Source organism: Perognathus longimembris, chromosome 15 (assembly GCF_023159225.1).
Source record: "Perognathus longimembris pacificus isolate PPM17 chromosome 15, ASM2315922v1, whole genome shotgun sequence".
Lineage (NCBI taxonomy): Eukaryota > Metazoa > Chordata > Mammalia > Rodentia > Heteromyidae > Perognathus > Perognathus longimembris.
The window spans coordinates 55,378,614-55,439,561 of NC_063175.1; the positions used below are offsets into that span (position 1 = coordinate 55,378,614).

A 60,948-nucleotide genomic window follows, 5' to 3' on the forward strand; every position below is an offset into this window, starting at 1 on the left:
TGGTATTCAGTTCACTTACACCAAACAGTTTTGCAAGTATTGCTTTTGTAGTTGTTTTTCTTTTTTATAGTCTTAATTTGTATACATTGTTGAAATTTAAAATATGAAAATAGATCCCAAAAACTAAGTTCTCTTTAAATGTGATTCATAAACAGCATTCATGATTCAAGTATTTAAGATCTAAAAATATCAATTGTACAGCCATTAGTTTCACTCGAAGCACAATACGTTTTTCCTCCATCTTTATCAAATGAGTGCCTGAGGTGTTTTAAATGCATACATTATCACTCAGTCCTAGAGCAAATTCATGAGTGGAAAGCCATGAAGGGCCTGATTCTTCAAATGAGAAAAGTCAACCAGAGGCATTCCAGGACCACTGGAAAGAAAATCTGCAACCTGGATTTGATGGAAGGAACCCAGAAGGGAGAAGAATTGTCACACCATGTCTTCCTTGCACTTCAGCAAAAGGCCATCCTTTCCATTTCTCTGGACGACCTCTTTCAGGGAGGTGCAACTTCTAATGGCTTGGCCGGTCTATACTGTTCTGCTCTAGTTTAATATACAATGAGAGCTGGGTACCAGTGGCTCACACCTGTCATCCTGATTTTCAGGAGGCTGAGATCTGAGGATCACAGCTCAAACCCAGCCCGGGAAGGAAAGTCTGTGAGACTCTTATCTCCAATTAAATCACAGAAAAAGCCAGAAGTGGCACTGGGGCTCAAGTGGTGGAATGCAAGCCTCGAGCAAAAGGAGCTCAGGGACAGTACCCAGGCCCAGAGTTCAAGCCTTAGGACCAGCAAAAAAATAAAATAAAATAAAATGAGAAAGATTGTGATACTAAGTTGTTATTAAACTGTGTGGGTAGCCCACTTCTAAAAGCTGATGAAAATGGAGCCAAGTCTGTAATTAGCAAGAGAAGGGAAGAACTGGGGGGCTCTATAGGATGAGAAGTTAGTCATGAACACAGAACACTTCTCCATTTGATAGGTAATTATGATATATTTAGCAGAGGTCTGGCACCAATTTTATCTGTAACGTATCATTAATACCCCGGTGTTTTGTCATTTTTTAAAACTGGTTTCCTTATATTCTTAACAGTAAACCATTATTTTTGACCAAGTATTGCTCCAGGAAGCAAACACATGGAGTGGAAAGAAAAGATTGCATTTAGCTATTATTAGTTTTGATTCATTAGATCTGGGGAGAACAATAATCTGCGTTTTATGGAGAACCCCAGTGATGCTGATACCACTCCGCGGGGAATGATACCATGGTAACAGCATCAGCTTTTAGTGAAAATTCACACACACCACCACACACACACACACACACACACACACACACAGCTTGTAAGCTCTTACATTAATTTCACATTTGTACATCCAGTGTACATTAGCAGATGTTCCTGTGGGTGTTGCTATTACATTCGTGTAACAGCTGTAGAAGATGCTGGTGGTGGGGTTGGGGATAATGGTTTAATGGCAGGTGTTAAGAATTTGTCCACTTGTACCAACTGGACAGAGCCAAATCAACGCTGAGAGTAACAACTACAACAGAGACTGAAATCTGGGCCCTTTCCCCCCCTGAGAGAGCTACTTGGGGGCTTAATGAAAACACAGTATCATGTCTAACTCAAATCCACACAGAAAGCTGTGGCTGAAGTAATGCTCACCAATGACTATGATGACCAGGTCACCATAATGACCACAGAGGGGTTTTGAACGGCTATGGAGGTGCCCAGCTTTGTGTTCACCTCTGGAACCAGCACAGCCTCTCCACAATGGGTCTTGCTCGACAAAGGCACCTTACTGGTTCCCAGTCATGAAGGTAACCCAGAAAGAGTGAACATTATCATCATTTATTTTAGGGGCGCAAAGCACAACAATTCTGAAACTTTTGCTTTTGGATGTTTTGTGCTCCCCAAATAAACTGGTAAGTGGAGATATCTAAGTTCACTTTATATTCCTTCTTCCAGAGTGTCTGCTCTCTGTATTGTTTAAACTGGAAAAAGACAAATCTCTGGGAGGCCTGGATACAAGATACCTCTAGAGACCGACATGACAGAAGTTATATCATAGACTAGAACCTCCCATTATTCAACATACATTATTATGTATTTAATATAATAGATAACATACAATAGATATGACGTAATTTCTGGAAGAGTCTAAGCGTAAGAAATATTATGTATGGATTAAATCTTAATATTGGAAATACTTGGAAAAATATATCACATTTAAGAGCATGAAGAATATTACTTACCCAAAATTAGTTTTTCTGAGCATCCAAACATCAGACAAAATTTGAAATTTTATTTTCATAAAAGTCTTTGATCATTTTATGTACATTAAGAGTATGTGTGTGTGTGTGTGTGTGTGACAAACACTCTAGGATTCTGTTCTACACACAATTAGTTAGTGGTTCTGGATGCACTATTTTAAGAAAAAGCTCTGTATCTCAAGTATGCTTACTGAGATATAGCTGTATTTGGAAAGAAGGAATTCAAAGATGTAAACAAATTGAAGTTGAGTCTCACTTGAGGTCTAATGAAATCTGACTGGCGTCCTCATAAGAAGAAGGTGGGCTAGGGAAGAGACTGGCAGAAACCAAGTAGAAGGTACTGTACAGAGCGGACTCAACGCCTGCGGGAGGACTGCAAATAGAAAGCCTGTAAGGCTGGGCGTTGGGCTGAAATTCAGTCTGGAGCCTGCAGGCGGGACCCAAGTCAGAGCTCAGGCCTTTTCCAGCCTGTAGACTGGAGGCAGAAGCCCGGGTTCTTCAGGAGGAAGCCTCTTTGCTCTCAGTGCTTTCTGCTGACCTAATGAGACCTGTCCACTTAGAAATAATCTACTTTGTTTCAAATCAGTTGACTATAATCGATAAACACATCCATCAGTAAATTCACCACAGTGTCTATAAACTGGTGTTCAAGCAAATGTGTGCCTCAAAACCTATTCCAGAGAATACAGGAAAATGATGAACCACTAAAGAAAAAGCTTCAGTGCTTTTGGATCAAGATTAAAGGTCAATCATGGGCATTTGTCTTAATTATACTGTAAGCAATTCCTGGAACAATAGATAGAAAGCCACCACCCTTTCCCAAAGTCAGATGAACACTGGATTTTATGGTTTTAAAGGTAAAGCACAGAAGTCTTTGAGTGTGCAGTTGAATTCAATCCTGAGACTGACAGGTTTGAGCACATTATTTAGACTCTGGCTACTTTTATTTCATTTCATCCTGAGGTAAACATTGTGATCCCCGTAGTATCTAAATTATGAGGCTCTTAAATGGGAAATGACATGGTGTTTTGAAACAGTCTGTCTTGCAGGTGTTCTCCTGGGCAGTTGTTTGCTTCTCATTGCACCCTACAATGCCAGGAATAATTACTGCTCATGCCAAGTGTCAACAACACACCGCCTGGATGACAGCACGTAAGATCGGGGACAGATTCTGTGCTCTGCTGAGCGGCAGGAATTCCTTGAGAAGTGATTAACACAGTCCAGACTAACTCAAAGGCAGACTGTGGAGGTCCTTCGGCTTCTCAAGTCCATAGGGCAGGTTGTGAGTCAGACGCAGAATCGCCTCCCCCCAGTGGAGGCGGCATCTGGTGGGCTTTCCTGCCCAATTGGGCTTGAGAATCCCTCTCTCAATTAGATGGCGCATGCCAATGTGTCCAGCTGTGGGCTAAGAAGTAGTTTATTGAGCATTCCTGCACAGGCTGGCCTAGAACCATTTGTGTCCTCTTAAGGAGCTGGGATTACAGGTGTGAGACACCAGTCCCCGACTTGGAAGCTTAATATTATATTTTGCGAAGGATTAAAGGTTAAGACTTTCTTCAGAAATCACTGCAGGACAATGATTTGTCTGAATGTTTAAGTCAACCAATGGATCATGAAAAAAAAATCTCTTGTACTTTCTATAGTCTACCGTGTGTGTGTGTGTGTGTGTGTGTGTGTGTGTACTGTCTACTTGTCTAATGCACGGGTAATATGCACCTTCTTTAATATCACACGGAATTAGTCAGAATCCCTCTGCTACAGGGGCTAAACAGTCGGCAAATTCGTCAATAGTTCTAAGTCGGTGCACCAATGATCTGAGATTGTATCTTAAAGAACACACAGCAAAAGGAGATTTAATAGAGAACTACTTAAAAGGAGATCATCCTTGTACTGTCTTAGAGAATAACTAAGAGATTTATTATTGTCTTAATATCCAAGAAAAATTATTTTCAAAACAAGAAAATATGAAGTGAATATGGACTTAAAAATCATTGATAATTATAATTACATAAATGTTTCCCTTTAGAATTCCCAGGCAGTGCTTGAGATACAGTTACAACTTACCACACTCGCCACATCAACACACATAGAAATGTGTGTTGCCATAGCCTCGAGTTATATGCTATAATTCACAGTCATGGAAACACAAATCTTCTTGGAGAGCACACAGCTAATGTATTGTCAAATTAGGATGATATTATCCATTCATAAATAATGAGCTCTGTATAAGAGTTGAGCAAATTACTTCAGACGATGAATAATCACTTCTCTTTTTAAGGTTTTAGCAAAGACTTATTTAGACTAAGGAAGAAATTAGGGAGAAAAAGAAAATTAGGAAGAAGCATTTCTTGCTTGCCAGGAAAGAAACGGAAATTACAGAGTACACTTCTTAAACCGATATAAATAACATTAGCCAAAAAGTACTTACATATCTACAATTATGTGAAAGATGACATTTGACTGCTAAATATTAGTGAATTTAATGAGTCATTTTTATTTAGTTTGAAGTACTTAATATTTTACCCAAATAGGTAAACTTTTATGTGGATATCGAATTTAATTTCACATATGTGTCACATTTTATAACATGAAACTGAATAAATAGAAAATGTGTATTATCTTGAGCTGCTTTTGATATTGGAGCGTGCGTAACATGGATTTTAGGTAAGCAGGATATTGGTTAAAAAGCAATTCTTCTTTCCCTCACCTCTCTCCTTCTCTCTCTCTCTCTCTCTCTCTCTCTCTCTCTCTCTCTCTCTCTCTCTGCTCACTCTCTTTGTTGGTGGTGAGGCTTAAACTCAGGGTCTTGGCACTGTCCCTGAGCTTTTGCACCCAAGCCTAGTGATCTACCACTTTGAGCCACAGCTCCACTTCCAGTTTTCTAGTGATTGATTGAAAATAAGAATCTCATGGGCTTTCCTGCCCAGACTGACTTCGAACCGAGATCCTCAGATCTCAGCCCCCTGGTTGCGAGGATTACAGAAGTGAGTCACGGACACCCGACTCGTCCAGGCTTTCTCTTGACCACACATTTTTACCTACAGGGACCTAGCATCCTGGTTTGCCTGAAGCTAGCCAGGCTGAACAGGGACACCATTCTGTCCTTAGAAAATACTCAGATTGCTGCAAACCTAGCTGATTAGACTCACCAATTTCCAAGTGTGAAGTTGAGAGTCAGAAGTCGGCATTCCTATGCCTTGGTAAAGCCCTCTACCTATTCAAAGAAAGAGACATTTGATGCTTTTGAGAGAAAGATGAAGTTCTAAGGCCATGGAATATTATTCTGGAAGCTTATTCAATTAAAACCACCAAAACACACACACACACATTAGAATGATGTAGAATAATAAACACAAAACATTTAAGATAAATGAGAGGTGCATGCAGTATTTTCGTGGGTACTAAAAAATAATTTTAACTAAAACTTTTATTAGGAACACCCAATAATAACCTGGTAAAATGGACATCTGTTGAGCATTGAGATGGTAACTAGATATATAAAATTTTAATTGGCAGTTCTTTCAGTCCTTAAGACTCCATGGCTATAGACATATTTTTCATGAAGAAAGTCCTACACCACTGTCCATTATATTTATTACACAGAGGAACATTTTGATGTAATAATGCAGATGTCTTCATTCTATAAGCCCCAATGGTACTTAAAGCTAGGATTTTTATTACTTATGCCGAGGGCCAAACAAAGCATTAAACCTACCAAATGCTAACCAATCTTCTGCCGTTGAAGTGTGCACATTTGAGTTTTAAATTAGGATATAAAGTAGTCAAATATGTATAAAAATGGTTGTCATGGAAGCCATATACTGGATTCATAAGATTTCATGCCACATCAAGAAAATATTCATAAACATCAACAATCAGCTCTGGGTTTATGAGATTCTCTCCCCCAAATATGATAATGCTGCCCTAATAACTTAAGAAAGAGTCTGTCAATCATCACTCCCAACATTATGCTCTTCCTCACAATATCTCCTTTATTCAGTTCTTATTTCCAAAACAATCACTTTAGCCACCAGCTCACCTATATCTTATGCTCGGAATGACCGAATACCCAGTATACTATTATTATGAAGATATTGAAACCATAACAAAAGATCTCTCTGATGACATTCTGTAACTCACAGGGCATTTAGAAAACATCCGTTGCAAAGTAATAGATTTAAAAGATGGCAAGGTCTTTTGCTTCCAGCCAGAAGCAAACTGCAGAATGGCTGCACAGCGAGACGTGGGATTTTATGTGTAACACATAGAGACGCTTGTGAGAACAGACAGGCTCGTTTCCTCCCAATATACTGCCAGTCGGTATGCAACCACATTATCAGCTCTTCTCAAAGCAGACAGAAAAATGAAATGATTTTAAACAGTGCATATCTTCTGAGCATTAAAATTCTATCTATGAAACAGCAATCAAAATACTCCACTCTCTCACTCACTATTCTTGGCATCTATGTTATGAAATGTGTGATTTCTGGACAGGCCTGTTAAGTAAACTATATTCCCTTGGGTTATTAAAAAGCGTAAGAATAAAAGGTCATGGCAAATATGAATCCTCCCCCCGCCCCCCGAATAAAACTTACAAAATCTAGATTATCTACATGCCACACATTGGGAGAAAACCTGCTTGATTCCAATTTGTAACCTGTATTGGAGAGACAGAGGACCGCCACTGTCAGCCAATGAACGAGTCCCAGCTCTGCAAAGGAGTTAGGCTGGCCCAGTGTCTGTGGCTTTATTTATAAAATAGGATAAAGATAATAGGGCTCCTGGGAAGGTCATGTGAGTTGATTACACACAAACAGCAGAACATCATGAGTGGAAAATAAGATATATAATTGTGTAATTATATTTCATTATCACTATTTGTCTTTCACTATTATTATACAATTAGAATAATGTTATTTTCTTTTACTGAATTTCACTTATTGTAATGGTAAAACAAGAACTCTGAATCAAACCTTTTGCCAAATATTTGCAAAGATTTCCACAGGGATTAGAGGTGGTTATGATTCTTTGAAGATCTTCTCCTGTCTTTACAAACTTTCTATGAAAAAATATAGCATTTATAATGATAACAAATGTTTTTAAAGGAGTTGGGGATCGATACTCTGTGGTTCATATCCTTGTCTCTATAAAATACATGCTCATGAATTTTACATTATAAATGGCTTCCAGTAAAGAACAACTTTCCTTCATTTTTATCTGGGAACATCACTGTGTAAATGTTCCTTTTCTACTTAAAATACTCACCTACACACTGAATTTATGTTATTTAAAGTTATCCATTCTGCATAACAAGAACACTTACTGTGTGTAAAAATCTTACACATTAAGGGCTACTGTCATTTCTTCTACAGAGAGACAATAAAACTAAGAGGTCAGTGATCCGATCAGCAAAACTGGGATTCGAACACAAAATACTTAAGCTCAGAGTCCGTTCTTCTGCCCCTTGTGTTGTCCCGGCTTTCTGCATATTCAGGGCTATGTGCCCCTGGCCATCATTGCTGCTTCAGATCCAGGAACATCCTTGGTCCTAACCCTCTCACCTCAAGAGTATTTATGGACTAGACAAGCACAATGCATTGTCATTGGACTTCTTATAACCCATCTTGTCTCAGTTCTTACAGCAAGGCCGCACCTTGGTTGTATTGAGAGCTCTACCTCAGCTAATTGATGGCGAAGTTATAGAGAATTTGCCATCTGTCCAGAGTATGTCTGAGTGTATAAATGTATGAGTGAATGTGTGTGTGTGTGTGTGTGTGAAGGAAAATAACAGTGAAATAATGTAGGAAAATTACTGACAATTCAGAATTCTGAAATCAGGGAAACTGAGGGATGGTAGTGGTTTATAAAACCTTACCATGAATGATATGTGTGTAACTTAGAAAAGCTAGCCTAGCTACAACTTTATATTCTCTTCCAAATATCGTACACAAAGTGTCCCAAGTGTATTTTGAAATTTAGTGGTCAAAATAATAGTTAACCACAAATTTGATATTTTCACAAGTCAAGTAACCAATCATCTAAGTAAAATCATATTTAGCATTTATTATCTCCTTATAAAACAGTTCCATAGGTGAAAGATAGTACCACTTCTGGACACAGATAAATAAATTGATGTTTTCCAAAGAAGAGTCTGAGTTCTTCACTAACATGTCAAAATCAGAGGCAAACAGAGGGCTGAGATGACAGGCTTTCCTTGTACACCGTCACTTTGAAATAACAAGAACACTTGCTTGTGCAGAAAGCTTACAAGGAGTGGCTGCAGTATATGCTTAGTGTCCCATGAGGAACCATGAAGACGAAGTTACATATACACACAAGTGTACTTGTATGCACACAGATGTATATACACATAGACATGCATACATCACATGAGATGTAGATATATGTATATATTTAATGTGTAGATACTATGTAGATATATAATATATAGTGCATATAATGTGTATAATATGTATGTGTATACACACACACACACACTAAGATACTTTATTCCAATGTTGGTTATTTCCCATTATATTTAAGAAAACATAAGAAGGGAGCAGGGAAGATGAATGGGGTCCCCAGCGCTGAGGTCTACAAGAGTAGATGAAGAAAGGAGGTGAGCAAGTGCTCCTCTAAGAGACAGGGACACCATGCTATGAAGAAACTACAAATTGGGACCGAATTGTAGGCTCCGTTTGGGCTGAGAAATCTCAGCCATGAGAACAAAAGGCAAAGGGAATTGAAGGTGTGAAGGCAGGCTGAGAATTGCAGTGTAATGGTTTCGGAAAAGCTTTCCAGTGGAGTAGTGAGGGTCCAGTGAGGGTCGGGTGGGGGCGGCGGTAGCGGTGGAGCTGTGGAAAGGAGAAGGTTGAGAATCTGCTCTCTAGGGCTGACCATCACACAGAGAGGGTTCCCCATTGTGTTCTTAAAATTACAGCTCACATTCGTAGGATGCCTCCCGAAAGGAAGAAGACATCCTAGGTGCTGAATACTGTCTTAAGGAAACTTAGGTGACAATAGAAACAAACCTTAAGGGATTATATATATTGTGCTACATATTATATTTTATATATTGAGGGATTTTAATAATCCTTCTAATTTGGAAGCATCCATTGCTGGAGTTTCAATATTTCACAGTGTTGTGAAATACCTACGTATATCACCAAACACTGCTGGCAAATGGAGGTCTCTCGTGTTTGACATGGGTTTTGTTCGAATGGATGTGATTATGATCTCAATTTTCTAACTATGTATATGTCTAGGAATGACTGGGGCACAAAAGATTATTAGGACATAAGCACGAAGCCAGAGATTTAAAAAAATGCAAGTAAGGGAAGGAACTAGACTTCCTTGCATTGTCTTTTTGGTCGGTTTCTATTTTCTTCATAATGTGAAGTAATGCTTGTGACTTCAGATATTAAAAGACAAATGAAAGATTTGTGGGAATAACAGTGCAAGCTCAGGTCTCTTTTTCCCTGTCTTGTTCACCATTTCAGGACTGCATGCAATTTCTATAAAGCCTCACACTACAAACAACGTGTAAAGGCGTGGCAGGAAATGACACGTAGGCAGACAGCGCAGTGAGCTACTCTTTTGCTCCTGCGTGCTCTTTATCCACTCGACTCTACTTTGATTTCTATGCCTTTGCTTTATTTTGACTTCTTGCTTTGAAAGTCTTCTCAGCGTTAAGCTTAGATTTTTTTTTTTTTTTTTTTTTTTTTTGGCCAGTCCTGGGGCTTGGTCTCAGGGCCTGAGCACTGTCCCTGGCTTCTTCTTGCTCAAGGCTAGCACTCTGCCACTTGAGCCACAGCGCCACTTCTGGCCATTTTCTGTATATGTGGTGCTGGGGAATCGAACCCAGGGCCTCATGTATACGAGGCAAGCACTCTTGCCACTAGGCCATATCCCCAGCCCTAAGCTTAGATTTTTAATGGACATGTAATATATAAAATTCAACTCATGGTGAAATTAATTCATGGTAAAAAGGGGTGGGGATAGATGAATAAATTTAGGTGAAACGTCAATTTAACCTGACATTTTCTTCCTTGTTGGGTATATGCTAGGCATTGGGCACAACTTAGGTACTGAAGGCAGAACATAGCATCATAGACAATGCCCATTATCTCATGTTACTTATTTACTAATAGGGAGATGGTAAATAAAGATGGAAATAAGAGGAAAAAATAATCTCTGAAGCTTAGATTTTACAGGCAAAGCTTAGTACCCTTCTCCAAGGAGAAGCAAATCAAGTAGTGTAAAAAATCCATGCTTTTTTGCTGTTACCAGGCTCAGGCTTCCTACACTGCCCCCTTCTTCTCAAGCAATGGTGACTTTCCTTGGAGAGGAATGACGGGAGTTGTAGCAATGCTCTCTGGAACAAAACCACCATTCTCCAAAGCCAGATATGACCAGAGGCGGTCCTGTCTGATCACACACTGCTTTGGGTTGCTACTTAACTCTTCTCTTTTCATCCCTCTCATTGGACAGGGAGGAAGACTCTGCCTTCCACTCGGATTCCAGTCCTTTGGCAGCTAGCAGAACTGTAAACATTCGAGCTAAATGGATTGCCTTACGTCATATGCTTACTCATTATAGAAGATCGCAGGTAAGCGAGTTCCATGTGATTCTCACTGCTCACAGTCTGTAATAAACACACAGCAGGCAAAGGAACCAGAGCTGAGAAAGCTCCCTGTCCAGTCTCCACCCATTAACATGGTCGCCAATGCACTGGCAAAAACAGACACCAGGAGGCCTAGCATCTGTAGCCTGCTCCGGTGACCTTGCTGCTTAGGAGAATGTCATTATCTTCCTTACCTTCCTTCCTCTCAGCCACGAAAGCAGCAAGCTCACCTTTGCTCTAATGCCTTCTCAGAGGTCAGTGGATAATCAACTGGGTCCACATTTCTCACTTTGTATGACATAAGATTTGGACAGCATCGAGTATTTTGATTAAGTAACTGGTGGCTAAAATAAAGTGCATTATAGCCTCATCTATTTTACACTAAGTGTGACAAAGTCTCGACACATTTGTGCACACTAACCTTACACATAATAAAGTGATTCATTCTGCTACAGTTATAATTCTGTCTCTTGTGGCAAATGATGAAATGCTAAATAAATAAACAACTTACTGGCTTAGCATGGAAAACACACTCAGTAGTTTGTATTTCAACACTGAATACAGTATAAGTAGAGTGATCAAAGTATGTTAATAATGCACATGTTTAACCTACAAATTCTATGTTCATAAAGAGGTAGAAAATTCCAAATAATAAACAATTAACACATACATGTTTTAAGAAATCAATTAATGCAACAGTCATTTGCTGAAAGACTTCTTTTTTGTTATATGTCAGGCTAGATATCACAATTCAAGTCGCAATGCATTGTTTTCAGTAAAAATTCATGTTCTTATTTAAAACCGAGTCAACAAAGATGAGGTTAAAAATCATTTAAGAATGGAATTATTCAATTTGATTTTGTCAGGACATACTATTAAAGGTCTTTCAAGTGTCTAATATCAAAATGATAATATTGAGAAGTCCTCAAACACCTGAGATGATGTCATTATACCAATGGAAGCTCTAAAGTTCTGATTCTATTTTCCTCCCATGGTCTCATGCATAAAACCAGATCATGTTAGGTGTTTAATAGTCATCATTATTAATGCTATCCCAAAGCCACACATGAGATGTTCTGGTCAGAGGCAGATTGATTAATAATAAATGCATTGCACACTCACACATACATCACCTGTACACACTAGATACACACCCTTTCTCCTAGACCTTTGCCTATAGAAGCAACAAGGCACACCACAGTTTGGGAAAAGGGAAAGATATTTTTTGTGTAATGATTGAGAGGATGGAGGCAGGCCTTATCTCCCTTGGCAACAGGAAACCATTGGGAAAGCAACATGTCTAAACTGTAAGTCCAGACCCTTGATGTGGAAAGCCTGTCTGTGTTCAGAGAAGCCCAAGTGTTCAGCTTTAAGGCCTGCAGGCGGCTGAGGGCATGGGGGTGGGGGGATGGTCATCTCCACAACATCATCTCTCTCAATCGTCAAAGATCTAGGTAGAAAATGTGCTGCTCAGGTCTCCTGTGACCTGGTCCAGGCTTGCTGCATTGATCTCCACCATCTATCCATCCATCTATCCATCCATCCATCCACCCACCTACCCACTGTCCCATTCATCCACCTACCCACCTAACCATCCACCCACCCATCCATCCATCCACTCATCCATCCATCTACCCCAAATAACAGAGTTTGATTGCCTTTTCCTTTGGGGATAAGAACAAGCAACTGTTCACAAGGCAGCAGATGCAATCCAGTAATGAGGAGGCTGAGGACTTCCTGAAACAGTGAGAATACAGGGAAGTTTTATGTCCCTTTTGCCTCCCTTCATGTTAACAAATTCTACTTAACAGACCTACCTACATGAGGAAACAGAGAGAGAGAGAGAGAGAGAGAGGGAGACAGACAGACACACAGAGAGAGAGAGAGAGAGAGCTCTTTGAAGTATTCCCTGTTGACCAACAAGGACAAATAGGGCAGTGTAAAATGTGTTCACCTTCGGCACTGAGTGGCCACCCATTCATTTTAAAACAGGTAGCCAACATGTATTAAAATCATGCTAATATATCCTGGTCTACCATACCACCATACATTGGTTTTAAACACTACTCTAGATTTTCCTAAGTAAAAGAACAACTTCTGTTTTCTCTATGATGTAGTTCTATAACTTCATGAGAAAGAACAGAAAATAACTATGTAGTGGATTTATTTTTTGTGTCTTCATATTAATGAGCATAAAATCCAAAATTGTGCAATGATGATCTAAATTATTGTGATGCTGGGTATATTGCTGTGCTTGTATGCTCTGAGTTCCTACCTGTTTATTGATTTGCCCAATAGCCAAGCAAAATGCCAATGGCAAGTCATAGAGATCAACGATTTGGCAGACATATGTTCTGATGTCTTTTATCTAATGTCTCTCACAAATTCCAAGATTTTGATATCTAAAAGTCTATTCTTAGTCTTCCTCATGACATCTCATCATTAGAGGTAAGATACATAGAGAAACATCAGCGTGTCTATGTATCATTAACACATAATAAATTGAAGCATTTGCTAGGGCACTGTGTACTCATATCCTTTATAAATCCAAAGAAAAAGTGAATCCACAAGCCAAAAGAAAAAAAAAGAAAGGTTTCTTTGTAGAAAAACATAGCTCAGAGTCCCAGTGATATATCATCTAATTAAGTAAGTCATTAGCACCACATGATTCTGAAGCTTACCTACCTAAGTGTTAAATGCATTTTTTAAAAAATCAAGGCAGTTTTCTTGTAGACTAAGGCAAGGTAAGGGAGAAAATAGTCTAGAATCACCACATGCTAAAATTATCCTCAGTTGCTAAGAAGGATGTAGAAAATAACCAGGACATCCAAGTAATGTATATCCAAAAACAAACTTGTGTACCAGACACAAATGTCTTGTTTGTGTTCTTGCCTTCGGAATTGCTTCTTTGCAGATGTGCCATTTTCCGTTTACCATGTGCCTTTGCTTTGTGATATGATATGAGCTCTCCTTTAACTCTTGATCTCATTTAAGCAATTTAGAAGTATATGCTTAAGTCTTCAAAGGGCTCTGTGGCACTTCAGTATAATACCTATCTACAGGGAAGCTGTTTCTAAATAAGTGTCTAAACATTGACCCCCAAACATAGATGATGTCTCTCAAGCATAGAACTAGATATGAGACCACTGGAAAAGGCCTTTGGAGTTACTGAAGTATTTAGTACACGCTTGCTTTTCCCCACAGTGGAGACTGTAAAAGAACGAGCCCGAATGCTTCTAGAAAGAAGCATGCATGGTTCTGATGGAGGACGATGTGTGGCGTAAGATCCTCTGTAGATCTGCCCTTTCCCCTCAGAGATCTCCCATTCCGGTCTCTAACTCCTATCTTCCCTTCATTTACTGGGAGCAGAGCTGGAAAGAGAGGTTTACGTTCATCTAGTGGATTTCCATAAGTCTGGACATAAAATCATTACTGAGTCATAGTTACTCCAGGAAATTGTCTCCATTAATTTTCACCAAAAAAAATTCTGCAATTGATCATAACTGGGATTCATTTTGATTAATACATACTAATAGGGCTCAGCACCAACCACTACTCTTGTGAGTGGCTTCAGGAGAAACAATGACAGCTCCGCCTGTCCAGGGTCCTCTTGGTTTTGGCTTTGGTTTGGTTCTGTCTCTGGCACTTGGGCTTGAACTAGAGGCCTTGCTCTCTTGCTCAGCTGTACCAGGTCAGGACTGGAGCTCTGACACGTATGCCAGTCCTTGAGTCCAACTTTTTGGCCCATTAATTGGAGTTGGCATCTCACAGACTTCTGCCTGGGCTGGCTTCAACTTCCAATCCTTTCAGTTCTCCGATGATCAGCCTCTTGTGTCATTAGGATTACAGGCGTGAGCCTGTAAAGGTACTGACTGGCTCATTATTGCACCAATTAGGAGTGGATTCACTCCTAATTGTGTGAGGACCTTGGGGATCCTCCTCAAGGAAAACGACTGGCTGCTAACACACCAAGCAGAGCTTGAACCAGACGGAGTAAGAAGCCATTCCTAGAGTGTGACCCCATAGGAGAGGCAGGCAGGAGGGGACCACCGTCCACCGCGGGCTGGCCCAGGGCAGGGAGGGGTCAGAGGCTGGGTAGATGTCCAGGGGCGAGGCCAGAGGGACTCCCTGCAACACCATCCACCCAAGGCCAGGAGATTCGGAGTCACAGTCAGATAACCAGGTCCTTAAAAATGGGGTGCTGCACTTCAGTCCTAAAATCCGAGTTAGGAAGGCGGGCATGGTTATGCACAGCTGTCCCCCAGAACTCGGAACAGTGGAGGCAAGAGGACCGTGAGTGCGAGCCCACTTGGGGCTTCAAACAAAGAAGTAAACCTGATATAAACACATCATTTAAAAACTTGAGGCCAACTTGCTGGGGCCATTGTTGCCTATTTATGTAACAAGCCACTTTCTTAAAACAATGAGCAAGGTCGTTCCCATTCTCACATCGTAAATCTGAAGACTTCCAGGAAAAAAAAAATAGTGATTAGAAATTAATCTACAGGACTGGGCACCAGTGGCTCACATCTGTAATCCTAGCAACTCAGGAGGCTGAGATCGCAGTTCAAAGCCAGCCCAGGGCTAAAAAGTCCCTGCAAGGCTCTTACTTCCGATGAACTACTCAAAAAAGCTGGAAGTGGCGCTGTGGCTCAAGTGGTAGAGTGCTAGCTTTGAGCACAAAGAGGCTCAGGGACAGCACCCAGGCCCTGAGTTCAAGCCTTAGGACAGGCATAAAAAAAATTTAATCTCCAAAACTCATCACCTGTATACAAGTGCAGGCTCGGGAATCCGTCACCTTGGCCTTAATTAAGCATTTGAAAGAAAGAAGACTCTCTCTGACATGAATCTTACCATCTTACTGGGCTCCCGGTGTTCACAGGCCTGCCCACCACACCCAGACTAGTATGTTCCCTAGTCTGCATGTTTCCTTTCATCCTATCACCTCGTCTCTTACCCTGAGCCATCGTCCTCTTTCCTACTACCAATGCTTCCCTTGCGTCTTAGCAACCCGTAGAACACCAGGTTGCTAGTTTTCACATCCTTCCTTTCCTAGCAGAAGAAAAATAGACAACAGCCTTGTAAAATTCCTCTCCTACTTGCCTCCTGCTGCCCTGGGCCTGTCCCCCTGCTTGTCCCTCTGCCTGTCCCCTGCAGAACACCCCCTGTGGAGGAAGCACCTGAGGCCAGTGTTCACTCGCAAGGCCACACCGGCCCAGAGCCATTAGTCTGGGCAGGCGTGCTGCCCGGACACCTTCAGGATTCAGGCCCCCACAGCCCAGGAAGGGTTCTCTCCTGTGTGAAGGCTCTATCAAGGCTGCTCCCCGAGCTCACACAGGAACAGAGCGAAGGGAATGGTTACCTCGTTCTGCAGCACCGATCTGCTGAGCACGGGAGAGGTAATTCAGCACGCCTTTGCCAACACTCGCCTCTTCAACACAAAGCACAGGGGGCAATGCATCCCGGAAGGAAGGCTGCCAGTCAACCGAGAGTTACCTGTGCTCTCAGAATTAGCACCAATGGGCTGGGAATATGGCCTAGTGGCGAGAGCGCTCGCCTTGCATACATGAAGCCCTGAGTTCGATTCCTCAGCACCACATATACAGAAAATGGCCAGAAGGGGCGCTGTGGCTCAAGTGGCAGAGTGCTCTCCTTGAGCAAAAGGAAGCCAGGCCCTGAGCTCAAGCCCCAACACTAGCAGAAAACAAACAAACAGAATTAGCGTCGAACTAACTGCTTATTTTTTCCTCACCACATTCTGGTATCTTTATTTTGCAAGTAGGGATAATACTATTGTAGTAATATTATTGTATAATTGTCTCCATTAAATTATAAGAGTCTGTTCTTGGTATAGCCAAAATACTTTAGTAAAAACAACTCATAAACAAGTGTGAGTTATCATTGTGATGGCGGCACACACAGCTCCCGTCTGGCGAGAGCCACGCTCTGTCTAGCGAGGACTCCTCCCGTGCCTGGTCCTCTCCAGATGTCTCTTCATAGACAGCAAGGGCAAACGGCTCCCGGCTGCTGCTTGGTGGGGGCACGGAGTTTTCGGTAAGGTGTCCCCCTCGTGACTTAATTCCATCTTGCTGCTCTTACGCTGATGGTTCAGTTTAAACGTAAGTATCGTAGGGTTGTACAAATGTTCAGGCTACATATGCATTTACTGTTGATATGATTCCACCAAGAATGCCTTTGCAATCATCATATAGTAGTTATGGTAACAACAATCAAAACTATGGTGTGTTATCGAAGTAGAACAAAAAGACTTACTCTACTATCTGACTTTTTAATATTTCCTTCAGCTGTAGACTGATGTAGAATCTTGATTTTCAACCTGATTGGCTCCAGGAGCTCTAAGGAGCTTCATAAGTCCCAGCCCTGGAAGTGTTTGTGAAGGTATCTCCACAGGATTGGATACTGGGGGAAGGCACCTCTCCTGTGGTCACGCAGCCACGCAGGCTGCGGTACCCAGTGATGAGCAAGTATGAAAAGAGGAACAGGAGAGAGCTTTGGGGTAGCCATCCTCCTCCCCCACCCCACCCCCAGCTCTCTAACCGAGGATGGGAACTGCTCTGTGCTGCCACGGTGGACTGAAACGTTTGAACCTGTAAACAACAGAAAGCATTCCCTCCTTTTAAGTTGTTCATGAGAGGCATTCCGTCGCAGTGACAGAAAGAAACAACCACGGACAACAAATGGACTGAAAGGAAACATCACCGCTGTAATAGCCGACACATTTTGAATAGGAACAAATGAAGGATGACAGCGACACACAATTCTTGACCATTAGGACCAGTAGTGGTCAGGGCAGTGCATTATGACAGAAATCTGGAAAGTGTGTATCAACGAATCCATCAGAGTCCAGAAAACGATTCGCACTGGGAGAAAAGACATTTGCAAAGGAGAAACCAGAGTTTTGTCAACACACATCCAAAAGTGAATGAATCCTCATATGAAATAAACACTATGGAATCAGTCTGAAAAAAAAGGTTTAACATAGACGATAGGAAGTATTGTACCTACCAATGCATAACTACCGGCTTCGAAGACAAAGAAAGAAGACAGAGAATTCTTTAATGTTGAAAGATTGTGCTTATGTCAATAACACAGATATCCTCCACCCTGCGCTAATAACATGACGTTAACTAAGGCCCAGAGGCTTAAGTCTCAACAATTGACTCTTAAGAGTCAATATGAACTAGCTTTCCTAATAAGACCTCTGATTCCCAGATGTAAAATCTAAACTATAAATAATGCAGAGGAACGCAGGGGATTGAATCTTTATGACTTTCGAAAAGGTTAAAAAAAAAAGTGTTCTTAAATACAATACCCAAAGCATGATCTATAAAAGACAAAAAAAAAAAAAAAAAGAAAATGCATCCTTGAGATAAACCCCACCTCATCCAGGGGCAATAATATTTTTGAGGCGCTGCTGGATTTCACTTGCTGGTATTTTCTTGAGACTGTTTTGTCATCAGGGAACTGCAAAGCAATAGCAAACATGAGGTCATCTCAGCCCAGTGAGAATGGCTATGAGCAAAGAAGACATGAAGCAAAGGATGGAAAAGAGTTGGAGAAAGGGGGACTATTAGACACTGTAAATTAGACACTGTAAATTACCACAGCCGTTAGGAAAATCACTACGGAGGTTTGTCAAAAAAAGAAAAAAACAGAACTAGGTCTACTGACTGTCCAGCTGTCCTACTTCTGATTGAAAGAGGAATCAAGGCAGGGACCTCAGCCTGTGTTTGTCCTGTCATTGCATACACAAGCCTCTATAAAGAATCCGCTCCTGTGTCTGCTGAAGAGTGAACAGGACAAAGAATAACAAGATAAAGATGCCCGGAATATTACCCAACCGTTAAAAAGAAAGAAATCCTGTCATCAAAAGACAAACAAATGGGACTAGAGGAGAGGATTTCTGTTTGCTTGTATGTGAGGGCTTGGAAATTTGATCTGAACACAGAAGAGCGAAGAGCGATCGCTAGAGGAAGGCAGAATTAGGGGAGAGAGGCTAGAAAACAAGTGCTAAAATGTAGTTTGATAGAATTAGGGTTTCCCTGCTTTGTAGCGCAGGGAGACGGTTATCATTCTCGGGAGCTCATTTTGTATTTTATGAAGAGTGAGCAGAGAGGAACTCCAAGGCAGCAAATGTAAAGGAAAAAGAAGGGGATGGTTGATACCTCGATCTTATCAGTCCACATTTACGCATGTTTTGAAAATCTCAAGCTGTGTGGCATACCTGTGTATGTCATTAAACACGTTAATACAACGTTTAAAAAATAAACATGGATAATAATGAAGAGCAATGCTGACTATATTATACAAATTAAAAGCCAAACTGAAAATGCTACGGGCTAGAAGTTTCCTTTCATGGCATATTCTAGAAAAGGCAGTAACGAGGTCCATGATTTCCCAAAGCTGAGCATGATGGATGGGAAGGTAATGGTGTAGCAACATGGAGGACTGGAGGACTCAGAAGGAGATGGAACTTTTCCATACCTGGGCTTGACTGTAGAATGGGGTCGAAACTGAAAGCTGCCCTCAGAGAGGTGGGGTCCGTTGGATGGACATCATTTCTTGAGAATGGAAAGGAAATCTCTCATGAGTGTTTCGTTTTACTGTCAACAAAAGAGACACAAATCACAATTAAGCGGTAACTCTACGAGGTGCCCATTAAGTTGGAGAACGTTCATTCATGAATTTGCCAGCAAATGGTTCTAGAAATCGAAATATATTTACGTGTCCGCATTCGCTGTTTCCTTTGGAAGCTGCGGAAGGACGGGCGTGCTGTCACATGGGTTTGGCTGTGGCTCTTTCTGGGGCCCCACCCGATGCCCTGCTCTGCCTGGGGACTCCGTATAAAGTTCTTGTCAATTTCTATCAGGAGATCACACGTGTGAAGACCCTCGCGGCGTGGAATCCCTGAACCCCTGTGCTCCCTGAACTGTGAGAAATAAAAGTTACCCAATCGCTTGTACTCTGTTGTAGAAGAGGAAAAGACAAAGACTAAGCGAATGCCCTCAGTTCCTCTAGCGTGCTACCTCTCTTCCACTACTCTCTTAACTCTGCTGCCTCCTCACAGAGATACAGTGCTCCCAGGATGATTCTGAAGAGCTCAGGCCTCCCCTCTGTCCCTCACTTTCCCAAGAGACAGCATCGATGTCCCCTCTGAGTCTCTGTTCTGGAGCCTTCTGCTTCCCAGTATACTACCACATAGTAATTCCAGTACACTTATGAAAACCTCTCCAAACCACAAGCTTGATGAGGGGGTTATTGATGCCCTCCCATTCCAAGTATCTTACCCTAATTAATAAATGAATAAACACAGCCTTCTTGGAATATATATTAAGTCCTCAAGATAAGCACTTCAGCGTTTGGATTTAATTTGACATTGCATTCTTGGCCCAATATTATTAAATACATAAATTAAGTTTAACCTCAGAAATGTTTAAACTTGCAAATGTAATAAATAATTGATTTATGGAGTGAAAGGAAAAACTTCTTGCAAGATATGCATCTGGCCACAATAGTCAATTAGAGAAAGAAGCTTTCAGAGCTTATTGAGATTTTCCCATGCCTAGCACCGAGCGCTGCATGATGTCATGGTCTATTATTGCACGGGTTCTTGGCTGGCCACCCTGGGTCTTGGACAACCCGCACTGGGAGCAGGAACAAGTTACCTCACCTCCAAGAATTAATACCTGTGTCACTTCCACCATTGCTTGCTTTTTACCCTGTAAGTGACGAACACCACACATACAGATGTCACCGTCTAAAGCAGATCTTATCACTAAGACTGCTTTTTTATTTCCATACATTTTGAGTAGAGCTTGAAAGCATTTTAGAATTTTAGAAATGGAGAGCAACCATTCACAACCAGTCGAAATATTAAAAACAGGTTAATGCTGTGTACTAGCTACATCCTCCGCGTGTCTCCGAGTTGCAGTGAGGTGCTTGTTACAAATACCTCGCATGGTGTGTCATGGGTCCCAGTTCCCAGCTTAACTCTGTTACATCAGTCAGTGAATCAAATTAGATTTGACAAGCAATATTGAACCTTCAGTGTAGCAGATTCAGATTTGTGTTTTGGATCTAAAATGGTATTTAGATAAACGCACAATAACCAAACTCAGGAAGCATGCATTGGTTTGACAGATGAAATGCTTCTTTTTTTAATGTTGATTCTATTTATTTATTTATTTATTTATTTATTTTTATTGTCAAATTGATGTACAGAGAGGTTACAGTTTCATATGTTAGGCCTTGGGTAGATTTCTTGTACTATTTGTTACCTCCTCCCTCATTCCCCCTCCCCCCACCCCTTCCCCTCTCCCTCCATGAGTTGTTCAGTTGGTTTATACTAAATGGTTTTGCAAGTATTGCTTGTGGAGTCATTTGTCTTTTTATCCTCTGTCTCTCGATTTTGGTATTCCTTTCACTTCCCTAGTTCTAATACCAGTATATACAGTATCCAGTGTATTCAGATGAGATACAGTGATAGCACGAGTACAACCACAGGATCATCAACAAAAGAACCTACGGTTTCACAGGGTGTGTTCAAAGTGATCACAACAGTGATATAACACTCGTTTCCATAACATGGAGTTCATTTCACATAGCATCATCTTATGCATTCATAGGGGCATAGCTATTAGGCTCTTGTGATCCTCTGCTGTGACTAGTCTAAACCTGTGCTAATTATTCCCTATGAGGGAAGTGAAGTGAGCCTGACCCAAAGGAAGAAAGATGAAATGCTTCTTCCAGAACGCCGTGACGGAGCCTCTCTTCTCTCTGACCTCCATGAGGTGCGGTGCCCATGAAATTGACACCTATTGCTGATAGCTCTTCTACAAACCAGAACTGAAATGTTTCTAAGGTGCAGAACATTTTTGTTTAAAATAAAAGAGTAAGACAAAGTAGATGACACAATAATTACACAACATAAGAATGTTAATGGTTCTATAAAAGTGTCATCAATAGAAGAAAGAACTACTCTGAGATGATTATTTTCTGCACTGAGGCTGTAGCTCAGTGGCAGAGCACTTGGTAATGTGTGACCTGAAACATATACACGTACAAACTTATTCCCTTATGTTTAATTTCCGAAGGGTAGCAATATTGTTCAGCAGGGGGAAGCATCCAGCAAACTTGTGGAAAGTTAAAACTCAGTTCTGTCAAATTGTGATCTAAAGGGAAAATGTAATTCATGTACTTGAGACACATATACAGAGTATCACGTATCCTAATGGTGATAAAGGCACTGATGTTAAACATGCATGTTAAGAATAATGGCATTTTATGGAATATTTCCACCTGTAAGTTAGGCTTGAGAGAATTGAAAGTGATCATATCATAAAAAAGAGTAAAATATGAGTCATGCAGGTTTTCAATTTCCTGCATTCAGCATAGGTGCCATTATTTGCACTCATTTAAGTCCAAACATTGTCATCATCAGTCACCAGCCCCCTTCCCCCCCCTCCCCATTAGTCCCCAGGACTCCCACTCTGACCACTTTATTCTTCCCCATTTTGTATTCCTTTCAGAACGTCAGCCATCTGGACACCTGCAAACATCTGCCAGTCAGCCCTTCTCTTCTTTGGGTTCTGCTGTTTTCACATTTGCTGTGTGCTGATGATGGATTAACCAGCCTGTGACTTCATTTCTATTGTGTTGTCTGTGGAAAATTATCAGTTAGGTATTGGTAGACTCCTGTTCATGCTTGCAAAGGAATTAGGGAGCTGGAAAGTGGTACATGTTGGGAGGAAAGAGGAGATATGGAGGCCTTGTGCATGATGGGAGGAGGCCACTGGCATGGCTGCTCGGCTCTGGACAGAAGGCGCGGGGTAAATCAAAGAAGGGTAAGCCAGTAACTCAACAGCAGATTTGATTCCACATCCTGGTGAAATAGGTGAATTTCTGTGTTCTCAAGCACCCCTAAATATCCTAGATTTCCATTCTACCAGGAAACTTCTCATATATAATCCCACTGCAGAGAACCCTATAGGCCAGGAGACAGGTTATTTTTCTCCAGAGATCTTTGTAAGTATTGGCTCTAGAAAATCGACTTTAAGTCCCTCAGACTGACCATCATTCTCGAATATGACATCAAAATCAAAGTTTTGATTATACCCAGCCAGCCAGTAAATACATGGTGGGGTTGTCACAAATTCTGGAAGACCGGTGAGTGTTTCTAAATTCTGGAGGAATTAGCCGGGGTTGAAAGTTTAAATGTTAAATTTCTATTTATAGATGTGTCATCTACTGAATATTGTAAGTGGTCGTTGAAAAGGAAATCTGAAAACCCACGAGTTTGTTATGTCCAGAACTTAGATCATTAAATAACCACCCATTTCCCAAACAAAAGCCTCACTACTTCTTCACTGGTTCGCTCAGGCTTCCGTACTCGCTTCCCATTCTGCCCAGTCCAGGGTTCATGGTTTGGGGGAATCCCTCAGTATTTCCACTGGAGTCTTGCAAATCCTCATTGAGCCTAGCATCAAATGCCTGCTCCCAGAGCACCTGTGCCTGACAGAGTTATCCAGTAATCTCAGCACTTCCTGTTAAGTGAAGAGGAAGTACTGTGCCCAGTAGCTCACCACAAATGCTTGGGGAGAAGGGGGAGAGAGAAAGAGACAAGTGCTGGTGGCCCTGGCCTCTAATTCTACCTCCTTGAGAGGCTGAGAGTCAGAGGATTGCAGTTCAGAGCCAACCTGAGTAGAAGAGTTCCCAACGCCCCTGGGCATAATGGCTCTACCTGTTCTCCTAAATCATCTCGGAGGCTGAGATTGGGAGGACTGAGGTTCAGCTGAAAATCCCATGAGGTTCGGCCCCCACAAAAGGCAGCGAAGACACAGTGGTTTGCGCCTGCAAGCTCCACGATGACAAGCCTAAAAGTGGGTGGATAGTGGCTCCGATACCTTGAGGAAGGGATGGAGCCCATCGCTCTGAAATGACCAGTACTGAAAGTGCTGGAAGCATGGCTCAGAGGAGGGCAAGCGCAAGGCCCTGTCTTCCACCAAAAGAAAAAGTGGACATGAAAACAAAACAAACTGACTCATGGATGACTGAAAAGTAGCTTCCGTTAAGGATTTTAAGACTTCACTTCACAGGGAGATGGGTAGGTAGACAGACATAGACAGACAGACAGATACAGATACATTCTGAAATCACCACTATGCAAAAATAAATGTATTATTTAGAGTATATTAAATTGGCCTATGAACCTCACCTAATTTCTGAATTATTTAATTAGTAACATTTACTGGATAAATGAGAAATAGTTAAGCATCCCTTCCTATTGGGGTGTCCCCAGATCACATACACCTCCTGACTTTAGCATCTTTCCTTTTCCAAGATGAGAGAACAAACCATTTGGTATATTTCAGGATCCTGTGGGAAACCTCACAACCAGCTCTCCATCAAGAAGAGCTTGTGTGGGAGTTGATTCTAGTGAAACATATCACAAGTTGGAATCTTCCGTAAGATAAGACCCTGGGTCACCACTGGACAATGCTAGTTAAGCTTCCTATTGAAGCACAGTAATAATAAAAGTAATTCAGAATACATGCAGATGTTGCACAGGTGCAAACAAAAACGCCACGCAAATTCTGTTTAAAAAAAAACAACAGAAGACCAAATTTTCTTAAATAATCAAGCACAAAATCATCAACATAAAAGACAAGAAATCACCCTCATAAAACACTGACTCTTGTTTTCTGAACAGACTAAAGATAAACAAAACTTCCTGACCACAGAACACAGTCCAAGAAAATTTATTCGGACAGAGAAAACCTAATTCATGAGCAATCAATATTAAGCTTTAAAAGAGGTCCAAAAACGTTTTTAATAAACTGACTAATAAGACCTGAAGGACGCTTGGGTAAATTGCTAAATTTCTGGGACTTTTAGGAATATTTAATTTATATAAGCATTGATTGCCATAAGGCATTGGAGTAGGGCTTCTTTAGAAGGGTTGATGAGTTAATTGCTAATAGCATCGAGAGACAGAGAGATGGCACACATTTCATATGTCCACACTTACCTATACTTACTCTCATAGCCAGGGGCTCTAAGCAGCCTCTCCATTTACAGCCGGGAGACGTGGTACCTCAGCCAGCTGCCAAAGTAGGGGCTTCACAATGGAGCTAGAAATTCCTGCTCCGAGGCTAGACATTAATTCCTACCCCAAAAGAGCCAGAGAGATGTCTACCCTGGAGGTCCTTTCTCAGACTGTGGACCCGGACTCCCTCGAGAAGCAACATCCTGGGAATCCTAGTGCCCAAGTCCTGCCTGCTGGCTCCCAGGACAGCGGTTTGGGTCTGGAGAGCCCCTCCATTCTCTTGGAATGCCATGTGCGATTACAGACTCCTGCTACGACTAGGCTGTGTACTTAATGAAGGCCCAGAAGGGGCCTCAACGAAAATAGGATCAGAAGAATTTGTTTAGGTAAGGAGAGAGTGTCTGTCACTATCAAACCACCATGCAGTTAAAGTAGTATCCATGTATCTGCCATCATGTGTACACGTATGCATGTCTATATTAGTGTATCTTCTGTATATTTATCATTCATCTATCACCAAATCTATCGATGTATCTATTCAGCCATAGATGATCTATTTACCATCATCATTATCATCATCAATATCATTTATCTACTCTACCAATCTATTGATCCATCTATTTATTTAACATTATTTATCTATCATCTATATACCAATCAGTTATACATCTATCAGTTTATCTCATCTACCATTTATCTCTCCTCTAATATATGAATCTATTTGTCATCCACTTATCACTTATCTTCCTGTCGTATTCATATATACATCATCTTTATATCGGCATTTTTCAATATGCTCTATTACATTCTGACATATTAATTTTTAATAGTCCAGAATTATTTTAATTGCCAAGTGCATGTTCTTGGAGTTCAAGCCAAGAGTCCCTTTCTGGAACAGCCCCAGTGGGAACTATCCTGCCTTCTGAGGAGAAGGCCCAGCCCCGGCCTGTGGCTGTAGCCTGACAAGACACGGTACCCACTGCTGGGTTATGGGAACTCTTAGATGTTTTCTAACTAAAAGCAAAACCACCAGAGTTGGCACACACAGAATCTCTGATGCCAAAACACTATCAATAAACCACAGCAACATGTTCTTCAGTAATAGCATGAGAGAATAACATCGATTATCTTATGGGCCACTAAGCTTGAGAGTATTTAATTTGAACTAATCTGTCCCAACTAATCTTTGAAGAAAATTATCAGTATCTTATGGGGGAAAAAAAAATCTATCGAACATTTCAACTTATTTTATGTTCATTTGAGATTTTACTTGAATCGCCTCACCTCCCCGTGCAATGAAAGCTGCATGCGTGGGGTGTGTTACACCGGGGCTGACCTCCCTCCAGGTCAGCTCTTCTGAGCAATGGAGGATGGGTTGGGTGTGGCTCAAGAGGTAGAGCACAAGTGTGAAGGCCTGAGTTCAAACCTCAGCTACACACCACACACACACACACACACACACACACACACACAGAGCATTTCGCGCAACCTCTTGCCATCCTATTTTTAACCTCATGGGCTCTCCTTCCATTATTTGAGTTGTGAGCATGCTGCTTGTGTGATCTCTAGAGAACTTCCTGATTCACTTCTTCAGACTTGTTTACTGTTTGCACTTAGCTTCGTTCTAACCAGGAATCCCGTGTCCTTTATAAAAGACACACCGCTCTTGCATGTGGGGGTTATTTTGAGTTTGTCTTTGGAAGGACTTTAAAGCAAGAGGAATAAAGGGAAACGTATTTCCATGACCATTTTCTGCACGGGGATGAAGATTGAACAATGGGGAGACCAAACTTCAAATCGGATTGTTTCTGATGCAAGCAGCTTAGTAAATTTGTATTTTAGCAGCAGTTGCAATATATTTGATATCCTTGTAAAAGAGCTTCATTTAATATCTGCAGCCTGTGAGACTGCACTTTTTCACGATGTGTTATTTAAATAACTGCCAACATGTACTTAGTGATACTACCCAGTTGTTGTACGTTGGTCTGCTGGACAAAGCGGCTGTTGGCAGAAGACTTGCACGACAAGATGGGCCGTTGCATTGCCCTTAGAGTCAGAAACTTGGAAGAGCATTCAGCCATCTTTATGTCTATTTTGCTTGCATTTTTTTTTAATTTCCGAAGATGTTTGAGATATGAACATTGGGGGCCAGGATAAATTCCTTGACCTCAAAACATCAAGAAATCTTTCTGAAGTCTCAAAATTGTGCAATTACACCCATTTGCATTTTGCAAAAACAAAGCTCTAACTTGATATGTGGGAGTTCCCCGAGACCCCCTCTCCAGAGCTTTTTTGCATACTCATTACCCAGTGTTTTAAATCACGCCAGCAGTGCCATCTATTGGGGAGTTTTTGAGTGTTTTTTGGTTGTTTTTTTTTTTTCCTGTCAGAAACAAATGTTTCTGCAATGCTGAAAGAAAATAAAGTAAGGTAAATCAGAAATCCTTTCAATATTTCACTAGGATAAATTCACTTAAATAAGCACCACCTTCTCACGAGCATATTCAGGAATTGGTGAGAATCCCAAGTAAAATCACATGACATCCCTTACTTGGTACAGTATATTTGAGACTTTTTTTTTTAATTTTTAAAAAGCAATAGGCCTTCGGGGAATATACGTCTTCCCTAATCATCACGGTCTGATGCACGCAAGCCTTTTGCCTGCTAATAACTGGGGAGATGTGGAAATTTCCTTTTAAAATCCCTCCCCTGCCGGTGTTTTGTGCCAAGGTAATTCAGATGCAGGGGATGGAGAGAAGACTAGGCCACAATCCACTGATCATAACTTTCTATTGGATTTATCACACCAGATGGCCTAATTATTCTCAACAGTTCTCAATCTCTGTCTGTCAGGGAGACCAGATGTAATTTCCACCTTCTGGCGAAATAAATTCCTAAGATTGAATACCAGAAGTAAAATGCAAAACACAGATCAAATTATTGAAATAACAATGTGAGTGGAAGTGAACCTAGAGACACAGGCGTGTCAGGGCACCCACGTTCTTCATGCTGGGGATGGAGGGGGCGGGGCTCCGCTCAGAGCTAGACACAAGGGGTTGGGATGCTGGAGAAATGAGGACTGTGGAGACGGCTTGCATTCCCTTCAGTCAGCATGACTTCAGGTTCCTAAGGTTCTCCCATCCCTCACAGCCAGACTCATTCCTCCTGGTGGGTCTCCACCACAAGAACTGGGAACTCTAGCCACACACCGAGAGACTTTATTTCTTTCTCAGTACTGCCAGCAGCAATAACAAGATGTTGTGGATGGCAAAGGAAGTGTCTGTACTTTGCCCCGATGAATAGATCAAGTTTTATAAACAATACAGTGGTCCCTTCCATGAGGGGTTTATCATTTCAGAACCAACTCTGTGACACCCTGACACGGCACTGGGGAATGGAAAGACATCATGTTTTCATTTTGGGGTCCTAAATTCATTTTTACAGCGGTAGGCTACTCTCAGAGGCTATGCACTTACGGCCTAATAGTTACAAGATTGTAAAAAATTGGCAACTCAGAGGTAAAATGTTCGCTAGAGTACTACTCTTAGATGGAATCTTTAAGTTCCATGTACTAATATTATAAAAGATTTTTTTAGCCATAAGAAGAGATTGCCAAATGTTATTTAATTATATTTGAGATACTTATTTCATTAGGACATTCTGTTTCATAACAGTGATGTGCCCAGAATCAACACAAATATGCATTGTGCGTTTGTGTGTGTGCGTGTGCATGCGTGCGCGTGCCAGTCCTGGGGCTTGAACTCAGGGCCCAAGCACTAACCCTAAGACTTTTTGCTCAAGGTTAGGGCTCTACCACTTCCAGATTTTTTCATGATGAATTTGAAATAAACGTCTCATGGCCTTTCCTGCTCAGGATGGCTTTGAACAACGATCCTCAGATCTGAGTCATGAGTAACTAGGATTCCAGGTGTGAGCCACCAGTGCCTGGCATAGTGTGCTATTTTTTTTTTTAGTAAAAGGCCACAGAAATAACAAGATGTACAATTTGTAGGGTATCTTGAAGGACCAAGAGGTTGGTTCCAGCATTTTTAAATGAATAAAGTTAGAGGAACGAGACAAGCAAAGTAGACAATACAGTTCAGCACCCTAAAATGCTTCCCAGCATTCTCCTCCCCAAAGTCTTTTACAAATTGATACAAAACCAAAAGGAAAAACTAGTATTCCTGAAGAATGGGAGGGAACAATGAGAATCCTGAAGGCAGCTCCAGTCAAGCTGAAAGATGGTGGAGGCTCCGTAATGAGACTCCTCCGCCTGCCAGACCAGCTCCAGTGCAAGGCACCGTTCTAGCCCTGGGGAGGCCTGCTGCAGGCATTAAGAGGTGGGCATGAAGATTTCTTTTCCAAATTAAGTTGTCAAGGAGCTCATTTACTCCACACAGGGAGCGTGTGCGGGCGAGCTGATGAAGATGATGATTTATGACGCGTTAGACCCCGAAGCCATTCTTGAGATGGACGTCCACAGCCGAAACCCACTGGGGAAGATGAAATGGGGCCCCTGGTATCCGGAGGAGGTAATATCGCCGGGCCTTTGCCCTCACAAAGTTCAACTTTCCCTGCTGGGTTTGAGAATGTGAGGAAAGATCATTTCCCAAAGATTCATACTTTAGTACAATGTCCTCAGACAGACTCAGATGGGTGACTTTTCTGAAGTCTGTATTCAAGGGACATTTTAAAGCACGCTTAGAATGGCTTCTAACCTTTGGGAGGAAGGAATCGATTCTGTCCAATTGCTTCACAGAGAGCCATGCTACAGAACACTTAAGAGACCTTTTTAAATGAGTTGTAATGCTCCATCTGCCAAAAAGAAAAAGCAGTAACTATGCTTTTAGGTGAATATGTATATACATGTATATGTGTACATATGTGTATATATACACATACACGCATATATATTAAACCAGAGAGAGAGAGAGAGCGAGAGAGAGAGAGAGAGAGAGAGAGAGAGAGCTTAAGTCTAGGCAGAAACAGACTTCACTAAGAATTGTGACCGTCATCAACTAATTTCTTCACAATGTATTAGAGAAAAGAGCTACAAAGCACAGAACCAGTAAAAGGATAAAACCAAAAGGAAGTTGCCTGTTACCTCACGTTAGCACATTTAGTGCACTTGCTCTTTAATTGAGAGGACAAATAATTTTGAGATTCACATGAGAATTTATCAGCTTGTTCTTCAAGGTTTTAAATGTCTTAGTAATATCCCCTTTTAGTAGCCAAGTGTCAGCTTTGGACTTAGCATCTTATCGACAAGTAAATTTCTATATAAGCAAGGCAAAGAAGCACAGCACATGTCAATTCAACAGTTAATTTACTGGCTTTGCCTTTTATAGAAGTGAGGTCTTTTTAGAGAGTCTGTAGATAATTCTTTAGGATAACTCAATGCAACCTGCAGATTCTATGATTTCCCAAACATTTTCATCATCCTGAAAATAACGTAAAAGAGTCTTTCATTCATTTGCATGTTTACATTATGATATTATATTATTCCTATGCTATAGAAATATAAGCAGCATTACTTTGTTCATAGCAAAATTATCCTGGTTACATTTATTTACTTATAAAATATTGCAGAATATTGTCACACAAATTTTCCTCTCACATTCTAAGAGAATGTAGCCAATCCATATATTTTGAAAAATAACATTATCACCTTAAAAGATCATCTATATATGTTCATGTGTTCACTCGCAGACAGTACATAGGTAACTGTTACTAAGTATGTGTATACTGTAATTTTCTTGAGCTCAAGAAGATATGGCAAGCAAAATTAAATATTCAGCAAAACTTTTGCTTTGATACATCTATTTATCTATCTATATATACACACACATATATATATATTACTTCTAATGTCCACTATAACTAGATTTAGCTAATTTTTTCAGGCAAGCTAATCTAAATGACTTCTTCACAGCTCAAGAGTTTCCAATAGTTATTTTTATCATCTTTATTCTGTGAGGCCTATCCTATAGAAATGTAGGTAATTTCACTTAAACATGAAGATATATATATATATAAACAATATTAAGATTAAAAAGGCTCAGGAATCGAGAACAGAGTCTGTATTTTTAAATTGGAATATATTTTAAAGATTATAAAATGGTATTGCCTGAAAAGCACTAACATTTATTGACCAAACTAACATTTATTGACCAAGGCAACTTACTACTACCAAAAATGCCATAACATTAATTACACATATCATACTGTCATTTTTGCCTGCTTCATAAAATCTAATTGTCTACTGATAAATGTTGGCAGTATACACTGGAAGAGAAACGCGAGCCCACGAGGAGCTCAAGGGCAGAACTGAGCAAGGAACGAAATGAAAAGGTGTGGTTTGTGACACTGTGATCAATCACCCTTAAAAATCAAAGTCAAGGCCACCTCAGTGTCGTACCACAGCTTTGAGGATCTTTTGACACCTAGGGAAATGTCCTTTCATGCACAAGTGTCCTTCTGTCTCTCTTCATAAACCACACCGCTTGCTTTCCTGGGGAACCCCAAACCCTCTCTGCCTTGGGCACACAGTGCCCTGATGAGCCCTTCTGGGAGAAACTCGCTGCTGCCCCCTGGGAGGGCTGACCCCCTGCATGACTGTCCCCTCCTCAAACAAGGAGACCAGGGCTCTGAGTACAGGCTGCAGAACTCATGCTCGGCACATGACGCACATCGACTGTGGAAGGACCCCACCACTCAACTTCTCCTCTGAACCGTGTGGTGTTGAAGACCACGGCTGCGAGCTTCATGTGGCTCAGATGCTTAGCCAAATACAGGCCAGGCAGATGCAGGTAGACCAACTTCAGAGACATTTTCTCTGAAGGCCTGAGTCCGAAATCGTTTCGAGCTACTTTATACCAAGAAAGGAGAGAAAGAAGTGGTGGAATCATTTACCCAGTTTTATCCTTAATATGAAATAAACTCCAGGAATATACTTATTTTTAGACTGGTCAGATTAATACCTTATTATACAGTATAAATCAATAGTAATCTGTGTGTAATAAAAGTGCAAATGCCAAAGACCACTTATATAAGTAATAAAAGTAGCTACTTATGAAGGACATAAGTACGCAGAAATCCTTCTGAAGTAGGTTTCCTGTTTACGTTAAATTGGGCACAAAGTTAAGTATGTGAGGGAAACAAGATTAATGTAAACAGAGGACACCAGCTCCTTTCTGTTTATGTTGCCAGCATTCATAAACAATGCTCAGGTTTAGGAAAATCTTCTAGTCACAGAGTCCAAGTACCTATGGTCCTTTTGGGTTGATTGTTTTGTTCCCCCTGACCAACAACAGTATTTGAATTTCAATTAAATTTTGCATCCTACTCTGTTGCTCACTGGAGAACCATGGAACTTTAATCAAACTATAGATTGTCTCCCCCCACACACTACATTTGCTAACTGAAAAAGAAATCCAGGACTTTTCTATCTTCACACAGAAGTCAAGTGCTCTCAAATGCTGCTGATTGGTGTGTGTGTGTGTGTGTGTGTGTGTGTGTGTGTGTGTGTGTGTTGCTGACATCACTGACTGAAATGCTAGGTCATGCTTATACCAGACCAAAGACACGATAAAGAGTGAACCACCTACCCATAAAACCTGAGGGCTGTTTTATGTATCTCCTCCAAAGTTTCCATCTTGAAAAATACAAAAGTCTAAATTGATGGTTTCTACACGGGCCACAGCCACCCAGGCCCACCTCTGCCGCTGCACACACAGTATCTGTCGTCTGTATGCTTTTTTTTTCTTTTTTCAAGAAACACGCTATCCCCATGCCTTTGCTATTTAAGTTCCTCTTAGGCGGGAGACAGTGTAGAGGGAGCAAAGCAAACCAGACATCAAACCCATTTATTCTGAATCTTAAATTATGAGTTTTATCATCAATATTTTGGTTACACTGTTACACAAAGGACAAATTAACATCCGGTTTGAGGTCTCTTTGATTGCTTTGGGATTAGTGACATTTCCTTGGCACACAAATCCTGTACCCAACAACCCTCAGCTACCTCGTGAAACATTGCCACACCAGGTGCCAATCAAGCCAAGATTTGTAAAACCACTCTTGGGTTAGCGGCAGCAGCCAGTACCTTCCATGCTGGTGATTTCCAGGTGGCTTCTGGCCAGGTGCATTTGCGAGTGAGTGTCACAACACATCCCCGTTCCCGGCAGACCAGAGGGAGTTGCGAGGCAGAGGGGACCAGGCTCTCTCTTGGCTGCACCCGACCCCTGGGCTCACTTTCCGAGGTGGATCCCAAGGAAATGAAACTCACTGCGGAGACACACTCAGTCGCGGACAGGTGTTTACAGGATTTGGTGATTACAGCTCCACTCAACTTATCGGGTTCAAGCCCTCCCAGGAACGCCAGGTTCTTAAAGGATCCCAGAGTATAAATTACAAAAATAAAGCAAAATCCAGGTTGCGGATTCTAAAGGTGCATCAGAGAATTTCAGGAAGCAGCAGCAGCAGCAAAAAAAAACAAAACGGTCCATTGGCTATTGGCAACTTTGAGAGACAGTTCATTGGTGTGTGGTGTGGTCCCATCCAGAAACCAAGCACGCAGGTTTGTGTTTCGTGTCCTTTGATCTCATCCATGAATTCCACAGCCAGCCGCTTTACTCTTTCCCCATCCCAGCATGAAAACTAAAAGTGGGAGAGAGGAGGGAGAGCCAAGCCTGGTAAGAAAAGTGAAGCTTTGGGAGAAAAAAGAAAAAACACAAACAATACAAAACAAAGAGTCGCAGTCCGATCCTCGTGCAAAATTTGCTTCTGTGGATAAAGCACTTGTTGACAGGTTCACAAAGCCCCGCCCCCTCCCCGTCCTCCCAGCCACCCAGGGGACAATACAGAATGGAAGTGAAGCCGCTCTTGGTTCTTAAGGCTACACAGACACACACAGAACACTGGGCCAGGGCTGTCTTGCTCTGAGCCCCGACCATAACTGGCTGTCCATCCTGGGGAGGGCAGCGTCCTGCCCTCTGGACAGGGATACAACGCACAAACAAGGAGAAGGGACGTCCCGACAAGAAAATCCCCTATGGACTTTACAATCACAGGTACAAATCGCTCAAATGGATCGTTTCGTCTCTCCTGAAGACCTTGTCACCTAACCCTAGTGAGAGGCCAGGTTCCAGAGGAAGTGTCCATAGTCAGAAGACGAGTCGAAGCTTTCGAAGGAAGTCGCTCTACTGCCACATCCTGACGGGAGGTTACACACGAGTTGTCCTTGGCGGGCAAGTTCGGGGTGTCACGGAGGGAAGGCCGGTTCCGGGGCGGGGACGGCAGCTCCACTCCGCCGACCGAGTGGCCGGCGTCTATAGTGGGAACACCAGGAAGCCGGAGAAGGTGGAGTACTTCCAGCCTCCCATGAGGTTGCCCCGCTCCAACTTGAGATGCACCTTGTCCTCCCTCTCCATGAGCAGCAGGACGCCGTTGCTGGCCGCCTCCCTGGTCACGTCCTGGTCCCCCGCAAACGCCGAGATCACTGGGTAGCCATTCTGCATCAAGCTGACCTGTAAGGCAGAGGGGAAGGCTCAGCAGACCGCCTGCAGCCCGCAAGCCTGCGCCCTCTTTCCCTCCAACTCCCCTGTCCTTCCCTGGGAGTCCACCAGCCGGCTCAGAGCACAGCTCACTGACCCCTCAGTCCCCCCCACCTACCCCCCACCGTTCAGCAACGGGCAACTCTCACACAGTGCGCTAGGGCCCAGTGGTCACAGCTACCCACCTGGATGGTTTGTCTGTTATACACTTTGACCACGTGGAAGCTGAAGCTATAGATCCCTTTGCGGGGGGCTACGAAGATGCTGGAGGCAAGGTCAAAATGGTTGCCAATATTTACTAGAACCTGAAAGAGAAGAGGGGACGTGGTGCTGACATCTGAAGCCTCACCTCAACCCAGCATTTGCTCCCGCTCAGATGACCACCACTGACACGGGGTTGGCTGGTTGGTGCCCAGAGTCTCCAGAGCAATTCTGCACTCCTACTGTCCTCTGGGAGGAGGCGTGACCAAGGTCAAACTGCACTACAGCACAAACACACCCCACAGATACTGTAATGGATTCTAATTAGTAAAGATCTGAGCATATATCTTATTTATGGCCTCAGAAAGTGGACGTGAATGTTCTATGTGGAGCGGCAGGGCAGAGAGAGTTGGGGGGAGAAGATGGAAGGCAGACAGTAAAGTCAGGAAATGAACTGTAAATCCAGCCTGTTTCTGGGGACTGTGGTCATAGGGCTCACAACATAATGCACTGCTTAACAAACAAGGCCCTTGCCAAATGGAGAGAGAAGAGCCGAGGGAGCAAGAGGCCAATTCAGTGAGGTCACTTCTGTGAGATCAAGTGCCCGCCCAACACGAGGGCAGACTCTGTGAGGTCTTCCTCTCGGTGTGTCCCAGGCCCTCGGAGCGCATAGCAGACACTCTGAAACGGACGTGGAGTGGAAGGGCTTTGTGAAGGAGCACTGCTTCCCCTGCCTCGGCTCAGGCTCCTGGGAGGATTCGTTTACTCCCGTGGCTAAGTCTGAATAGACTGGACACGGTGGGCTGGACACCCAGAGCTCAAACTAAGGGAATCGGGAGCCTGCAAGATTAACCGCAGAATCACCCAGCTGACAGACCACATGACCGTGGTAAATTTCTACCACTACAAGGGGGAGGAAAGTTCCAGTGTCAGGAGCAGAGCTAGCTGGAAGCTAATGAGGCCCGCTAAAAGGACCTGGTTTTCTTGGGGTTGTAGTGAAGATAGAACCTGGCCATTTGGTGTGGTTTCTATGCCTGTTCTTCTTGATGCACCAATCACCACACAATTACAATGTTACAAAGGCAGGCTAAGGGTCTTGGAAAGAAAGAGTCAACACCAGTATCAAATCCTTTGCTTCTAGATCTTGGTCACGTGATCAGAAAATAACGCCCTCGCTTCTCCCCCTCACTCATCATGGGCGGATAGCATGCAGCTTCCCGCAGCAGTGGGGTGTGCTGCGGGCAATCATAGTAGGCCCAGGCCGGGGGTGGGGGAGTGGGAGGTGGGGAGGGGGGGTGTCTTCCAGCACCATTGCTGTGCAGGAAGCAATGCAGCAGCACAGCCCACGGCTTGAGCAGGTGTCTCTCACATAGAGTCTTGTCCACTGCTGAGAACAAAGCACCTCGGCTGCCAATTCTCAGTCCCCCAAAGGCCGTCTGCTCAGTGCCCCTCACCATGCCTCCCACAAGCATAAAGCATCATCTGCCCATCCGCTCCGAGCAGCTTCTTCTCTTCCCCTCAGCTGAGGAGACTCCGTTTTCCATTCTGGAGATGGGGAGTCCAGACTTTGTTACAGAGGGAAGGCTACCCATTAGGCCCCAAAGACTGAGCCTCAGTTACCCCTTCATGGACCCAGGTAACCCCAGCTCATCTGTACCATCAGAATCCACCGCTCCTGATGCTGGCCTGACTCAGAGTCTTCTGGGTACCCAACCAAAATGGTGGATGTGAAGGGTTGTGAAAACGATGAAGGCCCTGGCCAGTATGAAATAAGTTATATTGCAACTGTAGCACCTTAAAAGGAGTTTATTAATAGACTGTGTTTCCTGGATGCCCATTTCACTCGTCTTTCCCTTATCTGGAAGTGAATAGATTGCTTTCTGTCTGGTAAATAAAAACATATGGCAGGAAACCAAAACCAAACACTCTTCCACACACAGAGAAGCCGTTAGATGTGTGTGACCCTGAGCGCACTGCCCGGGCAGAGGCAGGGGTGAAGGCTGATCTGTTTGGGCTTGCCTTTGTCTTCAGCCAGTCGGTCTGTCCCTGGTTCGCATGAAGAGGCAAGCGGTGACACCCTGAGCTCTAGTGTTTTGTTAAAGCAAGCATATTAGCAAAAAGTTTTAATTGCCTAAAGTCCTTAAAAACTACTTCAATATTTGCAATTATTTTTTTGGGGGGGGACAGAAAAGCAAGTTGGAGAGGTCATGCACAAAAAGGTCATGCCCTTTAACCCTGAGCCGCAATCCCCCAGAACAGGAGTCCTAAGGCCTCATCACTCTGGCCCTAACTTCCGCAGAAGTTAAGTGGCTGAAAGCACTTAAGTAATGGCTGTTTATTTTCATATCAGCACAGCCATCACTTATTTATACTCTCTAAGGAATGGGTGTGTGCATTGTACGCCTTGCATTCTACTCTGCCTGTCGTATACTTGCACATCATTTTGTGGGGTGCGTGTGTGCGCGCACACTCACCTTTCCTGAAAATAAACACTCTCTTCCCAGCCCAGCCCGGGAGGCAAGCAACGCACGCGTATTTTCAGAACAGGAGTGGCGTGCTACGGTGGGCTCCTGTTTTACATGAATGTGGCTGACCTCAAACCTTCCATCAGAACCCCACCCGCGGGCCCCCCCCCACACACACACAGAGGAAAGGGGAGCGCCGCGGCTTCCTGTGGAGAGTTTCAAACCCCAGTTTCAATCGGGGGAACCCTGGGTGGGAGTGCCAAGAAGGGGCGGGGGGGGGAGGGTTGGAGGTCTGCACAAGCTAGGGTGAGCGGGGAGGAGGGAGAGAAAACGAGAAAGCAGAGGATGGGAGATGAAGCGTGGATCTATAGGCTTGCGCGCGCGGGGGAAGCAGCACAAAGAACCCCACTCGGTGGGGCGGCGCGGACCCCCGCTCCCGGCCGGCCCGCGGGGCGCCGCTGACCTGGTCGAAGTAGATGGTCATGGTGCGGTTGCTCATCTCCGACGGCTCGTGGTTGGTGCTGCGCGTGGCGGAGAAGGCCACCTTGGCGCTGCCGGAGCGCACGGAGATGCCCAGGGACGAGGTGACGGCGCCGTCCGCCGACGGGCTGGAGTCGCACACCACCAGGCACTTGCCCTCCAGCACGATGGGCTCCGTGTCGTTCTGCGCCCGCACCGGGCAGCCGGCGGGCAGCAGCAGCAGCAGCAGCGCCAGCGCCGCCCCCAGGCAGCCGCCGCCGCCGCCGTCGGCCGGGTGGCGCTGCGCCCCCCGGCGCCCGGGCATGGTCAGCCACCAGCCGCGGGGACCCCGGCCCGGAACCCGCATCGGAGCTGCGGGGTGGGAGGAGCCGCCACCGCGGGGCGCGGGGCGCGGGGACGGGCGGGGCCCGCAGTCGCCTCGGGCCTGGTCCCCCCCCGCCCCGCCCCGCTCGGACGGTCGAGGCCGGGGCTGCTCAGAAGGACGGAGCCAGCGGACCTGTTGGAGGACAGAACCCGACCCTTAGCCGGGGGGCCGGGAGCCGGGGAGCCAGCGAGCGGAGGCCGGGGGGGTGGGTGGGGGGATCCCGGGGCCACGCGCTGCCACCCCCCCTCCCCCGTCCCCAGGTGGCACCTCGGGTCCCGCGGAAGCCCGCGCTCCGGGAGGCCCGGGGGGCGCACGAGGCGAGGGGCCGCGCCGAGCCGCCCCGGTCCTCAGCGCCGCCCCCCGCCCGGCCGGCCTGGGTGCCGGGGTGCGAGACGCCGGCGAGAGCCAAACCCCAGATTCCCCCCGGCTTCAGGGCCGCCGTGGCTGTCACCCCCGTGCCCGCCCCGCCCCGCCGCCCGCCACCGACTCCCCGTTCTCCCTCTTGCCCCCCCACCCCCGCCACCCCGGGGGAAGTATATTTTTAGGCAATCCATTTTGTTAAAAGGAAAAAAAATAAATATATATATAATCCCACTCATAACGCAAATCCCAGGACTCGGGGTGCGTGAGACGAAAAGGAAAGAGGGGGCGACGCGGGGCGCAGGGGAGGCCATCGAGGCAAGCACCCTCTGCCTGCGCCCGGGGTTAAACCGCCCCCCCCCCCCACCTCCTGGATTCAGGATCCCCAGGCGGGAGCCCCGGGCTGGGCGCATTCTCCGGATCCCTGGCGGCGATCGGCGGGGCCCCTACGGGGCGTGGGCTGCCCGCCGCCCCGTGGGCACGGGCACCGGGGCCCTGGCCTCGCCACCGCGAGATCGCCGGTTATTCCAGCCTTCCGTCGTCCCGAAACCAGAAGCCCAGGCGCCTCCCCTCGCCGCCGGGCAGAAGTCTCCCCGCGGCCGCGCGCAGAAGTTGCTTCTCAACAAACGCCCGGTCCTCCCCGAAGGACGGCGAGCAGCCGCCCGCCGCGGCTCCGAGGCGCCTCCGCGCCCGCCGCGCCTCCCCGCGCCTCCCCGCAGGCCAGCCCGACCCCGGCGCTGCCCAGCCTGAGCGCGGCCGGCCGGGCGCGCTTACCCAGGACCTCCATGGCGGGCGGGCGGGCGGGCGAGCGAGCACAGCCGTCCACCAAGTTGTTCTGCTCGGGGAGAAAGGAGGCGTGCGGGAGCCGGCGGGGGACGGCGGGCAGCGCGGGCCCTGCTCCCCGCGCGCGCGAGCGGCCAATAACCGCGCCGCCCCGCCCCGCCCCGCCGCTTCCCCGCACCACGCCCCGGCCCCGCGCGCCCCGCGGCCGGCTCTGCGCCCCCCGCACCCAGCCGCTCCCTCGGGGTGGGGTGGGGGGGTCCCCCAGCTTCCCGCACCCCGTGCGCCCGCCCGCCCGCCCGCCGCGCGGCTCGCAGACCCGGCCTCCCCTCCGCTCTCCAAAGCGCTCAGTTCCGCGCGCCCCCAAGGACAGCGCGCGCGGCCAGGTCCCGGCCCCCGGCCCCCGGCCCCCGGCCCCGGCTCCCCCGCCCGGCCGCCCGCCCGCTCCGCGCACGCCCCGCTCTCACCCAACGCCCCGGGCGGGCGGCTGGGCGGCCGGGTGGGGTCCGCCTAGATGCCGCTCCAAACCCGCGCACCCTCGGAAGCCGCGTCCGCGTCTCCAAATTCCCTCCGCGTCTGAACCGTGCGCAGGGCGGCCACGCTCATCGTGAGGGAGACACTTTCCAGATTATTCCATCGCGGAAAACGAACGGGAGCGAAGCAAAATGGGATGGAGAGAGAATTAAAAAAAAAAAAAAACACGAAAAACAAAACCAAAAAGCGACGCGGGGTGGAACGGCCGCGGGGCCCGGGCTCCAGAGCCCCGCGCTCCGGGAACGCCAGGTTCGGGCCGGGACTCCAGAGCTGCCTCCGCCCGCGCTCTGCGTCGGCGCCCGCCGGGGAGGCTCGGGGCCGGCGGGGAGCGCTCGCGCCGCCGCCGCGCTCGGTCACTCCGAGGCCGGCTCGGGCTCTGGCGACCCGGGGAGGCGCGCGGGGCTCTGCGTTGCGCCCGGAGCGCGGGCAGGCGCGCTGGCACGGACGCGGAGCGCCACCTACGGGCCGCGCGCGCTCCTGCCGCGGGCTGCGGGCGGGCGGACGGACGAACGGACGCTGGGGGGCGGGGGCAGGCAGGGGCCCATCCCTAGGGAGGTCTTCTGCCACCCCCACCCCATCCCACCCCCCGAAGCAGAGCTGGCCCCTGCAGAAAGGCAAGGACGGACGGCACCGGGCTGCCCCACCGTCTCCCGATGTCCGCAGCGCGCGGGATGGCTCCGGGGCGCCCGGAGCCGCGGCAGCCTGGCACCCACCTTCCCGCGACGATCCTCTGCACCGGGGCTGGGCGGTGCGGTCGCGGTCCCCGCCTCGAACGCGGCTGGAGCCGTCGTGGACGGGCATCCTAGCACCTGAGCCCCAACCGCGCAGTTGACAGAGGCTCCGCTCTTGGACTTGCACACGCCACCATTTTCTGATAGGCTGATCAGAAGTGCATCTCCAGTCGCAGGCTGCGAGTCGTTAGGGCAGATGGCGGGAGTTTCCCTCGCCCCTCCACACCTCACCACGAGGCCTCCTCGCTTGGAAGACCCTGGTCCCGCGCCGCCGGCTCCACCCCAGAGCAGGACACGCTCCGGGCTGGGGATGCTGACGCCCCTTTCTAGGGGCTCCCGGGACGCTTCTCCCCATCTATCTAGCCCAGAGCCGCCGGAAGCCCGGGCGCAGGCGGTGCCCCGCGCGCCCCCATCTGTTGAAGGGGAGTGGAGGTGTGGACGGCCGGCTGGAGGTGCGCACAAGCGGGGTGGCACGCGGTTAGGTGAGACCCCACGTTTCCTGTGGGCGTAGGAAGTGACTTAAGAGCCTCTCAGAGAGACATGCCTTCTGCTGCACCCAAAAACCAACTCCAGAACCCCTGCCTGTCTGAACTGTGTTCAGTGAAAGTGAGGTACTGTAGGTCAACGTGTTTATGACATGCTCGCCGAAGCCAGCTTGGCCCGTCGTGCTATTACAGGACCGAATGCTTGCTTAAGTGACTTTAGGTCCCCAGGCATGAAGGATTAGTCTCATAGATAAAAATTTCTTGGCTAATCTACTGAGCAATAACTCACCATAGAACTGAACGGATTCTAACTTTATTTTTACATATGCCAGTAATTAATTATATAACATCACCGATGTAGCCTGTATTCTTTGTATTTTCATTGCTGGTTAACATCTTGGAGTTGTCACATATACTGACCTCACGCACATCAACCATGTGTTTTACCTAAAACCTGATTTCATGCTAAGAGCAGGGTAAGTGAAGACCTTTTATGGAGAATTTTTATGGGAGGTGATAGACAAGTATCATTACCCTTCAATGTTCTCCAGTAAATGCTCACATAAAAATGTCATATTTCTGTTCAGTTAATAATACTGTTACTTACAGAGTGTTTGGAGCAGTCTTGAAGCACATCGGAGACTAACAGGTCTGTAAACATTTTGCTTTCCTGGAATGTTATGCTTCCAGACCGTTGCTGAGCACAGGCAGGGGACCTTGCGGTTTTGTCCTTCCCGTGAGACATATCTGACTCCTCAAGGGTCATGAAACAATGAAGCGAGGGAAGAGCGGGGAGGTGGCAGCTCTCATAAATTTAAAAAAATGATTGGTTTAATTGCGTCGTTTTATGGGGGTCCATGTGATAATTCATTGCCTGTGTAAACTGTGAGATGATTCACCAGAGATGTCAGCATTTCCATCTCCTCAGACGCTTTGTGGCAACTTTGGGTTGGTGTGCACTAACTGTAGGTATTTCTGAGAGTATCATGTGATATAATGCATGCAGTGTCGCTGAGGGGAGAGGGCAGGCCCCGAGTGTGACCGGGATTCTGTAGTGGTTTTGGTCTAGGACCAGCACATTCATCACCAAGTGAGGGTGAGTGACTTGCAAGTAAACCGTAGATTGGGAAGTTTTAACCTAACGTAAAGTAAATCGAACACTTTCATGGCCTGGATGTCAATAAAGCCTTTTTTTCCCTCCTGCTGTGTGTTCCGAAGACATTTGGCAGAGGCAGAGACTGCATTATTTTATGACTGCGATGAGCTCTTGATCGCCAGACGCTTCCAAAAAGAATGTCCAATCAACTCTCCCAGGACTGGTTGGTGCCAGGGAGCAACTTGATGGGCCAAACTGAGAAGAGCGGGCTGTCCCTTGGGAGCCATTTGTGTGACACAATCTACCATAAAAGCCATTTTATGCTGGTCCTAAAATTTTAAGAGAAATATGGTCATCCTCTGCACAGAAACCAAGGTTCAGGAACAAACACACTTAACAAATGATCCAAGTCCCTCAGTGAAAGCCAGGCTCTGGCCACTTGGAGAATCAGCTAGCTGGACACATGTCCGTCTTCCCCCCTGACCAGGCAGGCACCGGAAGCCTCTAGGACTCATGAATTCACCAGCTAATGCTTCACTAGTTTGCATCACGAGATACCGACCATCTGTATTGACACACCATCCACCGCGTCCAACTCAATAGGAAAGAAACGAGGCCATGCTTTTTCCTCCTGGAATCTGTGTAAAGTGCTCTAAGGAGATGACATTCTTCTGTGTCACCTCAATTCCAGCTGCCTCGACCGGACTTCAGGCTGCTCTGGAGTAGCTAAGATCCAAATCTTGTATTCTTAGGAAAACGTTAGCCAACACCTGAGGAGTCATTTGAAGGACTTCTACTTAGACATCTATGAGCCACATGGACTCACACATAATAAACTCACTTTGGAGAATGGCTTCCCTTCAGAAGCCTCATCTTTTCCAGTAAGCATGAACTTTTGTTAATTTGTTAATATATTGGAGACACAGAACCATCAGTTGTCCCAAGACAGCTTTAACCACAGCTGGACGTAAGGACCAAAGGTAAAAGGCTCAGACAGAGCTGATTGATGGTGCCAAAAGCTCACAGAGCAAGGGGAGAATCAACTTTCACATCTGCCATTGTGGAGTAGACTTTCTGAAGTTGGACCTTGGATAAAGACAGACAAGCCTTTTCATTGCTGAAGTGATATTCAGATTAAGTTTCCTAGACTCTGAGCCCTAAGCAAATAGAAATATGTTTATATAGTTTTCAAAAATACTAAAATAAAAAGCGTGCCTTATGGGAAATATTGTAACGCAAATTGCTTTACATTCCAGGAAGAATTCTTTCAATAACTTTGGAAATCTTCTGTGTGTCTTCAATTCCCTAAAATAATATATGGTTATATTCTTAACATTCATATTATTTGTGCTTCTTTATTGTGCTTATATTGCCTTCCACGGGAAGATTGCTTATATGTCATGCAAGTTGCAAGCAAGCACCACACCTTCTTTTGTTTAGCATTTTCCAATACATCCAGCACGGCATCTTTATCTATTGGGATACATATATTTACTAATTGATCAATTGACTGGGGTGCCCATTATGCATTAGCATCACATGATTCTATTATGTTTCTCCTGCTGGTTACTAGAAGTTCGTTCTGCACATCTATCTGCATAAGTCCTTGCATCCAGTGAGAGAAAGTGTTCTGAAAGTTTATTAGGAAAATGAGTTGGAAAGAAAGGAGTCTTTTATTTCACACGATTCCCTGGGAAGATGAAATTCGGTTTGTCTTCAGCCATCTTAAGGGTTCAGGTAAGAACTTTGGGTATAAGTAGAAGAATTGACAGGCAGCAAAGGTATGCTCAGTTTGAGTCTAGTTATGAGTGTGCTCTGGTTTTCCATGATCTTGGTTCTGGGTTTCTAGCATTCCAGAGAAGTAGTTACTGCTGTCATGATTTGAGGAGATCAGTTTATTCCCATGAAATGATTAATCAGGCTGCAGGGTATAATCTGGCCATTGGGGGTAATTTGTCCTTACTTAGGGGTGATCTGTCCTGCAAGACTCTGCTTTTCCATAGGAGTAGGCCCAGTCCCTTGTCATAAAGTTGTTATGGTGGGTTGGTTATTTTCCTTTTTTTTTTTCTTTCTGGAACCAAAGGTGATTGATTGCATTGTGACCATGGAATGAACAGCTTCAAGAAAGGTGAAATACAAAATGGAAGCCAAAATGCTAGGGTTTAATGCATGGCTGCCAAACCAATTTAAGTGCCTGCTACAAATACACTTTGAAGAGATGGGAAGTGAGTTGTCCTGAAGGTGAGAACAGTAGCATTAGCCTTTTGGTTTGAAGACTTACTACGATCATGAAAATTCCTATCTCTGGGCCCAGTGTACAGAGTGGGGGGGGGGGGCACCTGTTGCTAGGGAAGTTTAATTCCAATGCTTTCTCTGAGATATGGGATCTTACCCTAAAAATCTAAATTTCCTTTGCATGTCCCCAAACCACACAACTACAGCTAAGTGCACACTCACCTTCAGAAGTGCCTGAAAGGTAAACCCATTCATGACTAAAAATAAACCAGTAGGTACGTGAAAATTGCTTTAAAAATTAACCCACCAAGGTAAAATTAGACTAAAGGTATTTCTATTTTGTTACTTTTTGCCTTATAGAAATATTATATTTCTCCAGCCTGGCCATAAGATATTGAGGTAAAGCTAGAGAATTGGCATCCATTGGGATATTGTGTTTCCTTTTGTTGTTTCTTTACCTATGAAAAGTCTTAGTCTTGCCTGAAATACATGGGATACCAGTTACAGAAATGCATTATAATTACGGAAGTGGGAAGATAGAAAACCTTACAACATTTGTTCTTCTACACATGCCTTTTCCAAACCTACGCCATTGCTAAAGAATTAATATCTTCATAAAGAACATTTGATGTATCAGTCTCAGAAGATAATCATAGGTGAAGGAGCTGTGTCATAGAGTTTTGGTTATTGATTATTGATAGTAACACATGCTGAGGTGGTCCCATTATATACATGCCATGAAATTATGTGAGTACAACTTTGTATGTAAAACCCATATTTTCTATGTAAGTTAATATAACGAAAGCTCTTGCTTTTGTTAAAGAGCTAAATTGTCCAAATCTTGGAATGGAATGGATTCCCTGATTGTGCAACTCTACAGATCTTTTATATAGAAAAGTTAGGCTTTTGGGTGTTGCTTGCTACACTTTATTTTGTTTGGTGGACTTAGGGTCTACTTCCTACATTCTCTTTTCTTACCATTTTGTTCCTCTTTTGCCTAAGTGGTTTTGTGTTTTCTGAACTTCAGTGCCCATTCACATGTCATTAAAGGAGCGAACACTTGTAGTAAAAGAAGTTTAAAGTAGCCAATCACACAAACAGCTAATAGCTATATTCATTTTCAAAAGGTAGACATATTAACAGCCTCTTCTGTAATTCAAACAACCATTTCTGTATGATGAATGCTAACCTTCATATTGGAAAAATAGAAATGTGACTCTCGTACTTACCTGGCAGGTGAGATGCCAGGTAAGACCATGATCACAAAGGTGGTTTTCCCAGGGCCAGCCTTTTCCATTGCACTTCGGAAGTGCTGCCCCTCGTAAATTACCCATACGTGGGAAACTCAACTGCATAATTTGTGGTTGTGGGTGACTGCATTCATGCTTTCCCCTGGAAAGAAATGTGACCCTCAAAATACAGAGGGGACAGCAAGAAGCACCCACTTTCCCCTTTTCATTTAAACAAGCCAACAAGCAGTTTACAAGCTAGGTAGGCAGGCAGGCAGGCAGGCAGGGAGGGAGGTAGATACGTATGTACGTACATACGTAGAATTAGCATAGAGTTTTGGTTTGGATGTTTCTCATTCTCCACAATCTATGCGTTAAGGATTTGGTCACCAGCCTGTTGCATTATTAGTAGATGGTGAAAGGATTTGCAAGTGGACAAAGCAGGAGGAAATGGAGACATTGGAGGTGTGAACATGAAGAGGACCTGGGTGTCCTGCGTTTTCCTGTCTTCTTAGTTTCCCACACTCTGCTGCTGTTCACTGCTATGGTGATCCACTAATGGAGGCCCAGCTCAGGCAACTGTGGGCTGAGATTCCGAAAACTGTGAACCAACTACGGGCTCAAATAAACCTTTCCGCCTTTGCGGTTATTCTACTCCTGTCATGTACCCACAGCAACAGAACACTGGCCGCCCGGCGGGCTTGTGAATAGACACATATCCACCTCTGTCAGGTAAGGCAAATGTCACAAACATTTCATGATAAATAAACCCATGGGAATATCTTGTCTTGACCTGAACAGCAGACAAATCTTTTACACTTGGGTAACGTCAGCAAAGATGACTGCTGCACTACTTGTTAGATGCCTTGTGTTAGATGACACAAATGAAATATTAATAGTTGGAGTTTGGGATCCAGATTTGGAATGGAATACACACAAGATGACAGGCTGTATTCTCAACCTAGGAAGCTGAAGAAAACGATAATAAATGGACAGAAATTCACCGATAATTTTGATGTAACCCGTGAGTTGTAAGAAGAGGTCTGGATGGAGAGAAACCTGAAGCATTCACCTAAAGCTCCGGAAGACAATGGGCAGCCCCCCTGCTTAGCCTTGGCCCCATCCTTCTTCATCTCACCCCACGTCTGTAGGCAGTATCATTACGTTAGCAGGAAGTGCCTATCCCCGTAATGAAGAAATAACATCACAGCTCCAGTGTCTCAATCCTGCAGGGAGAGAATTAATAACTAATCACATAATCTCTACTCTAGTTTATTCTAGATAATCCTCAGAGTGTAACAGGACTAGTAATGTCAAAGGGAAGGGAAATGATAAGACTATTAATGCTTATTGTTTTCATTGCCTGATTCTTGTTGTGGTTTGATTGTGATCAAAGCAGGAAATTTAAGTTATATAATAAAATTTGAAATTTATTCGGACTGATTAACCTAGATGCTGTTCAGAAGGAAGTGATAAAAATGAATATTGGAAAGCAAAACAAACAGTTTTGTTACCAGCCTTTTGGATTTCTGCCAAAGCACAAACAATAAAGCATATGATAACAAAAGAGTTTGAAAATTATTTCTTTGATTTCTTTATGTGGGGACATTGTTCCCTTTCTATGCAAGCTTTAAGTATTGGAATTAAGTCTTAGAAACTAGAATTACCCTTTAGAAGTGGTATATTTATGTTAATTAACCAGATTCAATTATACCAGATTAATTTCATGTAATCACAACATTGACCCATATTCTACAACACAGATAATTATTAGTTGTCAATTTGAAATTTTTGTGAAGTGGTACATCTTAAGTAGTTGTTTGCATGGAAAACATATTCCATCAGACAATTGACATCACATTCTTTGGGGCTCCAATAACTCACCAAATAGGTGAAAATTGAATTGAAAAATATCAAAGACAAAATTAAACATTCAAGGACAAAAAAAACTTTCCTGACCAAAGAATGAGTAAGATCTCTACAGACTGTAAGCAGCATGCTAACAAACCCCGGAATGACAACAGTTCATCACTCACTACCAGGTCTCCTCGCCTCAACGTGAGAGAGAGAAGTCATCTATGTGCTGCAATGTGACTCAAGCTCTCAACTAATACTGGACAGAAAGCAGTCCGGGTTGTAGCTACCAGTGGTAGGGCACTTGCCTAGGAGATGCAGGATCCTGGGTTGGATCCCTGTCATTGCCACAAGATAGGTTTTTATATCTGCTTTGAAAGTCTCTCCACTATGGGAGGAGTGGGTTAAGGAGAGGTGGTGATCGCTGAGCATAAAATACTTCTTTTCTGTCTCCATTTCTGTGGAGAAACAGTAAGCGCACTGTTGTGGTTTGGAGCAATGAAGCCTTTGCCAAGGAAACCATTGGTTCTGAGACTAAAGATAACTCAAGGTGATTCACTGGACTATTTTGAAGAAAAGTGAAAATTAAACGTACTTACAGAAAATTACTGACAGGTGGCTTCCGAGTGCGGTGTGGAGGTAGAGAATCATAATGACAGAGTGGAGACAACAGTCAGGGGTCAGGAAGGAACCCGCAAATCAACACAGAGCAGTATTTTAGGGTCTGAGATAAAAGCACCAAATTATATACAGATGTATGCTTTTATGTCACTCTTGTATAAACTGAACATGTTTCCTTCCTTCTTATACAGACATCCAAAGAGTAACTGAAGAAGAAAATATGTTATTTCAGTGTTTTGGGGGGGAAATCATGTTGTTGTTTTTAATAATCTACAAAATTAGCAATGCAGGACTTACCATTGTTTGCCACATAAACAAATTCCCTGGCATGGTTCCCAACTGCCAGGCCACCCCCCATCTAGTCCCGTCCCAACTCAAACTCTCCTATCCTTAAGTGATCTGGTTCTTTTCTGTAACTGAATTCCAGTTTTCCAGAAAACTGATTTAACATTGATCCTGAACCATTTTAACTCAAAGGAAACATATAATATAGTGCATAAAATTTAAAATTGAGATGGAAAATTAAGTGGTGTACATTTCAAGTATTCCCTAGGCTTTTAAACTGTACATAGATTTCTTAACCACTTGCTCTAGTATAATTTACTTTGAACAGTGTTCATGACAAAAGGTGAGAAACTGCCATAAAACATGGAATCTGAACCATGAGAGCTTAGTGAAAGTCCCTGGCCGGCAATAACTTTGGATGCCCTCATAGAATATTACTCGGAGACATCAGTGCAATCCAAGTAAGTCCAATGGAGAGGACAAACGAGAGTTCTGTCGCTGTCTCCTTTCTTCCTCCTGAGCCAGGCACTTTTTCCTTTGTTGGGGTCAGTTTTTGTTCTGTAACTGTCATAGCTGATTGTAAGGTTAGCAGGTTGGACAGGCTCTGTGGATCCTTGTGCAGAGTTGCTAAAGGTGAGCTTGGATATATCTTTGGAGAACACTTGTGGCTTTTGCCTTTTGTTCTAACAGCTGCTGTACTACATGGCCACCCTTGCATTGTGGCAACATGGTTTCGTGAGGTCACAAGTCAGACTCATTCCCATAGAATAAATTTGTGCAGAAACACACAACCTCGAAACACCACAGGACTACAGATCACCTCATTGGTAACCCTGTAAAATTTTCAGGGTATCATCATCAAGTCTATGTATGCAAAGTTTAAAAATACCTCTAGACATAGAAGCTGCAATCTGATCTCACTGCCCACATTTATTCTCTTGGGCCTGGGTCTCTACTTAGCGATTTATTTGGTATTTTCCAAGCTGGCTCGTGATCATCCGCAAGGCACCGATTGGTTTCCCTTGGCAGTGAGCAAGCTCCCTTTCCGTAGGGAAAAAGACAGTCCTGTGAGGTCCAGCTGACAGGTTCATTCAAGCAGCCTGAGCAGCGGCCTTGAAAGAAAAGCCTGCGCCCACTGTGAATCCCACACCACACATGGGCCACTGGGGGTTTGGGAGCCTTTAGGAGTTTGTTGCTTTTTATCATCATCCTACAAAATGTAATTCATTTTCAGATATTTAAGTTACATTTTAAAAAATCCTTCCTTGGTGAACAGCAGCAGAGAGTGATCTGAGAGACAGTGTTTCCATCCAAGGCGGTTGAAGTGTGTTTGGAAGAGTTGGAGGACACAGGCTGGGGATATGGCCTAGTGGCAAGAGGGCTTGCCTCGTATACATGAAGCCCTGGGTTCAATTCCCCCGCACCACATATATAGAAAATGGCCAGAAGAACAAACAGTACAAGAAATGTATCCAATGCCCAACGTATGAAACTGTAACCTCTCTGTACATCAGTTTGATAATAAAAATTTGAGAAAAAAAAATAAAATATATGCAGAACTAAAAAAAAAAAAAAAAAAAAAAAAGAAAATGGCCAGAAGCGGCGCTGTGGCTCAAGTGGCAGAGTGCTAGCCCTGAGCAAAAGGAAGCCAGAGACAGTGCTCAGGCCCTGAGTCCAAGGCCCAGGACTGGCAAAAAAGAAAAAAAAAGTAAAGAGTTGGAGGACATGCCTTTTACACCCAGCCTTCAGCCTGCAGTCACAATGGCAGCCATCTGACTTTTGGGTTTTTTTTTTTGAGGATACTGCAAAGCTCAATGATACACAGCCACAGATGACATTATTTTGTTTAGACTTCTAAAGGGCACTTCATATGGCATTGGAGATAAAAAGCCTTCTTGAAATGCAGCCTCCTAGAGTCGCTGAAATCAACAAAGTGCATTGAAAGGCAGCTCAAAGAAAGACACAAAGCCCCTTGGTTTTGTGGTCAGTCCAAGGCACCCTCGTCCCCGTGGCATTTGTTAATATTTTATATATGCATTGATCAAATATCTATCGTTTTGATCCCTTTCTCCGCGGAGATAATGGTGCCGTCTCTCTCCCATTGAATACAGGGATGGCTCGTTGACAGGGAGCAGGTTGAGGAGAGGCTTGTGTCCTGGGCTCTCTGCTTGCTGTTTAATATGCTGCTCACTGAAGGACTTAAGAAAGCCCCTGTTCATAGGTGACAACCCTGTGCATATGTACTTACCTGCGTCTAGCAATAGGACTGCCAGGTGACAGGGTCCCCTCCTGTGTTCAGAGACAGGCCTGTCACAGACAGCAACCACCTCGCTTCTGCCTGAGAGGATACACAAGCAATCACACTGAGAAAGAAGGGTGGGCTGTCAGGACACTTCTCAAGTGTAAAGAAGTTGTCCGCGGTTTCACCATACAACGGAGGACCCTGAATCCTTCAACACACATGTGCAATAACCTCACAAATTACAGGGGGGTGGGGGAAGGGAATGAGCTTTGTTGTGAATCAAGTTTTCCTTCGGACAGGGTGTTACTGACCAAAGCATATCAGCCTGGCTCAACTTGATTGCCCTCTGCTTGCTGACTGACGGTTGGGTGCGTGGGCAGGGCAGAGACCACAGGCCTGCCAATCCTCACATCCCTGTCATCGGTGAAAAACTATGCCTATCCCTGTCCTTCTGTTCTGTACAACACACGCACATATTCTGAAAGCTCAGATCGGTGTGAGTTTTACAATATATTTACATCAATTGTTATGTGTGTATTGTTAGGTATGCCAATAATACTCAAATAGGAGACAAGCATGATAGGAGTATGTATATATGGGATACATATATGCTGTAAAGATAGATAGATAGATAGATAGATAGATAGATAGATAGATAGATAGACAGATTTTTTTTTTTTTTTTTTGGCCAGTCCTGGGCCGTGAACTCAGGGCCTGAGCACTGCCCCTGGCTTCTTTTTTGCTCAAGGCTAGCACTCTGCCACTTGAGCCACAGCGCCACTTCTGGCCATTTTTCTGTATATGTGGTGCTGAGGAATTAAACCCAGGCCCTCATGTATACGAGGCAAGCACTCTTGCCACTAGGCCATATTCCCAGCCCCTATATATATATATTTTTAATATCATACATTTTCCTTAAGATAAACTATTCAAAAGCAGAAACTTTCCCCTAAACCAAATTCCCCAGATATTTAAAAAATTCTCCCCAGTAGTGTTACATACAATATAATAAATTAATTTTTAGGCTACTGAAGAAATGAAAGATAATATTTATATTAGAATAAGTAATGGTTGAAAAATTTTGTATGATTACTTAAAATGCATCATTTTAGATCCTTACAGCAAAAAAAAAAAAAACCAATAGAATCCATGTGTTTAACACATTTTTATTTTCTTCTTCCATTCTTTTTCCCTTTCTCTCATTCTTTCCCCAAACCAATTCCCCTCCCTCCCTTCAATTTAATATAGCACTTCTCTGATGATTTGGCACAAATTCTCCCTCTAACAGGAACTTAAGATTTGGGATCTATTAACAGTGCATACATTATTAACTTGCACCAGGAGTAATCTTGCAGTCGTCAAGCTCAGAAAGCTGCAGAAAATTATCATACTACCAACACAGTCTGCACTGCTTTTCAGTAGCTCGTGACAGGTTACAAACATTGAAAAGACGGCTTTCTTTCCTGGCAGGGGGATCTCCATGAAAGCATGACCGATGACTCCTCTCATTCACAATTCCTCCTCTGTCCATCAGTTGTAACATGTGCTATTGGCTTGTAGGCTCCTCCGCGCACAAACATTCATCTCAAAATGCTCTGGAGGCTCCTAGGAATCATCATATGTCAGTAAGGGGGAAATAAGCAGTGTCCCAAGACACTCGGGCAGGTAGGTGTTCTACGATCATATGTCACAGAATCGTTGTTAGGTCCCGCAGTTCGCCATCAGTCACTGATTACAATCAGGAGCAGCTCAACCGCACCCACAAACGCACGCCCTGTTTTAGGTGTTTCCCACACCCCTTCGGGGAGCAGCAAGCAGGACGCAGGTTTGGGACTTCATTGACAACAGGTGACACCAGTCTGGAGCAAGTAAGCTATCAGATCAGTTGAGTATAGGATGTGTGGTGGATGGGTGAGGATGGAGCTAGTGTGTGACGGGGGATGATACTCCAAACATGGGGCTGAAGACGCAAATGGAGAAATGGCTGGAAGCGGGGCAGAGCGCCAAGGTCACGAAGGAAGTCCTCCACGGAGAAACACTGAGCTTGTGAATTTGGATAGCTGCTTTCCCTCCCCAAAGATCCATCCAAAAATGTCCACAGACTACCAACATCTCCTTCCAGCATTTAGTTTGTTAAGGCAACAGGAGTGCGGCTGACCGGCGTGGCTGGTGGGTTGTGGTTGGGTACCTGTGATGGAAGTAGTGGAAGATCATCTTATCTCACGGGTTTGTTTTACTCTTGTTCAGCTTTAAGAAGAATCCAGTATAGCGCACGCGCTCAATGCATATTTAGAGTCTTTTGGAAACAGACAATAGAGGAAAATGAATCCTACTCTTAAGGAGGCTGTTTGAAATTTTTACTCTGCCAAGTATAATTTGGGTTTGACGTTATGTAAAGAACGCTCATGATTCTCGGAGTGCTCAGACGCTGGTTCCCGGGATGATTTTATTTATCTCTCTTATGCTGTCTGACAGGTGAAATGTGCTGGGTGCACCTGCTGGCAGTTGCTAGTTTTAAACTAGGAGAAATTGAAAATAGGTTACTTCTAGGATACCGAACTTACAATTCCTTTTCTATTTTAGTAACTGCTGCTCAAACGGCGTAAGGAATCTCATTGTAGGTTGCTTGCCTTCCCGTGTGGAGAGGCCTTCCACTAAAATTAGGCCTTTTAGATATGTGCATGAATTTATATGGAGATATAGACATATGTAATTTGAAAACTGTGTATACATAAACAACACACACACACACACACACACACACACACACACACACACACCCTGCAGAGATTAAATCACAGCTGAAGAAAGCCAGATTTACATGATGGGGAGGGAAAACAAAGAGTGCTGTAGACTCAGATTACATCTGGGTATTTATCAGATTGCCACATTTTCATCAAAGCATGTCAATTTAATGAGTTATTAACATTGGCATTTCATAAGAGCCTTGAAAGCTGGGTAGGAAATGTTTCTGATCGAATAAAGGAAATGAAAGTAAGGATGCTTAGGGACATGAACAGAAGAAAGGAGGGAGGAGGGGGAAAGGAGAAGAAATACAGGCAAATGCGAGGGAATTACAGTGTACGCGTACGTGGAAATGCCCTGATGAAACAGTTACATTGTCAGTTAGTATCTGCTCGTAAAATAGTTAAAAAGAAAAAACAAAACAGTGTACTACTCATCAAACCACAGGATCTTTTCTTGGGATGGCTAAGACGTGAATTGCCCGCCCAAACTCCATTTCCTGGGTTTTAGAAGCCCAAAGCTGTTCTAACATTTCTATGAGCGTCTGAAAATGGGCAACCCCTCAGTGGTCCCCTCTTCTCAATGTGTTCATTTCCAGAATTAAGGGTTACATCTCTCGTTCCCCCAACCTCAGCTCATTTACTCACCCTGTCCTCGTTCACATAAAAACGTGTGGAACATGAGCTCATGCACACACACATGCACACACACACACATGCACACGCTGCTTTGCGTACGACACCCATGCACACACGTGCACAGATGTACATGCACATGTACATTCGAGCACCCACAGAGACACACAGACGTATGCACACATGCAAACACACACAAAACCAGTGCACAGGAAATGTAAGCTGCAGAAAACAGAAGTCCAAGGTTCGCATGGCCCGGCTGCCCTCAAGTCCTCTTTTCAAGGCCCCATTCTTCCAGCCTCTAGGTCCCCTCTTCCTTTCCTTCTCCCCTTGACTTGCTCTCCTTCCTCCTGAATTAGTTACAGAACTCCAAAATCTCTGTGACACACAGGCCTTCATGCCTTCGGGCTCAGCTTAGACCTGTTTTGCATTTCAAACCTCTCTAGAAGTTTAGCTGATCAAAAGGACTCTCTTGTAATACGATCTCAGAAAGTAGTTACAATTATAGGTTGCATTCATATTTATCCACTGCACAGGTTAGAAATCAACCTAAGAAATATTTTTTTGTTCATGAGCAATGAGAGGCTTTGTAAGAGCATTGTTATGATTAAGTTTTTAAAAAACAAAAGCAAATGTATTTCTTCTCCTCCCTCACCCAGAATATCTCACTGCGCTTTGAATCACCGCTTACTTTATTATATTTTTTTTTCGTATTCAGCTTCCCTGTCAACACACTTCAGCCATTCTGCCCTAAGGAAATGTGTCTTCCTGTGTCTTTCATATTCTACATCTCTGAGCCATCATCCAGCTTTCTCAGACTATACCCAGTTCTCAAACGTCAGCTAGAGGATCCTCTAGCTTGATTAAGGATATGGGGGTCGTGGGAGGAGTTTCTGCTGGTCGAGTTCATCTGTAGTGATGAGCTAGGACGGACACACAGATGTCCAAATGCCATGATGACTCTGTGTTGATGGCTTCAAGCTGGCCACGGTGGGACCATCCAACAAGGATAGAGTCAGCCGGCAAGTGAATGACAGGTGGTTCAGACATTCTATCTGCTAATCATTCACAGGGTTCATTTTTAAACATTCTATCCACTTATAGCTAAAATATATCATCTAATATACATCTAACAAACACTCAGAACTCACCATTTCCTAAATCTTTTCACTGCCTGTCCTTTGGATGTTGTGAGCACACCGTACCTGTGTGGGAATGTTGTCACTCGGAGCTTCTCTAAGGCACCTAGGTTCTTATCGGCCTTTGATATTGGTTTATTCTATTACAAGAAGCCAAGGTTAAAGAAAAATGACAAACGTTACCAAACATGGGCACGTTGTCTTCTTAATTTAAGGAGGTGAATGGCTGTTTAAATATAATGTATATTGAGTCTGTAGTTTTTAATTCATAAAAATTGTCATCGGCTGGGAATATGGCCTAGTGGTAGAGTGTTTGCCTCAAAAACATGAAGCCCTGAGTTCGATTCCTCAGCACCACATACAAACAAAAAGCCAGAAATGGTGGTGTGGCTCAAGTGGTAGAGTGCTAGCCTTGAGCAAGATGAAGCCAGAGACAATGCTCAGGCCCTGAGTTCAAGTCTCAGGACTGGCAAAAACTATATTTAAAATAAAAAACTGTAAGGAAAAATAAACTCTGAGGAATAACCTTCTAATATTCGAAATTTATCTATGACCTGATTCGGCCTGCGGGTTCTGATCTGCCCGTGTGTGGTTCTCCTGTAGCTGCTCATTCCTTCGAGCTCTTAAATGCACAGTTGGCATTAGATGCTTGCCGTGACGTCTCCGAGTCTTTTACCACAAGGAAATCTGGAGCTGGGTCTCGGGACTTGAACGCAGGGCCTTGGTGCTACTCCTGAGCTCTTTTTTCTTTCTTGTAACTAAGGCTATGGTCTATCACTTGAGCCGCAGCTGCACTTGGTTTTGTTTGTTTGTTTTTGTTTTATTTATTTTTGTAGTTAGTTGGAAAAAGAGTTTCCTGGATGCCTTGCTTGAGCTGGTTTCAAGCTACAATCTTCAGACAATAGCTTCCTGGTAGGGTCACAAGCATGAGCCAAACAATGTCAATTAGCCAGCGTCTCGCTGGTCCTATCTTTTTTATACATTAGACAAAAATCTAAAATTTTATTGCAAAATATTGCCAGGAAAAAAAAGACCTAAGCTTTAAATTTTATTTACTGCAGGAGAGTAAATTTACCACGATATCATTGGTATAACTTTCACATCATGTACAAAAAGGATCTTATTATATTAAAAAAAAATAGGAAGTCCCTCCGATGTTGATATCAACGCTTTGTAACAAATAAGATAATCATGTAAGTGCCATGACTACTGTGGAGTGTGGAGTACCCCATCCAACACCCATGTGCTAAAGACATGTTCTTGAGGTGTCTGCTGAAGACTTGGTGGCCTGCTTTTGAATCTGACAGCTCATTTTCTTAGGACTGGCCTTTTGTGTCCTCCCAGCGCGTCGGATCACAATCCATTGTCATTCTAATAGGCTTTCTCCAGTTTGTGGTCTTCATGACAATTTGCGTGGAGGAGATTTGTGTGTTTTGTTTTTTTTTCCATTCCCATAAAGTTTGGTGGACGGTGAATTTGGCATCACGTTCTGGAGAGCCATCACTACACTCAGCGTGTTGTTTTAGAAATTGCTTCTTGGCTTCGTGATTTCCAGGGAACAGCAGCAACAACCACCAAGGATGGTAGCTGGAAGTTGGTGAGGAAGAACAAAATGGGCTGCAGGGATTCTGCGGGAGCTGGGGCTGGCGGAGGCCGGCCCCCGGGCCTGTGGTGGGGGAGTCCCCCTTCCCAGAGCTGGGAGCGGAGACCCGGGACAGGCTGGGAGCTGGTGGCGTGCTCCTATGCCAGCAGCTGGAGCCCAGAGAACGTGGGTGCAGTGCTCCAAACTGGCTTGTGACAGAGGGAGACAGCAACGTTCTATTCTGAAGCCGGCTTTTCTCAGTGAATAGCAAATTGAGAATAAAAATGGGAAAGTGGTGCTGGGGATTAGGGAGTGAAGGAGAGAAAAAATGGGGGAGGACAAAACTAGGGAACTATGACATGGCTGTCATGACTCACTCAGGACCCCCACGTTTACATCCATCCGGGATGGGTGTCAAGGGCAGCTTCCAGAGTCGTGGCTGGGTGCACTCCGTCCGCCACGGGCGCTGCAGAGACAGAGGCAAGAGGGCACGGGTTGTAACTCGGGGTGCGGAGTTTTCAGATGAGTACAATGAAGGGATAGCTGGCCGGGTGCCCAGGGCCACGGGTGATGCCACAGGAGAGGGAGCTGAGTGAGGCGACTGCGGGGAAGGGGCCTGGTGGGCTGCAGCGGTGGGAGGATTGGGAGGAGGTGGATCTGTGCTACTTGCAGGACGAAGCCAGAGCCCAGCAAGGACAGTCAGGAGGAAATGCGACCTGCAGGACCCAGGCAACAACACGGCCACTGGGCTGAATGAATAGCAGAAGATGCGTGTGCATGTCAAGATCACCGGAGCAAAGGACTAGAAGTAGCTCACTTTGGAAGATCATCCCCACGTACAGTCACACCCGTCCACAGCGAAGTCAAGGATATTTTAGGGCAGAGGAGCAATGACTCAGGTGCTAAAAAAGAAAAACAAAACAGGAAAAAGAAAAGAGAGAGAGAGAGAGAGAGAGAGAGAGAGAGAGAGAGACCAGGAAATGAGCCCATTACAGTAACTGAGGAGCAATGATTAATTCAGAGCTGCAGGCTCGGAGCCTAGTCCAAGATCGACAACCCACACGGAAGAGAAGGCAGGTTCTCTCCTCCGAGTCTGACAGTAAATGGCTGTGTGCAGAGCCAGCGCCCCAGAGACCCGCAGAGCGAGAGGAGCCCTTGGGGGCCAGGAGGAGAGGAGGCCAGGAGGGCTGGGAGGGCAAGGGTTGAGACTGGACAGGCTGAGGAAACAGGGGACTTTGCTGGTGATCTTGCGACTGGTGAGCCAGGATTTTCAGGGTCAGGAACGGGATTTGCAGTTTAGGAGAAATGAGATAAAGAAAAGCAGTTCACGTTGGCGACTGACAGCTTACTACTCATTCCTAGAAAGTTAATTTCGTGTTCGTTGACGAACATGAGCCCTCAGTTCTAAAGCAGCTCAGTGGAAGAGGAAGAAATGAGGGGAGTAAAAAGGAAAGAAATCTTTACTTAGACCACAGTGCATTTATTCTTAACACTCTGGACAGGAATCTAATCACAGCACATTTTCCCAGCAGTTAGTTATGTCATTCATCCTATAATATTTATTGAATTTCAGTGCCAGCATTCATAGGTGTGGCTTCATGGAGGTTTTTGTTCTCCATCTCCTTTTTATTTCAGAACGTATTCCTCCAGATGCACGCTAGACCCTGAACAAGATGCAAATAAATGCACAACACCAGGCATGTTTATCCTTACATATTTTATGCAACTCCACATGAGGTTCATGAGCCTTACCACCGAGTCCAAACACGGCACTAAGCCGCAGACCCCACTTGTCCTTCCAGAGCTGTTCCAGTGTTTCATGTGCCCAACCAGACAAAGGGAGCAAGCGGGTGGGAAGGACGCAGTCCAGAATTCAATGAGTGTCCCACAGAATTAGGAAAACGGAGCAAAGAAGTGGGGTTGGGAGGGGTGGAAGAGAGTGATGAACGCGACCGTGCGACCGTGCGACCGTGATCTACAGGCATTATATTCATACAGTGCCACACTGAATGGCAACTCTTTTGTATAACTACTTGAAGATGATAACATTTCGAAAAGGAAGCATGAGTGTATGAATGTCATGCACCTAACAATGACCTTTCAACATCTGGGGAAGCATCAGTAATGTGGCCCGTTCTGTGCTGGAAGAAAAGCAAACACTACACGCTGCTCTTCCTACCGCAGCTTCCTACATTTCGGAAAATCCATCAGAAACATATTTTCATAAGTTTAAAGTTGACTAAGAGGGCTACTTTTCCCTGATTCAAAACTTCACATCTAAACAACTAATGGAGTAGCAATTTTACAAAATGAGTGTAACACGTATGATTTTTTCATTCTGGAAATTATCTAATTATCTATAGATAGATGGGGAGATGATAGGTAATCTGTAGCTGAAAGCTGAGATCATATTAGCAATTGTTCTTTTTAGGTCATTCCAATTGTCTTACATATATTTTTTCTATTTAACTGATACACTCACCTGTTCCAAATTAGTTTAGCAATTATTTTTAAAACATTTTAGTGCACACAGGCAGTGAGAGGAACTTTCTCTTTTGGTACCGTGTGAGCTTGGGCCACGTGGAACCATACGTGTGCCATTCCCCGAGGCTGTGTGAAGTAAGAATGCCCTCCACTCTCGTGATGTCTGAACCCTTACTAAGCCCATGAAGACCTGGTCTTAACGGAGCTTCCACAATGGAGAAGGCCAACTGCAATGGCACCCAGTGTCAAGATTGTTGAACCATTCTTTATTAAATGAGCACTTTGATATTTCCCCATTATATTAGCCTGCAGGGCAGCTCCATGGGTGAGAGGCACCCAGGGCTAACATAGCCTGGCCATCCCTTAGCTCCTAACCACACTTAGATCTTACCGCATTGACATGGATAGACTCATCACAACTGATTTTGGTTGCACCCCAAGAGGTGCATATTTAAAAGGATGGACATAATATGTTTACTGGATAAGGTGAATACTTACCATGTAATAATTCATACTAAGAGTAATATCATTGCAGTCAATAATTGAGCATCGTGAAGTGAATAAAGCAAAATAAAGTTGAAAATTCTGCTGTTGGTTGTTGACTGATGAGGATCTACAGTGTTTTGGGCGTAAGTGCCTCATCTCTGAAGTCTAAGGGAGGAGCAACTTATTTTTGGCTCTTGATTTTATACATTTCAGCCAGTGGTCACCTTGTTTGTGTTGGCTGTGCACTCACCAAGATGTGAACCCACAAGGTCGGCTGTACCCTCAGGCTGAGAGCCACTGGTGTGTGTTTAGGTTCCGATTCAAGGAGGGGCAACACTAAGCATTTGGCATATGTGTTCCATGCTAGCGTGCCATCGTCTTGCTATTTTGACCTCAAGGACCAAAAGTCTTGTTGCTCCTTACCCTTCTCCACTGGCGCTTTGCTAGCTCGGCCCCGGCATTCCGGCCTCCTGTCGGTTCATCTACAGTGCCTCCTTCTAATGGACGGCTTCCTCTCAACCTTCCTGGGCCATCCATGCACGCACACGTGCAGATCTTCACGCAGGCACCCGTGACCTCCTAACCCATTTGCTTCCTCCGTTCTTTTCCATGCTACCTTTCCGAATCTCTTCAGAGAAATCCCCTTTCCTGAAGGGTCGCCTGCTTTATTTATACCTATAGACCCTCTGTGCATTCTAGAGGAAAAAAAAACAAATATCACTTGCCTTGCGGGCTGCTAAATAACAGTAGGAAGCAGTCTGTTTGGGACATAGTAGATAGATAAACCACAGTTACTTGACAAAGAAATCTGGAACTATTCGCAGTTTTCCACCTCCTTGTTTTCCTTTTCATATTACTTTTCTGTTATAACTATGCCTGCCTTGTTCTTATCCTTTTTTTAATGTAATATATATGTGTGTATATGTGTGTATACACACACACACACACACACATATGAAACAGGCAGAACATTTAAATTCAATATACTACAGGTAGGGAACATAGCCATGAATTTCTTCCCCTACACCATAATTTCTGCCACTCTTCCGATAGAACCGTGGGTCCAGCTGGGCTGGCAATGACAGCACAGTGACAGCGGGGTGACTCTGCTGTCACCTGTGGGCTGGCCTTCCCAAGGAATAACCGAAAGAAAAGAAAGTAACGCCCTCCCGGCCACCAGGATTCCCTGGTCTCGTTTTCATTCATGAAATGTTAAGCGTCACGAGCTGAAGCTACCCTTGAGCATTGTATTGATTCGCTCAGTGCTATTCACCAAGATCATTTGTACTCAAAGGGTCTGCCGCTCACTGGCGTTAGTGGGTGAAAATGGAATCCCGCAGAAAGGGGAGAAACTAGACACATATTGGGGAACAATTACCATATAAATAGACAT

The 60,948-nt window shown here is 44.5% G+C and overlaps 1 protein-coding gene and 1 pseudogene across 1 annotated transcript; one reads left to right on the forward strand and one right to left on the reverse strand.

Moving 5' to 3' along the window:
* Window positions 1–32,793: 32,793 nt before the first annotated feature.
* Window positions 32,794–38,014, reverse strand: Cbln2 (cerebellin 2 precursor). The gene is made up of 3 exons (XM_048363408.1): window positions 37,652–38,014; window positions 34,708–34,827; window positions 32,794–34,495 (listed from the first exon to the last, which is right to left on the reverse strand). Exons 1-3 carry the CDS (start codon window positions 38,012–38,014, stop codon window positions 34,298–34,300), a joined length of 681 nt encoding a protein of 226 aa, XP_048219365.1. The 3' UTR covers window positions 32,794–34,297.
* A 7,460-nt stretch (window positions 38,015–45,474) lies between these two features.
* Window positions 45,475–45,648, forward strand: LOC125364318 (annotated as a pseudogene).
* Window positions 45,649–60,948: the final 15,300 nt, after the last annotated feature.

What these genes read in the sequence shown, in the direction of transcription:
- Cbln2 (XM_048363408.1), bottom strand. Translation starts at nt 38,014, where the DNA reads ATGCGGGTTCCGGGCCGGGGTCCCCGCGGCTGGTGGCTGACCATGCCC. An exon ending in TGACCATCTACTTCGACCAG is followed by an intron (nt 34,828 to 37,651) that starts GTCAGCGGCGCC and finishes CTTCTCTTTCAG; the next exon opens with GTTCTAGTAAATATTGGCAA. An exon ending in ATAACAGACAAACCATCCAG is followed by an intron (nt 34,496 to 34,707) that starts GTGGGTAGCTGT and finishes TCTGCCTTACAG; the next exon opens with GTCAGCTTGATGCAGAATGG.